The following is a 62987-nucleotide window of genomic DNA, read 5'->3' as shown; positions in this document are numbered from 1 at the left end:
ATGTTTGTCAAGGTGTGAGGCATGGGCGTTGCCAAGCCTCAGAAGGAGGGAGTGAATAGGACAGATAGTGGAAGATAGTAATAATACAACACTTTACGACATATGGATTTTCTAATACATTTAGTGTCATACTGTGGTAAATTTCTATTCTGGTATCATGCAATGTATATCTCACAAGTAAGCCTAAGTGTGACCGGGTCATGTTTCAGGTCAGGTTTGTGCGGGATTGTTTGGGCCTTGGTCCATGATCTCATTGGCACGAGACATCTGGTTTCCATTAACAACTGACAAGATATGCACCCGAGTGAGGAAAGGGAGGCTAACTCATAAATAATGAGGAGATATTGGGAGTAATCTGTTGGTCCTTTCTTTAAGACCCTTCCTGGTGTAGATAGGTTAGCAACACGAGAGATTTAGAGGTTCAAAAGAAAGACCGTTAAAAGAAAACAACATTACTGATTTGGACAATTGCAGGCTAACAGGAGCATGAGAAAGAAGAGCTAAGAAGCGGGATCCAATTTGATCAGGGAGATTGGAAATTCACAACACCATATTCTAAGTCACATTTTGAGCAAGCATGACACAAGTAATAACGTTTGAGAGATCAAGACATAGATCAGGGCTAGATGTCGAACGCAGACCTCGATGCGTTAATTTTGAATAATGATACTGAAAAAACAATGTGCTGTCCCATTAAATTGGAACTAGAGACAGAACGTAGCTCGAAAATAGGATGAGTTGCAGGACTTACAACATAAAGACGAGATCACTGTTACTAGGAGAATTTGAAGTTTGGTAAACAAACGTTACTAGCAGCAGCTACATTTGGTTACAAGTTTGATGTCCCAGTCTGTCGCTCTCAGTGCCAGGATCCCTGAAACTCGATCCCGAGACTCTGCCTGCAGCCGTGGACGTCTACAAAACGGTGCCTGGCTTTGAGGCATCTTTGACCTTTGGCAAGGACAAGGAAAGACTGTTGTTGTGCTTGGAGGGGGGCAAGTACACTCCAGAGAAAAGACGACATCCTTGGGGACGAGAAAAGACAGTGAGAAGCAGAGGAACTCACAATGATGAAAATGGACTCATTTGAACAATGGACTCATTCGAGAGTGATGGATGGGTTGGCTCTGAAGCAACAACAAAAGAACACCAACTTGAGAGTGTGAGGTGCTGCAAAAGATATGGACTTGAAGTGTCCGACGACCAAATCGCACTCCTTGCTGTGGCGTTACCAAACTTGGTGGAGCTTGGCTCAAAGTGGAAGGGAGCTTCATTGTGCACTGGGTTTGACAGAACTGAGGAGATTTGTTAAAAATTTAAATAATGCGTAGAGCTACAGAGAAAAGCATTATAATCGGAGACTGAACAGATTTGGATAGAACAAATAGGCTAAAACGGTAGGAAACATCTGATATTTTGGCTCGTCAGGCTCAAGAAGGAGAGGTTGAGTTATATACATTTTAGAATAGGACATTTGGACTAAAGTGAATTCAGTCAAGAGGAAGCTAGGTTCCTCAATGTACCTACTCAATAAAATAGTAAGTTTGTTGCCCCACAGTGGAGTTTGGGTGGTCAGAAAGTTGGATACGTTCAATTTTTGACTTTCACACAATCATGCATAGGAGTCGCACAAGGCGACAGTTAACAATAGGGGTCTGACTGCAATAGGGGTCACTTACAACTGCACCGACATGGAAAAGTAGAAGCAAGGGAGTTGAGTAAGGGATTATATGCTAAACAGTCCGCTACGCAGTTACCAATAGGAGGTTCTATCAAAAGAAGCTACATGAGAGATGTATAGAATCCCTTTGTCTGTGTTCTGTGTTCGTGCGTAATCTCTGTAAAGTTGTGTCAGGCTGTAGTCGTTTGTCTGAGCCTTGGGTGCGCGCTCGGGGTGTGTGCGTTTATGTGCACAACCTATGTGGGTGCGAATGTGTTAGGAAGAAGACGGCATGGATAAGGGAATCTCCTTTAAGACAGGAGGCAATAAATGGGAAAGCCCCTGTCATGATCGGTGTTTGGTTAGGAGGAATCAGTAGGGAGTGCTCAAACTCTTCCCGCAAACACTCCTATCTGCCTCGTTGAAAAGGGCATTACAATTGACTACAAGAGTTGCAAAGGGCAGATGAAGAACAGTCCATGGCAGTTTATATGATCAGGACCCTCAAACTGAAAGATATGTCCAATGCAAATTTACTGCCGCCTGATCTTTCCTCCTCACAGGTCGACAACCCCATCAATCCAGGAGACTGGGTCTACATCAAGGTCATTAAAAGAAAGAACTGGGTCAGCCCACGGTGGGAGGGACCATTCCAAGTCTTGCTGACTACCCCCATCTTAGTGAAGATCGCTGAACAACCTAGCTGGATTCACCTCAGCCACTGCAAGCTACAGGGAGTGCTGGGCCCCTCATTTCGGGGTGGTGGCGAAGTCTGCGAACAACGATCCCAACTCCGCTAGGCGGGGGTATGTCTCGGTGTTCCTGTCATCTTAGTAGCAACGGGGCTCCAGATGCCAGGTGGATCCTCTGCTGCGTTGTGGTTGGAGCATGCTATGGTCTATGGACTCATCTGAACAGACCAAGTGATAATGTTGACCGTGGAAAACGATGGTCACACGATGAGAACTTTGAGGACCGGTCATGAGTCCCCAGAAACCCATACGAAACCAACACGTGGTACCGGTACGTCAAGTTCACTGTGAGAGCCCACACACAGGAGGGGTGTTATGTGTGTTCAAAACTCCCCCCTTCCTCCACGCAAGTTCACTTGGAGGCCAAGGCAATGAATGTCACTGAAGCGAAATGTATGGCATCCATGGGAGGAGTTATCAACACCGTGCTGTCACCGTCAGCGACGCTACCCCTACCGCCCTGGACTCGCAGAAATGAATCTGTGATTGAACTCTTTTGGATTGATCCCAATGTAACTGTTGGAGGACGACAGATGCCACAAGTGGCCTAAACAAAAAGGCTACCTGGAATGGACTACACGTGTTTCATCCAAGAAAACAAGACCCACGAATGCATCAACGACAACTGCTCTCCAGGAGGAAACTGGATGGGAGCTTTGGACATCACCGCTGTGTGCCAGGATGGGAGAGCCAGTTCAAGGCGTAAGGGCTCTCCTGCCAACATGGCTGCACCATTGGACGGGACCTAATTCATTCAGAACGGATCGTGGCTTTGTTTTTTTGTTTTTTATTGATAGCATTCTGGTCGCCTAAGGCAGAGGGACCGTGTGAGACTTTTCCTGCGATTTAACATCGGCCAGCAGGTTTTTAGATCACACACTAAGTTTGAACTGGAGTATTGAGGAAAAACCTCATCTTCACTGGAAGTTATTGCTATCATTGTTTGTTGTTTTTGTCATGTTTCACCATACACGATCCCCGACCCGTCCGCTGTCATCTCTGTTTTTTGTCGATCTTTTTTATTAGTGTTTTTATTATTTTTACTGCTCTTCTTTATATTTTCTTGCTTATGTTTGTGGATCGGGTTGACATAATCATATGATAAAACAGGAGGGATATGTCAGGGTTTTCCAAACTATCTTGATCGTATGATTATGTTGGAATGTATGTAACCAGTAATAAATAACCTAGCTAGATTAGTTTTATGCTTACGTTGGTGTGTAACCAGTAATAAATTACCTAGCTTGTCCCATCCTACACAATGTCGTAAAACATCCCCTGCTATGCTTTGACTAGAGGTCAAGGGTTTTCTCTTCCCTATCCAGTCCACTGTCACCCCCACCCTGTTTCTCTTAATAAAAATGCTCATGCAGGAGGAGAGAGTCAGACGTCATTCGATCATCGCTGTATGCACAGCGACGAATTGACTCTCCGCCTGCAGGTGCCCAAAAAGACTTAATTGTCTCCCATGTGGTTCTTGCAAAATAAGTTAGAGTGAGCACCACTCTAACATACAGTGCCTTGCGAAAGTATTCGGCCCCCTTGAACCTTTCAACATTTCGCGACATTTCAGGCTTCAAACATAAAGATATAAAATTTTAATTTTTTGTCAAGAATCAACAAGTGGGACACAATCGTGAAGTGGAGCAAAATGTATTGGATAATTTAAACCTTTTTAACAAATAAAAAACTGAAAAGTGGGGTGTGCTATATTATTCGGCCCCCTTGCGCGAATACTTTGTAGCGCCACCTTTTGCTGCAATTACAGCTGCAAGTCGCTTGGGGTATGTCTCTATCAGTTTTGCACATCGAGAGACTGGAATTCTTGCCCATTCTTCCTTGCAAAACAGCTCGAGCTCAGTGAGGTTGGATGGAGAGCGTTTGTGAACAGCAGTCTTCAGCTCTTTCCACAGATTCTCGATTGGATTCAGGTCTGGACTTTGACTTGGCCATTCTAACACCTGGATACGTCTATTTGTGAACCATTCCATTGTAGATTTGGCTTTATGTTTTGGATCATTGTCCTGTTGGAAGATAAATCTCCGTCCCAGTCTCAGGTCTTTTGCAGACTCCAACAGGTTTTCTTCCAGAATGGTCCTGTATTTGGCTCCATCCATCTTCCCATCAATTTTAGCCATCTTCCCTGTCCCTGCTGAAGAAAAGCAGGCCCAAACCATGATGCTGCCACCACCATGTTTGACAGTGGGGATGGTGTGTTCAGGGTGATGAGCTGTGTTGCTTTTAAGCCAAACATATCGTTTTGCATTGTGGCCAAAAAGTTCGATTTTGGTTTCATCTGACCAGAGCACCTTCTTCCACATGTTTGGTGTGTCTCCCAGGTGGCTTGTGGCAAACTTTAAACAAGACTTTTTATGGATATCTTTGAGAAATGGCTTTCTTCTTGCCACTCTTCCATAAAGGCCAGATTTGTGCAGTGCACGACTGATTGTTGTCCTATAGACAGACTCTCCCACCTCAGCTGTAGTTATCTGCAGTTCATCCAGAGTGATCATGGGCCTCTTGGCTGCATCTCTGATCAGTCTTCTCCTTGTTTGAGATGAAAGTTTGGAGGGACGGCCGGGTCTTGGTAGATTTGCAGTGGTCTGATACTCCTTCCTGTCACGACTCATCCCCGATCATGTCTGTGTGCTCATGTCCGTGTGTCTGTGTGCTCGCCCCTCCCTTCCTGTGTGCCCATGATTGGTGTGATCATGTTCACCTGCCTCTTGTTACCTGTCGCGTATTTAAGTCCTGTCTGTGTGTTACTCCCTGTCGGAGCATTGTTGACGATGCATGTGTCACTGTCATGAGGTTTGTTTCGTTCCTGTCTTTTGTTTCACGTCTTTGTCGGTCAGTCCTGTTGGTTTTGTTGTCAAGTCACGTCAGTTTGCCGAGTCTGTCTTTTTGAGTTTACTTCAATAAACCCTGGTCCAAGCTGCACTTGGTCGCCCTGCTCCATTTCCACACTCCACCCGTGACACTTCCATTTCAATATAATTGCTTGCACAGTGCTCCTTGAGATGTTTAATGCTTGGGAAATCTTTTTGTATCCAAATCCGGCTTTAAACTTCTCCACAACAGTATCTCGGACCTGCCTGGTGTGTTCCTTTGTCTTCATGGTTCTCTCTGCGCTTTAAACAGAACCCTGAGACTATCAAAGAGCAGGTGCATTTATACGGAGACTTGATTACACACAGTTGCATTCTATTTATCATCATCAGTCATTTAGGACAACATTGGATCATTCAAATATCCTCACTGAACTTCTGGAGTGAGTTTGCTGCACTGAAAGTAAAGGGGCCGAATAGTATTGCACGCCCCACTTTTCAGTTTTTTATTTAGGTGGCACCCAAGCTGACAGCGGCTATCTGGATTCTTGTGGGCTAATTCAGGTTGGGGGAACTGCAGCTCAACCTCCACAGCCAGGATAGTAGAGGGCTCCTCCGGCGGCCTTTCGCTCTGACTTGGACATCCACTTTTGATTTTCATATTATGTATTATTTGTGCCCTCTCTGCATCCATTATAACCTGGTGATCCTGAAAGGGGGATCCTTCCATCTGTGGTCCCTTCTCAAGGTTTCTCATTTTCCCCGGGCAGGGGTTTTGAGTTTTTCCTTGCCCTTTTGGGAGCTTAAGATCAGGGGATGCTTTGAGAATAATTGTCAATTTTTGTCTATGTGAAGCCCTTTGAGACTGCTTGTGATTTAGGGCTATACAAATAAACTTGACTTGACTTGACTTGACTATTTGTTAAAAAAGTTTAAATTATCCAATAAATTTCGTTCCACTTCACGATTGTGTCCCACTTGTTGTTGATTCTTGACAAAAAATTGAAATTTTATATCTTTATGTTTGAAGCCTGAAATGTGGCGAAATGTTGAAAGGTTCAAGGGGGCCGAATACTTTCGCAAGGCACTGTAACTATATTGTAGCCTTAACAAAGTACAAGGAAAGACGTGGGTTTGGTAAACGGCTCTTTATTTAACAAAACAAACTTCCAGGCGTGTGGCGGCGTGGACTTCCAGCCACGGAGGTGGAAGAGAGATCCATAGAATAGGACCGGGCGTGTGTAAAAGCCATGACCGAGCCCCATCCACCGTCCCTGGACAGCCACCCGGCCGAGCGCCGTCCCTCGACTTCAATCCACGGAGGTGAAAGAGAGCTCCTTAGAGTAGGACCGGGCGTGGGTAAAAGCCGTAATAGTTTTTCAAACCTTCTGTGTCACTCCAAATCCTTAAATCCTTCAAACTCTTCGTCCGCCGTGTCACTAATGATGCCGGTAGTACGTGGGGCTCTTCGTCATCCTGTGATCAATCTTTGTCCTTTTTGTAAACAACCGCCACGCCGCGTCGCGCTGCTAACGTCACTTGAAATTCAAAGTACAGTAATCCCTTGCTACATCGCGGTTCGTTTATCGCGGTTTCACTTTTTTTTTTTTTTTGGGGAAATTTTTGGAAAAAAAACATAAGTCGCTCCTTATTATAAGTCGCCCCCCCACCCAAACTATGAAAAAAAAACGCGATTTATAGTCCGAAAATTACGGTGATTTTTTTTACATGTTTTACTACGTCTGGGTCTTACAGGGCTAAAGTAAAGTGCATCATCAAAGACTCCTATGATCCCAACCACAGACTGTTTACTCTTCTTCCTTCTAGGAAGCGATACCGGACGGACTCTTCGGGTCAAGACGAGTAGACAGAGGAAAAGCTTTTTCCCCTCTGCCGTCATCGCCCTGAACTCCGCAGCACAACACCCCTGTCATCCCCCTGAACTCTTATCATTCTGAACCCGGCAGCACAACAACCCCACCACAACAACACCTGTATTACCTGCATATACTGTCCATATCTGCATATAATTGCTGCATTCCTATCCTATATATTTATTCATCACTCTTACTCGGCTTGTACATATCTGTTCACATCTGGTTATACTGACACTATGTTGAATATTTATAACCCTATATTTATAATTAGCATTCTAGTACCGCCTGCAAATATTTGTTTTACTGCAGCTTATTGTAAATACTTAGCTAGCCATATCCATACTCGTCCCTCATGTAGATTATCCTGCATAGTATAACTCACCTCATATTTACCTAATTGCACTGTACCTACTGCTCAGTATTACTTTTTACTCTGCACTGTACTGCTTTTTGCACTTCTGGTTGGATGTCAAAGTTATTTTCGCTGTACTGTACTTGTGCTGTACATTTACAATAAATTTGAATCTAATCTGATCTAATTTGGTACGAACCTTTTGCAGTCTTTGTCATTTTTTCCTTCCTCTTGCGGGCAGCCTCTATGTTCCGTGTGTTTGCAAATTGCACGTAGCATTCTCTGTGGTAACTTGCATTAGCTAGCACATCTGGAATCGGGCTGTTAACTGTTAAATTGAATGTTTTAACAGCAAATTGTGCTATTGCACTCTCTGGGACATCTAAATTAACCCACTGCAATGTACAATTAATAAATTTGACCCAACTTGTATCTGAAAATGGAATTATTTTAGTGGGCTCTACATGAATGGCACACATGCATGCAGCACCCCATCTTCAATCTTTCCCACTGTAAATACCTAAATAAATAAATACGCCACCTAGTAACATTACAAGCACTAACGTTAATATCACGTTAACGTTAGCCATCTAGGTTAATTGCAAGCAAGTTTGGTAACGTCAGTATGGCTGAATACAGTTTGCGAAATACAAGAGGAAATATGCCAGGGTTCAACTATCTTAGTAAAAATGAATGAAAACACTACACAAGTTGGATCATAGTCTTGAAAGTTTTATTAGAATTGTATTTACTGTTGTGGTGAATTCTCTTCGATGTTCTGCTGGTCTCCAAGATCAAACGGTGGATAGGTGGCTGGCTCAGGGAAGGAAAACTTCCGTGACCCACGGCTGATTGGGGAAAGATTTTATTCAACCGATGTCAGAATTGAAGTGTCTCTCTCTAGCCAAAAAAATAAGTCCCCCTGTCTTCTCCCGCCTTGGATCTTATACCCCGCCCCCCTCCCATCCGCGCGTGACCTGGTCACCCCTAAGCTTAGAAGTGAAATATACATTGCATGAGACAGAGGCGTAGCCAAGCCGGGGCGAGCCGGGGCGGCGCCCCGGTTAGGACTCCCTGCGCCCCGGTTGAAAAAAATCGAGCTTTTTCGATTCTTCATTTTCATGCCGTTTTTTTCTTTCGGTCTTGCGCGAATGTGCTTGCGCTATTCTATGTGCGCGATGTTATCCATTCACCGTTTGCCTCCCGGACCCGGATGTTGTTTTAGCGATCAGCGAACGGCGTGGGTGATGTTCGATTTTTTTTCCTGTGGGCGTGCGCCCCTACTGGAAAAATTCCTGGCTACGCCTCTGGCATGAGACCTAAATAAAAATGCACTTCACTGTCTTCCGATACAATGCAGACATCATGCAGTTCCATCTTGTTCACATTTTGGGGGAGTCCCTAATCCCCGTATGCGAATTGTCATTGGTTTATCAGGTAGAGGTGTCCAACGATATGCATGAGAAAACATTTCATTAAAACGTAAGATTGTGAAAAAGGATGACCAAAAATTAGCTCCCAACAAATTGTTTTTGACTTAATATGATAACTAGATATCACACACAAAGAATTGTGTACTCCCTCGATGCAGATCAATCAAGTTCACTTAAATCGCGTTCGGCCCGCCGTCTAAAGTCGGCGGGCTCCGAGCAGGGGCTGCGGTAGCGACCGACCATGTCTTCGATCAAGGACTTTCTGTTGACTTTTTTAAAAAGCATGCGTGTGTGTGTATATGTTAAGTGTACTGCTGCTTACACAGGAGTTTCCCCATTGAGTGAATAATAAAGGATTATCTTATCTTATCTTATCTTGACGTGAGGCGGTGGGGCGGGGTCGCCGCACGATTGTCGCCGACGGCAACCGTTCAGCAACGTTTCCAACACGAACGGGCCTGACACCAATACAGACAGGAAGACAGGGGAAGGGGTGGATCAGGGTTTCAAGACAAGATTGTGGTGTCAAATAAGGATTCAAAACTTAGTAATGGTTTCAAATTAGGTTTTGCAATTAGAATTTCAACAATAGGTTGGGGTTCAAATTAGCATTTCAAGACTGTTGGGGTTTGAACAATGGGTTATGGCTTCTTAAAAGACACGTATCAATGAAAATTGACTTTTTTTGCTTTTAAAATACTTTTCTTGTGTATCTGGAGAATCCAGGAGTGTGGAAAAGTGAAATATATCCCTCCAGTCTCCGTTTTCTATGATGTTTTTTTTTATCTATTACATTACATCCGTTGGGGCGGGACAAACCAAACAAGGTAATGGGTGTTGCCAAACATAAATCCGAGTCATAAACATGGGGGATCCGCCATGTTTAAGACAATCCGTCTTGTTTATTACTTGGTGAGACTTTTGTAGTCCAAACAACTCAAAGATGCCGAAGTGGAGAGATCAAAATGTTCCGTTGTTGGATGCATCAATCCACACAAATCATTGCACAATATCAGAACCCCAAAGAAGTGCCTGGTCAAATTTCATTTTTCAAGCAGTGTTTCTACATCTGTGGGCAAAGTCCTGCTTGTTAAGGAGTGTTTCAGAAATCTTTTGTCAGTATAGAGAAGGATTTGCCGAAAGACTTAATTTCATTGATGGTTCAGTTCCTTCAATCTATGGAAACGACGGACATAATAAAGCGGTAAGTTTGAGATGACACAAAAATAATAACCTGTATTTCATTTTAATAATATTGTGTCTGCACTCGTTTTCATGGCATTAGCGTCAGTCTTTCTGCTGATTTTGGAGCTGTGCGCGCTGTTTTCACTTCTTGTGGGTGTATTTTGAGCTGTGGTGGGCCGTCAGGGCCTGCAAGGCCTTCTCTGCTGGCCTAAAAATATCTGAATCACAGACCGATTTTATCCATGAATACGTATTAAATAATTCCAAATGATCTGTCCGCTTCCTTTCATTGCTAGCCTCCTGGTTGCGCTGCTTCCAGACGTGAAGTTTCATATTTAAGCATTTAACCAATTTCAGCCACTATTTGGTGCCAGGGTCAAAGAAGTCTGCCTCGAGGCCTTCACAATCAGTTCTGCGGGCCCTGGAGCATAAAATAAAGGTCGATCAAACTGCTGCTTCAACCAATCAGATTTTGAGTTGGCGACACCAAGGCCCTTTAGGAGGCGTACGGAAACGTCAGTGTATTCACACTCTTTGATTGGACAGTCAGAGAGTGTACTAGCCTGAGCTAGCAAACTGCATCTGTAGCGAGCTGCACAAGCAAAGATATTGTTGTGTTGATTTAATAGCTGTTTTGTCAACCCACAATTGCTGAAGGAGGGGAAGAAATGAATTTGGTTGCAGATTTACTGTCAGCCATTTTCAAGACGTACTTTTCAAGAAAAGCTGGACATTGTTAAGCAAGGGCGGGCAACCCCAAAGCTAGCAAGGCTGCCACAACCGGGTAAAGGATTTGTCCGTCACTTTCAGTCCACTAACTACTGGCTCACAGGGTCTGAGGAACGCTGAATATTGTATTGCTGGGAGTTCTTGTTATTATATAATTATACAGGACTGTCTCAGAAAATTTTAATATTGTGATAAAGTTCTTTATTTTCTGTAATGCAATTAAAAAAACAAAAATCTCATACATTCTGGATTCAGTACAATTCAACTGAAATATTCCAAGCCTTTTATTATTTTAATATTGCTGATTATGGCTTACATCGAAAGAAAACTCAAATATCCTATCTCAAAATATTAGAATATTTCCTCAGACCAAGTGGAAAAAAAAGATTTATAACAGAAAAACAAAATCAAACATTTGAAAATGTCCATTGATGCACTCAGTACTTGGTTGGGAATCCTTTTGCACAGATTACTGCATCAATGCGGCTTGGCATGGAGGCAATCAGCCTGTGGCATTGCTGAGGTGTTATGGATACCCAGGATGCTTCAATAGCGGCCTTTAGCTCATTTGCATTGTTGGGTCTGGTGTCTTTCAGCTTCTTCTTCACAATACCCCACAAATTCTCTATGGGGTTCAGGTCAGGGGAATTGGCAGGCCAATCGAGGACAGTAATGACATGGTCAGTACACCATTTACTGGTGGTTTTGGCACTGTGGGTAGGTGCCAGATCATGCTGGAAAATGAAATCATCATCTCCATAGAGCTTTTCAGCAGACGGAAGCATGTAATGCTCTAAAATCTGCATTTACTCTGGACTTGATGAAACACAGTGGACCAACACCAGCAGCAGCTCCCCAAACCATCGCTGACTGTGGGAACTTCACACTGGATTTCAAGCAACTTGGATTTGCTCCTGTGGTGTATTTTTATTTAGGTCTCATGCAATGTATATTTCACTTCTAAGTTTAGAGGTGACCAGATCACGCGCGCATGAGATTTTATGGAGCCGGGGCCAGGAAGGGAGACTTCCTGGCACCAAGATACAGGAATCGGCCATTTGGTTAGAATCAACAAAGCAGGCTGGCGGGGGAGAATTCGACCAGCTGCCCTCGTGTGCATGGACCCGGGTCAGGGGGGGCGCGGGGTTTAAGACCCAAGGCGGCAGAAGACAGGGGGACTTCTTTTTTTGGCTAGAGAGAGACACTTCAATTCTGACATCGGTTGAATAAAATCTTTCCCCAATCAGCCGTGGGTCACTGACGTTTTCCTTCCCTGAGCCAGCCACCTATCCACCGTTTGATCTTGGAGACCAGCAGAACATCGAAGAGAATTCACCACATTTTTGGCGTCAGGAACAGTTCTCTTGTTCTCCGGGGAGCCCTCGTCCACCTGGGTGTGAGCATCGGGCGTCCGGCCGGCTGGCTGAGTTTGAGGTGAGGTGCTTTCACTCATGTTTTTGCGGTATGCTCGTGCCTGGTGTGGGGGAAGAGAGTGGGGCTCCTCAGGGGGATAGTTAATGGATCTGATGTGCACGTGGCTGGCTCGGGGGGGGGTTTGTCTCCCCTAGTCAAAAGTCGTCAAATTGTGAATTTTGAAAGGAGGGAGTGGCCCCAATAGGAAAATGAAAATGTTCAATAAAAATAGAAAAAAGAAAAAGGCAAATAAAAATGGAGAAATAACATGAAACTTAATGGGGAAACGTGAACAGTGTGAGTGACATGCCTGGTGTGAATGATGAATGAGAAAGAAGAAATGCCCCGAGAGAGGGGGCATGTGAAACAGGATAGGATGTCTGGGACATCTCTGATCGACTGTCACGAGAGAATAATAATAGAAAAGTCCTATAAAACGTGGACATTATTTTGGCGACAGATCCGGATGAGGATGTAAATTTTAGCTGTATGACTGGGGCAGGGACGTGCGGTGAGGGTTGGGGTTGGTGAGGCACTGACTCAGAGTCAGATTTACAAACGTACTGTATGACGCTAAGGCACTGACTCACAAGTCAGATTTACAAGCATACATGGTTGTTATCCCATTCTTGATTAAATTTAATAACATTTTAAACACACCACTGTACAATTAAACACACCACTGCAGTATTCTTACCTTTACTTGTAAATGAAGTCCATTCTCCTGTCCTTCTGGACAAAGATCTCGATGACTTTGTTGTAGAAGTCCTCCTTTTTGTCCTTTTCTTTGAGTTTTACAAGTCTCTCTTGTAAAAGGCCCGTAGTTTGAATTAATCCTCGCAAATCTGGCGTTGGTCTTCCCTTACTTATGATTTCTTGCTTTGACTGAAAGTCAAGTTTTGAAAAATTTCTTATCTTCGAGATTATATCCTCCATTTTCAGGGAAAATAAAGCCAAATAGCAACGCGTTAGCACAATGTTGTTGGTTGTTTTTCTTTTTTTTTTTTTCTTCTTAATTTACTCTCACATTTACTCGTGTCGTGAACTATTAGCCGCAGGCTCACTATCGCCCCATCTTTGAGGCAAAGGTACTGGCTGCCTCTAGGCCCATATTTTCCCGCTGACTGCAAGCACGCGCCGTTTGCACGCGCTCAGTACAGTGTGTGAGTGGTGCACACTCTCACACACATGCCCTGAGAGGCACTACCTGTCACTGCCTCAGCCTCCATGATTCTCGTCTCCCGTTGTTATTTGAACAAGAAATACAGCTATTTTGACTATGAAAATGATCCAAATGTATAGGAAACACACCAAAATTGGATTAAAAGCATAGACCACAGGACAGATATTACATTATGTTTTATTATACTATTCAACCATGTTGAGCCCTTTACCGCCCCTGGTGGCAAGGTGAGGCACTGCCTCACTTGCCTCCTATGAGTGCACGTGCCTGAATAAATCCTTCCTAAAAATTAAAATCGACTCACGCAAACGTGTGTCCTTCATGTTTTTATTGAAAACAACATAGTGCTGACGCCGTACGGCATCGGTTTTTCGCTTTCCAAACAAGGGGTGCGCGCTCCCGCGTCAGGGGAAACAAATCCTCACGGGGAACCAAATCTGGCACAACACCTGTTGGAAATCAGGGCTGCACCTTTGGCGTTCGAAACGAGGCAAAGCAGGAGTATGGCTTGGGGTCAGTGAAGAGGATTGGGAAAAGATCTGGCGATGACCTTTTTGACTCTTGTCGTTTTGCTTCTTTTGTTCGTCATCATTGGCATCATTGTCATCCAAGTAAGCACAAATAAGGAACTTGTTCAAAACCATCGCTCATCTCTGTTCCTTGCTCATCACACGCGCTCACACACACACACACACACACACACACACGCACGCACGCACGCACGCACGCACGCACGCACACGCACGCAGGCACGCACGCACACACGCACACACACACCAGACAAGAATGGATGGCATTTGGTGCTTTTATTTGTGATGGTCACTCATGAAGCAAGCAAGCCACGGTTGGACTTGAAAGCAACATAAGAGTTTTAGCCAAAGTGTAGATTCAAATCTGAAGTTACACCTTCACGTTCACAAATTAGGATGTTTCAACAAAGGTGAGAATAGAAGGGGAGGATTTCAGAGTAGGGCTTTCCAAACCACACGAGCAGTTTCAAGTTGAGGTTTTCATGGCAATTTGAGGCTTTCAAAATAGGGTGTCAAACAAAGATTGGCTGGAAAAAGCCGGGTTAGGACTTCAAGCGAAGAGTTGGAAGTTGGTCCTGGCAAACTCGTGGTGTATGCTGTTCAACATGGCGTCATCGCGGTGCCCAGCTGCTGCTGTCCTGAGGGCGCCTGCCGCTGGAGGTGTCAGGCGGCGCGGCCTCTCAGGCGTGTACGTGAAGCTGAAGGTTGTGCGGTAGTCGAGGTCGTCGCACGGGCGCCGCAGGGAGATCGGCACTGTCACCGTGCCACCACCTTCGTGACGGCTGTCGGCGCCGTAGCAACCGCACTGCAACGCGCACACATCGGGAACCGTGCAAACTAGGCACTTGGTGGACCTAAGCACCAAATGAAGCACAAGAGGGTTTCAAATTAGGCCGGGGTAAGGTTTCAAGTCAGCCGTTAGCTTCAAGCTCTGGGCAGAAGCTTCAAAGTTGGCCACCAAAATTACGGACTTAGTCTAACGTGAGCGCTTGAAGCCTGCGGTAGAGTGTCAGGTAAGGCTCCCAAGTTCAAAATGGGCTTTTATGGCTTCAAGGGTTTTAAGACAGGTTGACCTTTTCAAATTAAGGCTCCAGGGTTAGGCCTGCGCACATTTTGTTAGGATGGACGTTTGGATCCAACATGAAGGTTTGACGTTTCAAGTTCAAGGCAGAGTTGGGGTTTCATGCTTTGCATTCCAATCAGGGTTTAAGAAGGGTTTAAAAAGGCTTTGGATCTCAAAGGAGGCTCAACTAAGGGTTGCGGTGGGAAACGAGGCCTTGAAACCAGAGTCAAGGTTCCAAAGAAGGCCTTCAAGTTGAGCTTTCAAAGGAGGGTTTGAAGATAGGCACTTGGGGGGGGGTTCCCCTGTCACCTCTGCTGCTCTCGGCAGCTGAGCCACAAGGTCTGCATTGTCCGTCCGGAATGGCGTCACGTGGAAGCAGGAGAGTCTTTGGATCGTCCTACCAGCATCTCGATGGCACCCGCTTGGCTCAGCTCGCCTGCCGTGACCCAAGAATGGTGTCAAACACTACCAGATCCATTTTGGGGGGTTGATCAGGTTTACGATTGCAAAGAATCAAAAGGAGATTGGGCAAGGTGGGCTTCCTCGCTAGGCCGAATGTCTGGAATCCGTCTTTCAAGTCAGTGCGAGGCCTTCACAAAAGTGCCGTTGCAAAAGTGTGCCAGTTTTGCAAATCCACTTGCGTAGACGTTTGCAAAGGGAGACAAACAGTAATGCATCGTGGTGGAGGGATTTGCGTGCCCCAATGATCCTAGGAGCCATGTTGTCTGGGGCTTCATGCCCCTGGTAGGGTCAACCATGGCAAAAGGGTCCTAGGTGAGGGGCCAGACAAAGCACGGCTCACAAAACCCCTTATGATGATTAAGAAAATCGGACTTAGTTTTCCCTCGCCCGGACACGGGTCACCGGGGCCCCCCTCTGGAGCCAGGCTTGGAGGTGGGGCTCGAAGGGGAAGCCTTCGCCCATGGGGCCCGGCCGGGCACAGCCCAAAAAGGAAACGTGGGTCCCCCTTCCCATGAGCTCACCACCTGTGGGAGGGGCCAAAGGGGTCGGGTGCAGTGTAAGCTGGGCCAAAGGCAGGCCTTGGCGGTCCGATCCCCGGCTGCAGAAGTTGGCTCTTGGGACATGGAATGTCACCTCTCTGGCTGGAAAGGAGCCCGAGCTGGTGTGCGAGGCAGAAAAGTTCCGACTAGACATAGTCGGACTTGCCTCCACACACAGTTTGGGTTCCGGTACAAGCCCTCTCGAGAGGGGCTGGACTCTCTTCCACTCTGGAGTTGCCCACAGTGAGAGGCGTCGAGCAGGTGTGGGTATACTTATTGCCCCCAACTGGGCGCCTGCACATTGGGGTTCACCCCGGTGAACGAGAGGGTAGCCTCCCTCCGCCTTCGGGTGGGGGGACAGGTCCTGTCTGTTGTTTGTGTCTATGCACCAAACAGCAGCTCAGAGTACCCACCTTTTTTGGAGTCCCTGGAGGAAGTGCTGGAGAGCGCTCCTTCTGGGGACTCCATCGTTCTACTGGCTCTCTCTCTCGTATAACGTCAGAGCTCCAACTTGGTGTCGTGGAGCCACGCCAGCATCTCTGGTCCCAGGTCGAAGAGGCCGGCCTCTGAGGGTGGTCTATATAGGGGGCAGGTGTTGATGATGTGGTTGGCTGTCTGCTCGGGGTCTTCACACTCGCATGCCGCACTGTCCGCCAGTCCCCACTGCCGCATAGACATGTTGAAGCGCCCAACACCAGTTCTTAAGCGGTTCAGTGTGGTCCACTGCTGGCGAGGTAGTTCGTCTCCTCCTATGGCGCCGTCTCCTGGTTCCCAGACATAACGGTGCATGAGGGAGTGGCCAGCTGCCTCCCACTCCTGCTTCCAAACTGCTGCCAGCCAGGCATCTCTGGAGATGTCTTCAGGGATGGTGTTAGGGTTTGCAGAATATCTTCATCGTATGATTATGTTGGAATGTAACCTGTAATAATTTACCTAGCTTGTCCTGTCTTACCAAAGTAGTAGACCAAAGTGCTAAGATATTTTCACCTGATTGACTAGCTGCAGAGGAAGCAATCAAAGTTGCTTTGTTTCCACAAAGTCGTAAAAGGCCCCCTGCTATGCTTTGATCAGCAGGGGAGCGTCTTCACCCCTTCCTGGGTTCTCACACCCCCACTTTCAACCCCACTGTGTTTCTTCTCAATAAATATGCACCTGATGAGGCCTGACTTCAGACTTCATTCGACCATCGCTGTAAGCACAGCGACGAGTGAACTCTCCGCCTGCAGGTGTTTGAAACGACTAACTTGTCTCCAGTGTGGTTCTTGCAAAATAAGTTAGAGTGAGCACTACCCTAACATTTTGGTGCCGAAACCCGGGACCCTCATACCCGCCATCTGGCTGACGGAGGACGACGCGCTGTACACCGTCGACGGGCCAGCGTCCATTAGGAGGACCTGGTAAAGAAAGACCTGGGAAGGAAATCCTTCGCTGGGCCAGCGTCTTAGGTCTGCCTTCGTCTGACAGAGGTGGATTGACGGGACCCGGCAGTGCAACGAACCAGGGGACAAGTAAGTTAACGCCCTAAAGTTGTGTGATTGTGTTGTTGTGAAACGCGTAAAAAGGTAGAGGTGCACGGAATATAGCTTGGGTTCGAGTCCCAGGGGAAGTAACAGACTAAGAAAAGCAGAGCTTCTTTTTCGTTCATCGAAGAAGTGCGTAGATTCTTCTTTGTCTGTTCTTCCAAGCTGAGGGATCTGGCTTGGGTTAGAGTCCCAGTGGAAGGAACGTGCTAAGAAACACGGAGCTTCTTTTTTGTTCATCAAAGAAGGGTGTAGATATTTCTTTGTACGTTTCTCCGGCCAAAGAACAGCTTGGGTTCAAGTCCCAGTGGAAGGAACGGGCTAAGAAAGAACAGAGTTTCTTTTTCCTAATTGAAGAAGGGCGTAGATTCTTTTTTCTGTCCGTTCCTCCAAGCTGTTTGGGGGGGTTTTACACCCATCCTGGATAGGCCTAAAATTAAAAAGCGCTGGAGTTTGTGTGGTTGAGAGTGCGACTGGTAGGATAAATTGACCGCAAAGAGAATTTGGTGGAAGGTCAATTTAAACCTGCATTGAGGATCCTCAAAGAAAATAAAAATAAAAAAAATTGTATAAACCTAAAATACCTAATTAAGATGGGAAACAAAACCGGTAAATCCCTAGCTCTTGAAGGAGATGAGAAGTACATGGCATGTAAATTTCTTAATTGTATGCAATACATGCCAAAGTGGAAGAAAAAGTATGGAGTAGAAGGGACGTTGAAAGTTGAAGTGTGGAAGATGGTGGTTGATGTTTTGGAGGAGAGTGTAGATAGAACGACAAAGGGACTGAAAAAGAAAAGAAAAGAGAGAGAGTTGAATTGTGCTAGAATGTGGTTGAAAGCTTCACAAGAGAAAAGAGAACAAATTCAGGAGACAAAACCTGGAAAGATAAAAAGTGATGAGACCGCCATTCAATTAAGATTTGAAAAAGAATTCTGGGTGCACAGTGGCACCCCATTCGATGATGCGGCTGAGAGTGCTTATCAGCAACGTCTTAAAAACGCGCTCATCACTGTTTCCCCCCCCGACTTCGGCAACTGGGTGAGGAAACATTTGGTGGAAGTAGATATTGCAAGTGTGACAACAACTATGCAATGGGCCAAAAGTTCTGATGTATTTCATCTAGGCGATGATGATGATGTTGACCTAGATGAAGATACAACAGTCTTCTTTCATGGGTCCCAGCAGGCCAGAGGAAGAGGCCAACAAGGTCGCAGGCCGCAATATAAGTCAAAACCCCCATCAGATTCTGACAACTGTTGGAACTGTGGGAGACGGGGACACTTCGCAAGAGAGTGTCGTCAGGCAAAACGACACCTATCAAAGGGTGGAGGAAGGGGCAGAGGAAAAGCCAAATTGTCAGCGTGACTAGATTCCTCCCCTGTGATCTCTTGTGCTCCTACAGAGGAAGAAATAACAGATGTCCATATGAAAGCAAGACATGTCATTGTCAGATTATTAGAACGTTTTTAGATTGTTAGAGCTCCTGTCCATGCAAGGAGTATGACAATGCTGTTGTATGCCCAATGACAAATGACCAGAGATCAAATTGTGTATGTACACTAAAGTTAAAATTTGCAAAACAAGCGGTAAATGAATGCAACTGGCTTCTAGAAGATAAATAAAACTTAGAATGTGCTGTCCTCGTGTGCGTGGGAGGGACCAGCTCATGATCGACCACAGGAAATGGCCAGCCTGTGACGAATCATTGGTGCTGGGATCTACCTTACGCGCGCGAGAGCTGTGCATGCGTGTTAAAATTATGAAAATTGGCTGACCTTTTAGTGTACAGAAATTTGCTAGACTGTGGTCTATCCAATTTGCACCGTAGAACAGAAACGCTTTTGAAAGATAAAAATGAGAGGAAAAGAGAGAAATCTGTTTGCGAGCAGAAACTGATCCACACTAGTGCATGTTAAGTAAGAAACGACAGAACATGCTTTCAGGAATTGGAAGAATCAAAATTGTGAACGTAAGACGTTCACATTTAATAGAAATAATTGACTGGTTGTGTTATAAGATTATACAAACTTCTATATGCGAGCTGATTCTGAGAGATTGGGTTCTTCAAATTTAAAAACAAAGAAAGACTTCTGATTGATTTGCCAGCAGTTTTTTTGTGTGTTGAGTTTTTTTTTGGATTGGTGGATTGTTCTATCAGGAACCTTGAGATGAAAACGGTATGTGAATGTTGTGTGGTGAGCTTGGATGAATTGGGACCGACGTGATAGAAAGTCTCCTTCTTGGAGACTGTGTGTGAGATGCAAATGAGCATTGATGACTGATTGCCTGAATGAAGGGAATATACAGGTTGAATGGTTGACGTTGTTGGACACTACTATCGAAAATTAGTAGAGCGACTTTGAAGAAAGAGTGATTTTGAGTACGTTAAATGCTAAGGAAGAAATAAATACATAAAGGAAATAAAAAGGTTGCTTTTGGATTGCTAATTAACTAGATAAAATAACTGGAGAACCAGTAACACATGCAGAAGATGTGTGAACTGGGAAACTGAGAAGCGTTTTGGAAGGAAAATCAAATTAAATGATGATAGAGTCATATGTGGTAAAGAACACATCCTCCCAGACAGTTTGTCAAGGTGTGAGACATGGGCGTCGCCAAGCCTCAGAAGGAGGGAATGTTGTATAGAGAGTGGGAGATAAAAAAAAAAATAAAAAATAAAAATTATATATATACAACACTTTACTGCATATAGATTCTCTAATACATACGGCGTTGTACCATTGAGTTAGTTTTTTTTTCTCAAACTTTTGCTGTAAACAATTGGAAGATGATTGAAAAGTGACTGAAGAAGCCATGAGGAAGTGGTGTAGCTGTTTGGAAGGGCACGCGCTTATGCGTTTCCCTGGCTAATCAACATTATTTAACTGAGAAGGGGATGGGCAAAGGAACCATCTGCTACAGGACTTAAGGTCCGTTCCTCCAGTAACCAAGATCAGAGAATCTCCTATAAAACAGGAGGCAATAAATGGGATAGCCTCTGTCATAAATGGTCTTTGGTCAGGAGGAGTCATTCGGAAGTGCTCAAACACTTCTCGCAGACACTCTTATTTGCCCAATTCAAAAGGGCAATAAAATTGAAGAACAGTCCCTGGCAGATTACATGATCAGAACGCTCAGACTGACAGAGGTGTCAAATGCAAATTTACTGCCGCCTGATCTTTCATCCTCACAGGTCGACAACCCCATCAAGCCAGGAGACTGGGTCTACATCAAAGTCATCAAAAGAAAGAACTGGGCCAGCCCACGGTGGGAGGGACCATTCCAAGTCCTGCTGACTACCCCCACCGCAGTAAAGATAGCTGAACGGCCAAGCTGGATTCACCTCAGCCACTGCAAGTTGCAGAGAGTGCTGGACCCCTAATTCGGAGTGGTGGGGAAGACTAACTTCAAAGGAGTCCTATCGTTTAGGGTGGGACGTCTCAATGTTGGTGAAGAAAACAACGATCCCCACTCCGCTAGGCGAGGGGATGTCCCGGTGTCTCTGCCATCCTAGTAGCAACGGGGCTCCATATGCCAGATGGATCCTCTGCTGCGTTGTGGCTGGAGCGTGCTATGGTCTATGGACTCAACTGAACAGACCAAGTGACAATGTTGACCGTGGAAAACGATGGTCACACGATGAGAACTTTGAGGACTGGTCATGGGACCCGAGAAACCCATACGAAACCAACACGTGGTACCGCTACGTCAAATTCACTGTGAGATCGCACACACAGGAGGGCTGCTATGTGTGTTCCAAACTCCCTCCGTCCTCCACACAAGTTCACTTGGAGGCCAGAGCAATGAATGTCACTGAAGCGAAATGCATGGCATCCATGGGAGGAGTTGGATATCAACACCGTGCTGTCACAGTCAGTGATGCCGACCCGTCCCGCCCTGGACTTGCGGAAGGTACCTGTGATCAGCTTTTCTGGACAAATCTCAATGTGACTGTTAAAGGACGGACACTGCCGCAGGTGGCCTTCACAGACCGGCCACCTGGAGTGAACTATACGTGTTACATCCAAGGAAGTGAGACCCACAAATGCATTGACAGAGACTGCTCTCCAGGAGGGAACTGGATGGGAGCTTTGGACATCGCCACTGAGTGTCAAGATAAGAGAGCCATTTCAGGTGGTGAGGGCTCTCCGACCAACATGGCTGCACCATCAAACGGAACATACTTCATACAGAACGGCTGGTGGCTTTGTGGTCACAAGGTTTATCCGATGCTGCCCGCCAACTGGACAGGAGTGTGTGCACCAGTGTGGGTGACAGACCACACCTACAGGATTCAACATCGTCAGCTGACGACAGCACACAACTCTTCTGGACGTCGCCGCAGGGCGATTACAACCTTTGACCCCCATGACCCTGTCTGGGGTGCAAATGTTCCGGACGACCATAAAATATGGCCTGTCGGAAACAAAGTTGTTCATGCGCTTTTTCCTTGGATCGGAGTTGGAAAACAATCTCTCTTCATCGAGACACTGAACTATCGTTTTCAATCCTTTGTGAACCTCTCACTGCAAGTCGATGATGGACAAAATAGAGAGATCCAGGCTATTAGACTAATGGTCTTGCAAAACAGGATGGTTCTGGACTTGTTGACGGCAGCACAAGGTGGTGTGTGCCACATCATTGGGACTTCCTGTTGCACATACATTCCAGGAGATAACGACACGCACATCAAGGAAGCCATGAACTCACTGAGGAATTTGCAGCAGGCCATGTCGGAGGATAACATCCCACATCAATGGGATTTCTTTTCATGGCTATTCTCTGGCGCGTGGTGGCAGTTGCTGTTGAGACTTGTGACGCCTGTGCTTGCTGTGCTGGTATTGTTGTGCTTGTTTACGACCTGTGTTATCCCGTGTTTGAAGTCTGCTGTGACAAGGTTTGTGTCTTCTACCGTGGCACAAGTGCATATACAACTTCTCAGAGATGACGGATGTGATGACTATGATGTGCTGCGAGACGTGGGTTGCGTAGATGCTGTTTAGCTCAGCATTCTTTTACAGAAACTTGATGATTTGACCATCGAAAATGCCTGGCAAGTGATGGGTACAATGACGTACTGTTTCTGTGTTTTTCTTTTTCTTTTTTTATTGGTAACATTCTGGTCGCCTAAGGCAGAGGGGCCGTGTAACTCTTTTCCTGCATTTTAATCTGGCCGCAGGTTTTTCAGTTGCACACAAAATTTGGACTGGAGCATTGAGGGAAATGCCTCGTCTTCACTGGAAATTATTGCTGTCATTGTATTTTCTTTCTTATGTTTGATTGATCGGGTTTGACATACTCATATGATAAAACAGGGGGGATATGTTAGGGTTTGCAGAATATCTTCATCGTATGATTATGTTGGAATGTAACCTGTAATAATTTACCTAGCTTGTCCTGTCTTACCAAAGTAGTAGACCAAAGTGCTAAGATATTTTCACCTGATTGACTAGCTGCAGAGGAAGCAATCAAAGTTGCTTTGTTTCCACAAAGTCGTAAAAGGCCCCCTGCTATGCTTTGATCAGCAGGGGAGCGTCTTCACCCCTTCCTGGGTTCTCACACCCCCACTTTCAACCCCACTGTGTTTCTTCTCAATAAATATGCACCTGATGAGGCCTGACTTCAGACTTCATTCGACCATCGCTGTAAGCACAGCGACGAGTGAACTCTCCGCCTGCAGGTGTTTGAAACGACTAACTTGTCTCCAGTGTGGTTCTTGCAAAATAAGTTAGAGTGAGCACTACCCTAACAGATGGAATTGAGCATCTCTTGTGCTGCCAAGTTGTAGGGGTGGCATGCCTTGAGTCTGCTTGGTGGAGCTGGAGTTGTTGTAGTGTTGTCCAGGATGTGCCAGTTGTTATCTTTTGCCTTCGTGGCGAGAACGAGGGTGGCAGCCTCTCGCCGAAGGTTGGCCGGCGCTATTCCCGCATGGACAGGCAGGAGGGACACAGGGGTGGGTTTCAGGCATCCTGTTATAGTTCGGAGGGCGTTATTAATTGCCACATCCACCTTTTTTGGCATGGGGGCTTCTGTTCCAAACTGGAGTGCAGCACTCTGCTGCAGAGAAGACCAGCGCTTGGGTTGATATCCGCAAGATCTTAGCAGAGGCTCCCCACGTTGTTCCAGCAAGGTGGCGGATCAGTGCAACCCTGGATGTCACCTTTGCCTTCAGATCTTCGAGGTGTTGTTTGAAGGATAGGGTCCGATCCAGACGCACGCCAAGGTACTTTGGGGCTTGTTGAACCTCCAGGCGTTTGCCCTCAATGCTCACTGCCAGTTCTCTCCTTGCTTCCCTGGTGCTGAGATGGTATGATGCACCAACAGTCTTTCCAACGCTGAGCTGGAGACGCCACTTTTGAAGGTATGCTGCCATGGTGCACATGTCTTCATTCAGGCCGTCTTCCGTCGCCTTCCACGTTGGTCGACTCAGCATGATGGCAAGGTCGTCTGCATAGCCATACTTTCTGGATGCTGTGTCCGGTAGGTCGTATATATAGATGTTAAATAGTGTTGGTGAGAGAACTGACCCTTGCGGTACCCCGCTCCTCAGTCTACGGAGCCTACTGCACTGCCCACTGCTGGTTTGGAGAGTAAAGCTGCGGTTGGAAAGCGTCTCCATAATGAACTGCACCATGTGTCGGTCCGGTATGGTCCTCAGCAGCTTCAGGTGGAGTCCCCGGTGCCACACGGTGTCATATGCGGCAGTTAAGTCCAGGTATACCACTCCAGCTTTCTCCTTATCCTGGAAGCTGTTCTCGATGTCTTGGGAGAGTAGGGTAATCTGGTCTGCTGTTGACCTTCCGCGACAGAAACCAGCTTGTTCCCGTGGGAGTTGTGAGTCCACCACTGGCTCTATGCGGCTGTGTATCATTCTTTCCAAGATCTTAAATGGGACACTCAGCAGTGAGATGCTGAGTGTTCTACTGGGTGACTTCAATGCTCACGTGGGCAATGACAGGGCGCAATTGGGAGGAACGGCCCCCCCGATCTGAACCAGAGCGGTGTTCTATTATTGGAATTCTGTGCTCGACATGGATTGTCAATAATGAACACCATGTTCAAGCATAAGGGTGTCCATGTGTGCACTTGGCACCAGGACACCCTAGGCCGCAGTTCGATGATCAACTTTGTAGTCATGTCATCGGATTTGCGGCCGCATGTTTTGGGTGAAGAGAGGGGCGGAGCTGTCAACTGATCACCACCTGGTGGTGGGTTGGCGCCGATGGTGGGGGAAGATGCCCGTCCGACCTGGCAGGCCCAAATGTACTGTGAGGGTCTGCTGGAAACGTCTGGCAGAATCCCCTGTCAGGAAGAGCTTCAACTCGCACCTCCGACAGAGCTTTTCCCACGTCCCGGAGGAGGCGGGGGACATTGAGTCCGAGTGGACCATGTTCCGCGCCTCCATTGTTGAGGCAGCTGACTGGAGCTGTGGCCGTAAGGTCGTTGGTGCCTGTCGTGGCGGCAATCCCCGAACCCGCTGGTGGACACCGGTGGTAAGGGATGCCGTCAAGCTGAAGAAGGAGTCCTAACGGGCCGTTTTGGCCTGCGGGACTCCGGAGGCAGCTGACAGGTACCGGGTGGCCAAGCGGAACGCGGCTTCGGCGGTTGCTGAGGCAAAAAACCTGGCGTGGGAGGAGTTTGGCGAGGCTATGAAGAATGACTTCCGGACGGCTTCGAGGAAATTCTGTCCACCGTCCAGCGTCTCAGGAGGGGGAAGCAGTGCACCGTCAACACTGTTTACAGTGGAGATGGCGTGCTGCTAACCTCGACTCGAGACGTCGTGAGTCGGTGGGGAGAATACTTCGAAGACCTCCTCAATTCCACCTACACGCCTTCCATTGTGGAAGCAGGGCCTGGAGACTCTGAGAGGGACTCTCCAATCTCTGGGGTCGAAGTCACTGAGGTAGTTAAAGAACTCCTCGGGGCAAGGCCCCAGGGGTGGATGAGATCCGCCCGGAGTTCTTAAAGGCTCTGGATGTTGTGGGGCTGTCATGGCTCACATGCCTCTACAACATTCCGTGGACATCGGGGACAGTGCCTCTGGATTGGCAGACTGGGGTGGTGGTTCCCCTCTTTAAGAAGGGGGACCGGAGGGTGTGTTCCAATTACAGGGGAATCACACTCCTCAACCTCCTTGGTAAGGTCTATTCAGGGGTGCTGGAGAGGAGAGTCTGTCGGGAGGTCGAACCTCGGATTCAGGAGGAGCAGTGTGGCTTTCGTCCTGGCCGTGGAACAGTGGACCAGCTCTACACCCTCGGCAGGATCCTCGAGGGGGCATGGGAGTTCGTTCAACCGGTCCATATGTGTTTTGTGGACTTGGAGAAGGCGTTAGACCGTGTCCCTCAGGAAGTTCTGTGGAGGGTGCTTCGGGAGTACGGGGTGCCGAGCCAACTGGTAAGGGCGGTTCGGACCCTGTATCACCGATGCCAGAGTTTGGTCCGCATTTCCGGCAGTAAGTCGGATTCGTTCCAGTGAGGGTTGGACTCCGCCAAGGCTGCCCTATGTCACCGATTCTGTTTATAATTTTTATGGACAGAATTTCTAGGCGCAGCCGAGGCGTTGAGGGTGATGAGATCCTGCCCCAAGTGGAGGAGTTCAAGTATCTTGGGGTCTTGTTCACGAGTGAGGTTAGGATGAAGCATGAGATCGACAGGTGGATCGGTGCAGCGTCGGCAGTAATGCGGACTCTGTACCGGTCTATCGTGGTAAAGAGAGAGCTGAGCCAAAAGGTAAAGCTCTCAATTTACCGGTCAATCTACGCTCCTACCCTCACCTATGGTCACGAGCTATGGGTCGTGACCGAAAGAACGAGATCCCAGATACAAGCGGCCGAAATGAGTTTCCTCCGCAGGGTGTCCGGGCTCTCCCTTAGAGATAAGGTGAGAAGCTCGGTCATCCGGGAGAGGCTTGGAGTAGAGCCGCTGCTCCTCCACATTGAGAGGAGCCAGATGAGGTGGCTCGTGCATCTCATCAGGATGCCTCCTGGACGCCTCCGTGGGGAGGTGTTTCGGGCATGTCCCACCGGTAGGAGACCCCGTGGACAACCCAGGACGCGCTGGAGAGACTATGTCTCTCGGCTAGCCTGGGAATGCCTTGGGATCCCCCGGGATGAGGTGGATGAAGTGGCCGGGGAGAGGGAAGTCTGGGAGTCCCTCCTAAAGCTGCTGCCCCCGCGACCTGACCCTGGATAGGCGGAAGAAAATGGATGGATGGATGGATGGATGGATGGATGGATGGATGGATGGATGGATGGATGGATGGATGGATGGATGGATGGATGGATGGATGGATGGATGGATTAGTCTGGACAAAAAGATGGCTTCCAATTTTATATAGCATCTTTTCATGAGTTTTGCTGATGAGGGCATAGATCATACACATTTGTGGGCAGCAGCATGGGTAGTGGTGGGCATACTTGAATACGGTCTCGGCCTTGCAGCAGCCGAAGCAGACTTTTAGGTGAGGCCCCAGGTTTTCGCCGCGCAGTTCCAACGTAGCCGCGTAGCCGCCGCCGCTGAGCTTGGACGCAACGAGAAGGAGGAGAGTCGTGTGAAGGAATGAATGCATGTGAACTACTCGCGGTTCGCTGGCCAGTGACAAAGACAAAAAAACAAAAAACGGCTGAATGTAGTCACGGGATGAAGAAATGTCTTATTGATACGCTTCGAGGAAACCAAAGGACGAACAAAAGAGGGTTGACAGATGCTGAAAGGGACAACGCAAGTCAACGGAGCAAAGCCACGCGTCGGGATCTGGCCGGTGAATGCTGACTACGGCCCTATTTCCGAGCAAGCGTCCGACTTACTTCCAGCCCGCTGACATCAGGAAAAGGCGTGACGGGCATCTGGATGCAGGCGCCGTCCGCCTGGCAGAAGGCGAATTCCACCACCTCTACGCCGATGATGGTCCAGCACGAGCCATCGTTCAGCGACACTCGGCCCGGCTGTGTTGCGCCGGGCGTGGCCTGCGGGGGTAAGGCGGGGGCGGAGTTACTGCCTCTGCCTTCCCGGACACAAAGCGCCGCGTAACATGTCACACAAGTGGAGGGAAAAGCAGCTCTACATTCCAGCGGTGGCTGAAAGGAAAGGCGGGCGGCCACCTGGTGCAGCACCACGGCGTCGTCGGCAACGGCCAGGTAGGCCGGCGGCGCGCGGCCCATCTCCAGGGCACATTTGTGCAGCTGCGACACGGGCTCGTCCACCGACAAGACGGCGTGCTGCTTGTTCACCTTGCGGATTACCTGAGGACAACAATGCACGTCGGCACCGGCCGGTCAAGCTGCACAAAACGCGCTCTTGTTGTGCTCATTTTTCATGCGGCTTTCAGAATCTGTCTTTGTAAAGTGAGGAGGCAAGAAGAGCTGGCTGCGCCTTTGGTTTCACCTTTGACTTTGATAGGCCACAACAACACAACAGGCCGAACATGCGCTTAGCGTCGCCCGGGTCCCAATTTTTCACCGGCGCGTGGGCATCACTTTGACGACTCGTGGACTGCTTTGAATGGCTGGAAATGCCTGGTGTCGTTTGGCGGCGTCACCATATGGGAGGTGCAACAATACCGACACAAGGGAGTCGCTACGGTGTTGGGCAGTGGTGGGCAATTCCGGTCCTCGAGGGCCGGTGTCCTGCATGTTTTATAGGTCTCCCTGCTGCAACACACCTAATTCAAATGATCAGGATTGTTATCCAGCTTCTGCAGACCTTGCTAATAATCTGACCATTTGAATCAGGTGTGTTGCAACAGGGTGACATAGAAAACATCCAGGACACCGGCCCTCAAGGACCGGAATTGCCCACCCCTGGTGTAGGGGTGCACTTGCCTGTCTTATGTGCCGACACTGTGAGTTTGATTCCCGCATATGAGTGTGTGTGTGTCTCTGTGTGTGTGTGACAAAAAAATTAATACCGAGTCTACATGAGAGCGGGGGGGAGGGAATGCTTCCCAATCGTTTAGAATCAGTCACGTTTTGATATGGTGAAATGAGAGCTTTACTCTCGAGGACTGGAACCATGAATCAAGCACTCGAGGATCGTGCACGAAAAAGGCCGTTTGTTTTTGTTTTTTTGGAGGGACTGGACCTGATTCCTTTCAACTGCATTCCTTCCAGCGGGGAAAGAGGACTTGAGCCCTTTGAACGCCACGGCTAGTCAACACGTGGACGGCGCAAATGCAGCCCTGGCTCTTTCTGCTCGTCCAACACTCGGCCGATGTGTATTTCAGGGTTGTCGTAGCGAGCCGATGGCTTGGCCTTGAAAATACACCTCAAAGGAAATCAGAGCCCTGGGCAAAAGGGCCTCTCCAACGGCTGTGGCTGCCCAGTTCATCATATGCCAGACTTGCATCAACATTTAGCACAAAAGCAAGTATGTGTTACCATGGGGGGCAGAGTGAGTCCAGACTCGGTGCACACAAGTTGGACCACAGAACCGTAACAGACGAATCCTTCACTCAGCACAAAGTCACCTTGATGCTCAGCGTGCTGCTCCTCCACTGCGCAAAAGCACACACACACACACACACACACACACACGCACGCACACACACACACACGCACACACGCACGCACGCACGCACGCACGCACGCACGCACACACACACACACACACACGCACACACACACACACACACACACTCAGAGGCATTTCTAAGTTGAGCATGCACAAGAGCCACATGGCACGTCCTGTGCGTTGGCTTTGTTTGTTTGCAAGGGAGTGACAGAGGGGTTGACTGAGAAGTAGCGGACGAGCCTCACGGTGCTGCCGGGTGGTCCCAAGTTGGAGTAAAACAAACACACCTGCACTCGCACACGAAGCGTAGCAAAATGCACGCACACGCACACACGCACACACACAGAGGCTGGGTGGTCGTTGACTTCTTCAGGTCCTTTGCTTCCTTCCCTCACAGCCCTTTTTCTCATCTTGATTTCCTTCTTACCTTGCTCTCTCACTCCTCCCCTCGCTTTCTTATCCATCTGTTGCTACCATCTCTGATGCCGCCAAAATCACTGACCTTGCTAATATGCCTGTCGTGAAAGGTGCAAAGATTTGACTCACATCGCGAGTGACGCCAAGCCGGTTGCAAATGTCGCCATCTTCGATATACTACATGCGGGACATCACAGAGGTTGCTAACCTCTTTGAAGTTGCTGAATCACAGACATTGCTGACACAAATCTTGGCTAGGTACTTAATGTGGTTTTTGAGGTGCATTGTTGCCAACTAAATAGGCTGTGGCAAAACCTGTTCTCAGCGGGCTGACCTGGATTAAGAAAGCAGCACGTGGGAAAATAAACATGATAGCAACGTTGGTCACGCCAGCACGCTGCCAACGTGGCCAAGCTCGCTACTGTGGCTAACGTTGCTGATACGGCGAACACACCGAGCGTGATGATGAAGGCAGTCCACTGTCGGGTGCTGGCGACAAAGGACCCGCCCTCCACATTCAGGTAGCGAGTACTGACAGTCTGAGAGCGCAGGCGGTTGAACAACGCCACACGGGAACCCGCAGAGATGCACACTGGAACACGGATCAAATATGCGCACGTAAAACGCAAGCACACACACGCACACACGTCAAAATGTGCACCCAACACACGGGCGCAAACAAATGTGCACACAGATGTACGGGTTTACACACACACACGCACACACACATAAACGTGGACACACGCATACAAACATTCACCCCCACCCCACCCCACCACACACACACACACACACCCCCCCCACACACACACACAAAACACGTACATTGAAGGACACACGAGAAGTGCTTGAAGAGATGTAGAAAGTGGTGTGTACTGACGGTCTGCATTCTTCATGCTTTGTCTCTTCTGCGACGGTTTGGAGATGACTTTGATTGGGCGGCTGTGGAAGGAGCCTACTTCCTGTCGGACCGAGCCCACTTCCAGGAAGAGCCCGAGTATGAGACGAAAGTGTTTCCTTTTGTCCTGGTCTGAGATGAACAGAGACTTGGCGCATGCCAACATCCCAGTCTGCAAAAGTCACGTGAGACAAACGTGAGCACTGTCAATTAGACTAACAGCACTAATGGCGCAAAATGCGCCACGAATAGCCAACATTGCTGACATCTAGTTCATATTTGCATGGTGGCCTGCAGGGACTAACATCACCGTAACATGCGACCAGCATCACGGACATCACATGGCGAAGATCGCTAACATCATTGATGCCATTTTCTTCACTCTAAAAGGAGGCGAGGGATTGGCTAGGCACATTGTGGGCACTAATGTTGCCAACATCATTAATATGAACAATTTGGACATTGGCAACATCCTTGACTATTTCATTATGTTGCAACGTGACGGACGTGAGCCGCGTGTCGCTACCATCTCTGGTGGGACGTGAACACATTTATATGTGTTTGCTGCCCATTTGTGTCCCCGCTAAAGTGCCACGCTGTGAACAAAGTGAAGAAAGGAACAAAGACAGTTTTGCGAGACAAAACGACCTTATAACCACACCCCCAGCTGCATGCTCGCATGGTGCTGATGTGCGCCTCAGGTTCATCATATCAACTCAGAGGTTGTTTTTTGGCATGTGACCCCGATGAAGGGACTTGACACACGCAAATAGAACGGAATAGCACTCTCCAATCACCCTGATAGCAACTACCAGCTCAGTGGCCTAGTGGTAGAGTGTCCGCCCTGAGACTAGAAGGTTGTGGGTTCAAACCCTGGCCGGGTCATACCAAAGACTATAAAAATGGGACCCATTTCCTCCCTGCTTGGCACTCAGCATTAAGGGTTGGAATTGGGGGGTTAGATCACCAAATGATTCCCGAGCGTGGCACCGCTGCTGCTCACTGCTGCCCTCTCCCCCAGGGGATGGATCAAAATCACACGGGGATGGGTTAAATGCAGAGGACAAATTTCACCACACCCAGATGTGTGTGTGACGATCATTGGGACTTTAACTTTAACTTTTGACTTGAACGGACACAATGAACAGACAAACTGACATGATGCCGGCAACATCACTGACCTCGCTCATGAAAACAGGCGCGAAAGTCGAGTGGGCATGAACACGGAAATAGACGCGGATGACATGAAGCCATACGACCACCACCAATGGAGACATAAGCACAGGAATGACACCAACGAATACAAACGAATGAAGAGAACAGATGACGGGACACGCGAAAGGACACAAAATGTTTGACCTTGTTGGGCAGTGTTTCAAAGTTGAGCTTGTGGGTGTCACTGCGAGTCAGCGTGGCGCTGTCCACGCACATGTAGCCATGCACGCCGTCCGTCCCCTCGTTTAAAGCAAGGCCTTCAGCTTGTAGGAGGTCACGCGTCGGCCTCGGCATGTTGGCGTAAACACAGGGAGGAGGACAGAAGAACCTGAACAAGACGCGAATGAATGGACACAAACAGAGCATGCGATTGGAGGTCACGACTGCATGACACGGCCGACACGGTGCATGCGTGAGTGCGTGCAGGCGTGTGCGGACCTCTTCTCGTTGCCGTACGACTTCTGAGCAACTTTGGTGTGCAGGATGACGACGCTGTGGGCTTGGAGTGTTTCACGCGCTCTGCAAGCCGACGCCATTCGTCTGATCGGGCCGAGACTCTCGTTAGTCGGTCGCAACAAGATAGACAAAGGAATGACAAGCGGCAAATGGCAACTGCATGGCTGCCTGCGATCCCGATTGATTTCGCTTTCTCACTCGAGGGTGGGGTTTGTGAAAAGTAAATCGTGAAGAGTAATCGTGAAAAGTAAATTGTATTGAGCTGGCATGAACCCGGACTTAACTTGTGTCCCACTGATGTGGCGGAGGGCATTCCTACCTCGGCAGCAAAGTCATCCAAGCACGTCGTTGTGCGCTGGGAACCCAAACAAGAAGGTTTTGTCCACTGCACTTGCTGGGCTGTTTTCGGTCAGCGTCCACTTGGAACATTCCCGCACTCTCACACACACACACACACACACACACACACACACACACACACACACACACACACACACACACACACACACACACACACACACACACACACACACACACACACACACACGTGGACCCCCGCTTGACCTTTGCACTCTTAACGGGAGCGAGCCCTGCTGGGATGCTGCATGGACATTGTTGCGGTCTGTGAGTGGACAATTCAAAGCGTGCATGGACTCAATCACTAGGGTGCCAGATGAGACCTTCCCCTCCCGAAGGGTGAAAGGTTAGCTATTTCACAGCAGGACAGTCAAGGAAGAAATGGGACGGCCAGAATCCCAGCAAAGACTACTAAGTGGCGCTGGCCCAAATGGCTTACAACGGCAACAATACATGGCAGCAGCGCCAGTGGCAACGCCTTGAAAAGATGTCCTAACTGTTGCTTTTGTTGAAAAGCCCATTTTGGCTTCTCTGCTATTTGTCAGAAGAAAATGGTACTTTTCACATAAAAGCACGCAGGTAGGCCACGTGTTGGCTTTCAAATTAGGCATTCCAAATTAGGACAAAACGTTGCAGCTCCTTTTCAGGAGAGCATGTTGGCTTTGATTGAGACTTTGCTTTGTCGTTCCTTTTCTTCAACGTTGGGTTCTCGATTCCATCTCAGTCCTGCCCCCAATCAGCTCCTGCGTCTTGTCTAAGTGTTCCTCGCTGTCTTGTCAGCTCGTCTGCTATGCGGTCTGTCCTTGTTGGGTCTTCGTGCGCTTTGTGCCGTGCGTTATGTCTGATATCACACCTCGCTATTGTCCGCTCCCGATCGAGTCATGTCCGAGTCTGTTTTGGCGAGTGTTTATTTGGATCCTTTGTTTGTCTGTGGCGGCTCGGTGGAGCACTGGGTAGCACGTCCGCCTCACAGTTAGGAGGGTGCGGGTTCGATTCCACCACCGGCCCTCCCTGTGTGGAGTTTGCATGTTCTCCCCGGGCCCGCGTGGGTTTTCTCCGGGCACTCCGGTTTCCTCCCACATCCCAAAAACATGCTTGGTAGGCCGATTGAAGACTCCAAATTGTCCCTAGGTGTGAGTGCGAGTGCAAATGGTTGTTTGTCTCTGTGTGCCCTGCGATCGGCTGGCAACCGGTTCAGGGTGTCCCCCGCCGACTGCCCGTTGACGGCTGGGATAGGCTCCAGCACTCCCGCGACCCCCGTGGGGACTAAGCGGTTCAGAAAATGGATGGATGTTTGTCTGTTGTTTTGAACTCTTCTTTCTTTAGTTTTCCTTGACCACCAGGGCCTATTGTTTCCTTTCAATTCAATCTTGTTTTTGAGTCCTCGCTTCCCAAACAGCAAGTAAGCCATTTTCAAACCATTTGCAAAAATAACAACACACACCCATGGAATGACCAAGGGTGCATGTTTTGGGAGGAAAACCCAAACAAAACCAGAAAATCATGAATCTCTGGCAATTGTGACTTCTGAGATTTGTGTTTTGCCAATATGCACATTGCACAAAAATTACATCAGAGTCACATGGTTGAAGCATGATTTGAATGGGCGTGCAACCAAAGTCCATCTTTGCTTTTTTTCAATGTAAATCCAAAAGACTTTTACTCAGGGGGGATTGTGAACGGAGTCCAATAAATATGTTCGCATCAGTCTTTCATGTTGGACTGCATTTCGCATGGGTTTCGCTTTACTGCACTTTTTCTCTTTTTCACAAGTTGCTCTTTGTTGTGAGATGTGGCGAAATAGAGAGCAACTATGTTGAGCTGCTGTCTTTTTGCAAGGTGGGGCGTGTGGGCGCGCGGGGGCAGAGGGTGGGTCACGTGCTCTTATAAACGTGCGTGGCCCCCAGCTGCCGCCGCATTCCAGCACAAGCGCAGAGCACCGCCGCTGCACGCTCGGATAAATCCTCCGAGCAAAGCTGAGCCAGAGCACGCAAGCGCGTGCCTGTGTGTGTGTGTGTGCACTTGCGGAAGGGGACCTTTTTTCCAGGCGCGTGCGTCTCACCTGTCCCAGCCCACGTGGTCGTCCAGCAGGTGAGTGACCTCCTCGGCTTGGACGCGAGCTGACCGATGCGGGGAAACTCCTGCAACACATGAAAACACCACGTGGCTGCGCTATACTTTGTTGCTGGCATCTCTTAAATCTCTTGAATCCCTTCGAGAAAGAGAAACAGCTAATTCCAAGTCTTTGTCTTGGTTAAGCCTCGGTAGGTGAGAAAAAAATCGGCCCATGCACGCTATGAGAGCGCTAAAGACAATGCCGCTCAGTAACATTTGAGCTGACCTCAACAGTCAATTCATCTATTCATAGACAACTTCAAATCAATTCACAAGCATTTGGATAATTCATTCATTGGCGAATAGTTTAAATCACCTCAATTTCAGCCTCTGAGCTGTAGATCCTCTCCTATTTTCTTCGTGATCTTTTGTTCTGCTTTTCCTCAAAATGAGCTACTTGTGGACAACGGCAATATTTTTGCTAATTTTCTGGCCAATGGTACAGCCCATATCAGGAATTGAATGATCGGTTTATGGTGATGCGTTTTCTGCACCGTCAATTTGAAAAGAAAAAATAATCCACATAAACAAATGCAAATAAACGAATGAAATGATCTGCAATTTTTTATGTGATTCATTAATGAATCCCAAAGATGATGGACAGATGATGCAATGGTTAAAACAATTGTTACTCAGCTGTCATTCTTTTGCATTTTTCCACCGTTGAGTTCACGAGGTGACCCTGAGGTGACGACCTTAGTCTGACGACACATACACACACGGCCATGCACGTGCGCACGCGCACACACATGCACATGCAACAAGGCCTCCTATTACTCACGATGGGTCGAAGCTCGCACACGCGGTGAAACTATCATAAAAGCACGCAGCGAGACACTCATGAAGACGTTCAGTGAGACATTTGGAAGAGCGGGCGGCGGCAGGCGCGCCATCCCACCTTGGCGTCCGTCATCCATGGCGGCCGCCAGCTGCTCCACCATGGCGGCCACGTTCATATTGCACGTCGCCACCAAGAAGAAGACGACTAACAAACAGGATCTCGCGCTTCTGCTGCCTCCTGTCAAGACCTTCTTCTCCTTCTTCTTCTCCTTCTTGTCGTCTCACTCTCGTGTCTTTGCTTTGTCGTTGATCATTAACTTGACTGTGTGTGAATGTGTGTGCGTGTGTGTGTGTGTGTGTGTGTGTGTGTGTGTGTGTGTGTGTGTGTGTGTGTGTGTGTGTTTGTGTTGTTTGACTGTGCATGCAAGAGGGTGTGTGCGCCTGTGTGTGTCACATGCTTGTGTGTGACTTTGTAGTGCGTGCACAAGTGCCTTTGTGCAAACACATGCTAGATGGTCAGCTGTCATCTTCTCACGCGGTTGCCTCCGGTCAAACACAACCGGCCGGGAACCTTGCCAACTATTCCGTGACGACGGAGAAGAACGTTTGGAGCGGCCCCTCGTGGAAGGAACAAGTCCTGCCCCCGCAAAGCTCAGAGCCGCGTTGCCACGGCAACGCAGCGGAAGTTAGCTTAAAGAGCTCAACAAACAACACAAAGTGCCCAAAAAGCTGGCGCGCGCCTGCACGCGACGCCACAATCGCAATCATAAACCAAACAGGAACACTGAGGGGAACCGAGACTCAGAGCAAAGAGAAACCCAATGCAAAAATAGAACCGCCGCAACGAGAAAAACTCGAACGAAACCCGACCCTAAACGAGACTCAAAGCGGAAGTTAGCGATGAAACTTGAATAGGATGCAACTCTGCCCAGGAAGCAGACCTAGAACAATGATTGACAAACTGGACAAAGACGAACCAGAATCACAATCCAAACCAAAAAGACAAGACCAACCCAAACCTGAACCCCATTGCAAAAGAAGGACGCTGAGCACAAACAGGTGCCAATCCAGAAGCAAAACAAAAAGTCGCTCCTCAATGAGTTGGGAGGCAACAGGGCCTTTGAGGACTCAATGCAAAGCTTTGGCGTCGGCGCTCTGACTCCTTTCGTGCCGATGTCAACAAACGGCGCTCACCTCTGACCCCGCCACCCAGAACACAACGGTCCCTTCTCCTCCGTCTGCGCTTGCCCGCCTTCTTGGATTGGTGATTTTGCAAAGAGTGCCTCTTCGGAAATGAGTGTCGTCCGCGATTCATCAAAAGCTTGACTTTCTGGACGAGGTTGCCCTTCTGCACGTTCAAGTCCCTGCCAGGGAGCGTCGTGTTCATTCTTTCAGTCCTTGAGGCCGCTGTCATGATTCGGGGGCGGGGAACGGGCCAACAGTTGCAAAAGCGTTTACTGCGGCGGCTTCGGGAGCCGCTCACCGGTAATCAGGCATTTGTATCAAGCAAAGCATGTCGCTGACTTGAAGGCTGAAAGGATGAAGCTGGTGCTCCTCAACGTCTCTTCATATCATGGACCACGTTGATATGAAACCATGACTGCATGACTTTCATGCCCCAATCAAACAATACCTGTAGCCATTGGAAAAAGCTCCTCTGCAGCACATTGGGAGCGAGTCCCCGCCGAAGCCGCTGACTTTGGAATTTTTTTAAGGGGGGGGAACTCAAAGATTGTCTTTGACGATAAATGAATGTGTGAGTGTGCTCAGCAGGAAGGTAGCACAGACAGGAAGGGGAGGGGGGACCTCACTAAGGCCTCTTTGTGCTCCGCACACACGTACACACGTGTGGTGTCAGATGAAGAATGAAAGCAACGGTTACAACCGGAGCACCCTGGAGCACACGCTTGGAAAAGACACGCATGAGGTAAAAGGCATTTTCGCTCCACATCTCAGTCAAGTGTGAAACCAAGCATCCGAGTGGGGCTTATGCCAAACGTGGTTTTCATAGACACGCGCGCGTCTGGCTGCCGGGAACGTTTCCAGCCTTGACATCGTGTGGCCGTGCGCCAGCTGTTTTCAGCCTCCCCTTTACAAGGGGGCGAGACCGGAATGTTCGCCGTCCTTGTCTGGAATCCTCCGGCAGCCCCTCTAATCATTAGTGGAAAACCCAAAACATTTTTCCGGGTTGAATACTGAGAACTTGCTCGCGATATAACGAGGCCATCCGGAAATGCTTTTGTCCAAATGTTTGCCCAAGATTTTGGTCAGGTGTCGCGATACTTTTGTCCAAATGCAGATGACCTCTTATTTTTCCCCAAATGCCACATTTTCAGCACTTTGCACTTCCCACTTTTGTCCCAATACTTTTGCACAAAACTCAGATGACTCTTTGTGTTGCAGTCGGCTGTCACCGTGACAATGAGGCGTGCGGGTGCAAGCGTGGCAATGGCGCTGCTCGGCATGGCGGCCGTGGCCATTGCCTGGCCCAAAGCAGGTCAGCACAAATGACGACCTTCAAATATTGATCATGTACATGATGATAGATGACACTTAGTAGCTAGAGTTACAGACATACACCGGGGGTCTTCAATGGCGGTCTTCGAGTCCTGAGGCGAGGTTTGCAGAAGCCAAATCACCGATCCCCATCATTGGAATCAGCAGCAGGGCCAGGACACCGGAACCCATGGACCGCCATTGAAGACCGCCCCCCGGCATACACACATGTATGGGAAGAGGGCTTGAGTCTGTGCAGAGTGAGACATTGAGATGAGCGTGCATGGCACCCACCAGTCAAAACTTGAACATCAGTCAGCGCATCCTCCTCGATCCGTCCCTTCACTTCCCGGTTGTATCACAGGAGCCTGCAGGGGCACCCACACATCACAACAAAAAGTGTTAGGAGCGATATCAAGCGACTTGTGATCAAGTCACACAAATTGGATAAGGACAAAAACGACAACGGCCGCACCAGCGTGCCGCCGCTTTGACGGCGGTACTCTGGCAACTTCGTGTTTGCCTGGCAATCGCAACGGCGTGCCAACGGGTGACACTATTGCTGTGTTGAAAACAAAGTCTTGTTCCCATTGCGTCTCGCCACAGGTTCTGAGCACAGGTGCCAGTCGGGCCCGGCGGACCTGGTCTTCCTGATTGACGGCTCGCGCAGCGTCCGCCCTCACGAGTTTGAGAGCGTGCGCAAATTCATGATCGACATCCTGGACACGCTGGATATCGGGCTCAACGGCACCCGAGTGGGCGTGGTCCAATACTCCAGTCAGGTTTGGCGCTTACTCGTTCTTCTTCATTTTGGATGTTGGCAACAAGCGAGCACGAACGTTTGGGTCTACCGGGGATTTTGCCTTTGTGGCGGTGTGCAAATTTTCCGCCCGGCCCGGGTCTTTGCAGGTTCGCAACGAGTTCTCATTGAACTCTTACGACAGCATGTCTGGCATGGTGGACGCTATCCGCCGTGTGGTCCCGCTGGCGCAGGGCACCATGACGGGCCTGGCCATCCGCTACGTCATGGACAACGCCTTCAGCCCGCCGCAAGGCGACAGGCCCCGGGTGAGACGCTCATGCACAACAACCCCCCGCCCGCCTCGCTAATGACGTCCCTCCCCTCGGACAGGTGCCCAATGTGGTGGTGATTGTGACGGACGGCCGTCCTCAGGACCGCGTAGCAGAGGTGGCGGCCGAGGCTCGCCAGAAAGGCATCGAGATCTTTGCCGTGGGCGTGGCCCGGGCCGACATGGCGTCCCTCAGGGCTATGGCGTCGCCGCCCTTCAAGGACCACGTCTTCCTGGTGGAGACCTTTGACCTCATCCACCAGTTTGGACTTCAGTTCCAGGATAAACTCTGCGGTGGGTGAGCTGTCCTCAGATGTCAAAGATCTTCCGGCTCCACGTTGACGTCGCTCTTGCCGTATTCTATTTGGAACCATTCCTCCTGACCGGCGTTACTTGAAATGGTCACATGACAAGAACAAGCACGCAATGTCGATACACTCACTCATTCACAAAGACAAAGGAAAAATTCACAATATTCCATGAAGATATGACATGGAGCATTGTCATATACTTGAGGCACAGTGAGATTTTGACAAGGATACCTACCATGAGACCAAAATCAACTTGGCAACACTGCCTACAATATTGGCAGAGAATATCCTTTCCTTATTGGCAGAGAATATTTGAATCAGGATGATATTTTGCGACATTTGCACATTGCGACACTTTAAGCAGGATAGCATGAATGGATACAAAAGACAGCCCATGTCGCGATGCGTGAGAGTGCCGTGGTGAGACTGCGACGGCAGCCTTGCAGGTCCCGATCTGTGCATTGAGTCGCCGCATGGCTGCCAGCACATTTGCCAAAGTGCTACAGGTTCTTTCCACTGCCTCTGCCTGCCCGGTTACACGCTCCATGACGACAGCAAGAGCTGCACAGGTGAGCCATGACGACGGCGGAACAAACGAGGGCGAGCGAGCGCGATCGTCATCGTCAGTCTCCTCCGAAAATCAAAGATGACTTGGACCTTTGAGTCGACATCTGCTGAACGTGATCGTTTGATGAAATGAACGTTTCACTCCCGTCTTTCTGTTGCCAAAATATTGCCCTAATTGTCAATATTGATTTCGGGGGCGGGGGTCTGAATACATTGAGGTGGGACTCGTATTGATCTGATAAATTGAAGATGAAGACGTTTGATATTTTAAATGTCCTTTTACGGCAATTTTGTGTGTGTGTTTGTGTGCAGCCATCGACTTTTGTGCTGAAGGCAAACACGACTGTGAGCAAATCTGCGTGAGCTCTCCGGGCGCCTTTACCTGCGACTGCGAGCAGGGCTTCACGCTGGAGCAGGACAACAAGACGTGCAGCAGTAGGCCACATCACCTTCCTTCCTTCCTTCCTTCCTTCCTTCCTTCCTTCCTTCCTTCCTTCCTTCCTTCCTTCCTTCCTTCCTTCCTTCCTTCCTTCCTTCCTTCCTTCCTTCCTTCCTTCCTTCCTTCCTTCCTCCCTCCTTCCCTCCCTTCCTTCCTCCTCGCCCTTCCCTCCTTTCTTTCTTAATTCTTTCCTCCTTACCACCTTTCCTCCCTCCCTCCGTCCTTTGACTGTCCGAAAGCGGGCAGTTCCGGAAGCTGTCCCAATGCTTTTGTCCACATGCAGGTCTCCCAAAAGTGTGTTGCCGCCTCCTGAAATATTGTGGTGTGTGTGTGTGTGTGTCTGTGTGTGTGTGTGGCTCAGTGTTGGACTTTTGTTCCTTTGCTAATGGCACGTGCGAGCACGAGTGTGTGAGCGTGCTGAATGGGTTCCGGTGTCGCTGCAAAGACGGGTACCGGCTGATGGACGACGGCGCCGCCTGCCAGGGTAAGACAAACATACTCCTTTCAAACACCTTTTGGCACAATTTTACTTTTTGACAGGTAAGTTGCCGCTTGCCGTTTGTCCAAAGCTCAAGTCAAGCGTATGTTTTCTTGGCGCCTGGGTGTGCGTTGCAGCCATCGACTTGTGTGACGAAGCCAAAGACGACTGCGCGCAGATCTGTGTGAGCTCTCCCGGCGCCTTCACCTGCGACTGCGAGCCGGGCTTTACGCTCAACGCCGACAAGCTTAGAGACTTAGACTTAGACAGAACTTTATTGTCATTTTGTCAACACTAGGTGTGTACAAAACGAAATTTCGTTGCATACGGCTTTCAGCAATGTAGAGGTATTTCGGCTGGTTAAAAAAAAAGTGACATTCTATATAAAAATATGAGATAAGATAATTATAAAGTACAAAGTGCAGCAGTGATAAAGTATGTGAACAGTGCAGGAGACAAAAACAGTATTTACAAGTGTGCAGAGGAATGCTACGTTTGAATGTTCAGCAGTCTGACGACAGCAGGGAAAAAACTATTGCAGAACCTGGTGGACCTGCAGCGGATGCTGCGAAACCTCTTCCCAGAGGGCAGCAGGGAGAACAGTCCATGGTGGGGGTGTGATGGGTCACTGATAATATTTCGGGCTCGGGACACGCAGCGCTGGGATGACAAGTCCTGAATGGAGGGAAGAGGAGCCCCGATGATCCTCTCTGCTGTCCTCACCACTCTCCTCAGGTTCTTCCAATCGGAGGCGCTGCAACCTCCACACCACACCGAGAGACAGCTTGTCAGAATGCTCTCTATGGTGCTTCGGTAGAACGTCCTCATGATGGGTGGGGGCAGGTGGGCTCTCCTCATCCTCCGCAGGAAGTACAAGCGCTTCTGTGCCCTCTTGACCAGTGTTGTGGTGTTCACAGTCCAGGTGAGGTCGTCTGTGATGTGGACTCCCAGGAATTTAGTGCTGCTGACCACCTCCACAGCTGAGCTGTTGATGATCAGTGGAGCGTGGTGAGGCTGGTTCTTCCTGAAGTCGACGATGATCTCCTTCGTCTTCTCCACATTCAGGATCAGGCTATTTTCTCTGCACCAGCCCACCAACTGCTCCACCTCCTCTCTGTAGTCCAGGTCGTTGTTGTCCCTGATGAGGCCCACCACCGTTGTGTCGTCTGCAAACTTCACGATGTGATTGGTGGTGAACCTGGGGGCGCAGTCGTGTGTCATCAGGGTGAACAGCAGGGGGCTCAGGACGCAGCCCTGAGGGGAGCCTGTGCTGAGGGTGATGACATCGGAGGTGTTCTGTCCGACCCGGACTGACTGAGGTCTGTTGGTGAGGAAGTCTAGCAGCCAGTTCCGAAGGGGGGTGCTGAAGCCCAGGTGTTCCAGTTTTTCCACCAGATGTTGTGGAATGATGGTATTAAACGCTGAGCTGAAGTCCAGGAACAGCAACCGCACGTGGGTGTTCCTCTCCTCCAGGTGAGCCAGGCTCAGGTGAAGAACGGAGGAGATGGCATCCTCAGTGGAGCGGTTCTGCCGGTAGGCAAACTGGAACGGATCGAATGTTGGGGGGAGTCTGGAGACGATGTGATCTTTGAGCAGCCTTTCGAAGCACTTCATCATGATGGGAGTCAGTGCCACAGGTCTGTAGTCATTCCATGAGGTGATTTGAGGTTTCTTCGGCACCGGAATGATGGAGGCAGCCTTGAAGCACACTGGCACTTTGGCTTGGTCCAGCGAGATGTTAAAAATGTCTGTGATGACACCAGCCAGCTGGCCTGCACATTCCTTGAACACCCGCCCAGGTATGTTGTCGGGGCCTGGGGCCTTACGTGGGTTGACTCTTCTCAGAGTCTTCCACACGTCGGCTGAGTCAAGGCAGAGGACCTCCTCTTCCTGGTGGGGAACAGTTTTAACTGCCGGAGTGCTGTTTAGTGCCTCAAAACGCCCAAAGAAGTTATTTAGACCATTTAGGAAGTCAGCATCAACCTCACCCACCGGGGGGGAGGGTGAGTTGTAGTCCGTGATCGCCCGTATGCCTTGCCACATACTCCTGGTGTTATTGGCGTCGTGGAAAAAATCCTGAATTTTCCGACTGTGGCTTCGCTTCGCTAGCCTGATGGCACGGTTCAAGTTGGCTCTCGCTGTCCTCAGTGCCTCCTTGTCGCCAGACTTGAAGGCTGAGTTCCGTGCTCGCAGCGTATGACGTACATCCTCAGTCATCCAGGGTCGTTGGTTGGCTCGGGTGATGATGTTCTTAGTGGTGCTGACGTCCTCGGAGCATTTGTTGATGTAGGCTGACACAGTCATGGCGTACTCATCAATGTTGATCTGATTGTCATATGTTGCTGCTGATTTGAACATGTCCCAGTCAGAGCACTCAAAGCAGTCCTGGAGTGCCTCCATGGCCCCCTCAGACCACACCCTCACCTGCTTCACTGTGGGTTTTGCTCTGATCAGCAGGGGCCTGTATGCAGGGGTTAGCATAACAGATAGGTGGTCTGAAGAGCCGAGGTGGGGGCGGGGGGCTGCTCTGAATGCATCCTTTATATTGGTGTAAACCAAGTCCAGAGTGTTCTCTCCCCGAGTTGGAAAATCCACGTGTTGGTAAAAATGAGGGAGAATAGTCTTCATGCTAGCCTGGTTGAAGTCCCCAGCAATGATGAAAACCCCCTCTGTGTGCGTGGATTGCAGCTCACTAATTGTCCGGTAGAGAACCCTCATGGCCTCTTTAGTGTTAGCGCTAGGAGGCACGTACACAGCCGTGATGCTAACAACAGTAAACTCCCTGGGCAGGTAGAAGGGTCTGCAGTTCACAGTCAAAAGCTCGATGTCCGAAGAGCAGAAGCTGGCGACAGATCTAGCATTTTTGCACCAGTTGTTGTTGATGTAGACACACAGCCCACCTCCTCGGGATTTACCGCTTAGCTCGCTGTTTCTGTCGGCGCGGAATGTAGCGAGCCCCTCCAGGCTAACGGCGTTGTCCGGCATTGATGAGTTCAGCCATGTCTCCGTCAGGATGAGAGCGCAGCAGTTTCTAACTTCCCTCTTTGAAGAGAGTTCCAGTTTTAGATGGTCCATTTTATTATCCAGCGAGCGGACGTTGGAGAGGAAGATGGATGGAAGCGGCGGTTTGTAGGGGTTAGCTCTCAGCTTAGCCGTTAGCCCACCTCGACAGCCGCGCTTTCGCCGCCGGTCACACCGCCTACGCTTACTCCTCCTCCGGCGTGTGCTGCCCGGCGAGCCCGCTGCGTCGTGAGCTCCTGGGGCTAGCGCCCTGAGCACTCCGAGGCTACGCAAACAGACTAGGGTAGTTGTGGCTACGTGTCCGAAAACACTCGATGACCGTACCTCCAGCAGGCGCTGGCGATCATACGCTAATCTACTGGATGGATAAACTAAACTTTGAGTTGTTTGTAGTGTCCTAGGCGACATATTTTGTGAATATCCTCGTCGTATGCTGAGACCCGTAGCGGCCGCGGCCAACAGGGGCGCCGCCATCTTGGATATGCATGGACAGAGTGCATGCAAGCGGACGTGCGCGCGTACGTGTTGTCCAAGTGCTTGCATCTTTGCGCCTTTGGGCCCGTTGCGCTGTTTTGTGCTGCCCGTTTGCCTTTAAAAAAAAAATCCTTTGCATGTTCATTTGATATTCTACCTTTTGTTCCTTCATTTGAACAGATTGTTTTGGAAGGTTTCATCAAAATCTTTCTTGTATGGTGCCTTTTGTTGCTCTGACACATGCGCTTGGTTTGTGTGCAGAGTTGGACATGTGTGATTTGCCGGATCACGGATGCGAGCATCGGTGCGTGACTACGCCGGGCTCGTACTACTGCTTGTGTCCCGATGGGCAACTCCTGCAGGAGGACGGCAAGAGCTGCGGAAGTAAGGCGGCACCCTACGGCATGGACGCACTCATTCACTCACTCCAATCCATGCATGCATGCACACTGACATACAAAGATGCAGCTACTTGCACAAATGCAAACAGCGCAGTCACATTGTGGTCACGGCCTTTTAGCGTGCAAGTCGGCCATCATGGACCTGGTGCTGTTGATCGACGGCTCCAAGAGTGTCCGCCCTCACAACTTTGAGCTGGTCAAGAAGTTTGTCAATAAGGTGCCTGCCACGATCCCGAATCATCTGATGATTCAGGAGTGGGGACGGAGCGCTCGTCGGCAGAATGCCAAGTCCCAAATGGTGATTTTGTCCTTCCTTCCTTCCTTCCTCCTTTCCCTCCTCCTTTCTTCCATCTGTCCACCGTCAGGTGGTGGACACGCTGGACGTGTCGGAGCACGGCACCCGGGTGGGCCTGGTCCAGTACTCCAGTCGGGTCAAGACCGAGTTCACGCTAGACCGCTTCCACAGCGTGGACGACATCAAAGCTGCTGTCAACAAGGTCCGCTTCCTCTTTCGGACTAAAAGGAAGACCTTGTATTTAAAAAGCAACCGCTTGTCTCCAGCCCTGAAGTCTTTTAGACAACTTTGACGCGTACACAGAGAGTGACGCCTGTCCTAATTGAGCGCGTCTCAAAGAAAATCGGTTGTAAGGATTAGGCAAAGGCTTTTATTTGGAAGTGCATTCGAAATAATGCAGTAAATGTAACATTACGCTCAAATGGATGGAGTGTGAATGAAGAAAGGAGGACAGGGAGACAGAGTTCATGGAGACACGAAGCGGCAAAGCTTCATTTGGGCACAGAAACAGACAGGCTGACCGGGGTAGGACGGAGACAGGACACCTATTCTTGAGTTGCGTGTGCTTCGCGTGCAGATGCCGTACATGGAGAAGGGCACCATGACGGGCCTGGCGCTGCAGCACATGCTGGAGAGCAGCTTCTCAGAGACGGAAGGCGCCCGAGCACCAGCCCTCAACATTCCCAGGATCGGCCTAGTCTTCACCGACGGACGCTCGCAGGACGACATCAGCGACTTCGCCAAGAAGGCCAAACAAGCCGGTCGGAGCCACCTCCTTTCTTCGCCGCCTCCTCCTTTCTTTGCCGTCTCCTCCTTTCTTTGCCTTCTCCTCCTTTCTTTGCCGGCTCCTCCTTTCTTTTACGGCAGCTCCTTTTTTTGCCGCCTCCTCCTTTCTTTACCGCCTCCTGTCTTCGGCACCTCTTCCTTTCCTCTTTCCGTCTCCTTTCTTGCTGGCTTCCCGTTTCGTTTTGCCGTTTGGTCCTGGACGGTCTCACGTCCACTCCCACTTTCCTTCAGGCTTGAGCTTCCCGCAGTATTTGCTTGCCTTTTGCCTGCGTAAATTTTGTTGGCTTGCCTGCTTCCTGTTACCGTCGACTGCCAGTTCCTCTGGCCTTTTCTTCCCATCCGCTTCCGGTTTGCTCGCTCGTTTGGTTCCCGTTTAGCTTGCGTTTGCTCGTGGCTCTCTTCCCGCTCTGCTCTGCCTCCCACTGGCAGTTTGCTGCGTCTTGGCTGCGTCTGCCCTTGGCGCCGCCTTCGCCTGGCCCGAATCGCGTCTGGATGCCGACTTTGTGACGTGGGCTCGCCGCCAGGCATCATTATGTACGCGGTGGGCGTGGGCAAAGCCTTGGAGGAGGAGCTTCGCGAGATCGCCTCGGAACCTTTGGAGAAGCATTTCTTCTACGCCTCCGACTTCAACGCCATCAGCACCATCGCGCTCAACCTCAACGTGTGTCCAGGTACAAAAAAAAGCAAAGGAACAAAAACACGTAAAAGTGGCGGTGAGAAGGTTGGCCTGATTTCCTTACTGATTTGCGTTGCCGTCCGCAGAGGAAAGTCAAGGTGAGATCGAGGTGAAGGACCCGTGTGCCTGCGAGAACCTGGTGGAGTTCCAGCAGGCCACCGTCAGCAACCTGGAGCGCGTCACACACTCGCATATCCTTTCCACGCGGGCAAGCCACGCTGCGTGTCCGTGTCACCCCACCCCCTACCACCACCACCATCAGTTGTAACCGAGCAGTCAAACGCATCCCACTGGACATTTACCGTGTCGAGCAAGGCGTGCTTTTCACACAGTGCCTGGCGGAGTCGCTGTTGGCTTTCGCACAGTAGATCCGTAGATAGCGCCGGCACTCGGTGTGTCGAATTCACACAGACATCCGGTGGCATTGCAAAATCCCCACCGTACACGTGGGTTGAGTCCAATCGAGTGAGGGTGTCTGAAACACAGACTTGTGCGATCGTGCCCAAGACCGGAGAGTCTCGGAGACGTGGATGTCAAGCGTTGAATCTGCCCCATCTCCAAAATTGCTGCTGTTAACGTTCCACCTCGTTTGCTCAGCGTTTCCAGCCAATCCAAGATGTGACACACAACACCGTTGATCCGGGCTTTCGGCCCTTGGCATGCACGTGGGAGTCGCTACGCAAAGATGACCAAAAAGCCCTCCTCAGGTGGCCCCGTTCCTCTCGCGTTTCACGCCGCTGGGAGGGAAGCGCAAGAAGGCACAAGCCGGGGCTGTGACGCTCGCTCAGTCCGATCAAGGGCGTGACTGTTTGGAAGAGCGCGAAGCGTTTGCTCCTTAACGTCCAGGCGTCCACTGGCTGCCGTGAGTGCCCGACTGGAGAAGCTGGAGCGACGGCTGTTTAACAGGAAGTGAGTGAGGCGCGCGCGGAAAGACGACATCGATGATGACAGGGAGAAGCCGAACAACAATGACGGGATGAAGGAGGAGATCAACGAGAAGGGCGGCGACAGCAAGAACAACACACCAACGACCTCGAGGGCAATGAGGACAACCCATCTAAGAGCAACAAACAAGTCAATGAGAGCAAAAAAACAGCAAGATACTGTTTGTAGCGCTCATCATTCTGGAAGGACGGGAAGTGCCTCTGTGGCTCTGACAATTTCCTTTTCCTAGTTGGAGTGACCACCGCCGCTCCACCATTCGGACTTTCAACGGGACTTGGGCTGCCATCGTGAAAAGGAATGTTGGCGATGAAGTTTGAATGCGGGCGGAGTCGGCAAAGACACAGATGTCTCGTTTAACATTTGGATGATATTTTGCTTTTCCACGTTTTGTACGCACCAGACAGACACCAATAAACCACTTGGTGTGCGAAGTTGCTTGACAGCAGTATTGGGAGGCGGCGGTACGTAGCTACAAAGCGCCAGCCAAGCCTAATGTGAAAGCGCTCATTCATGACCTCTCCCCGTGTTTCAAAATCATAATGTACGTGAAAAATAGCAACATGATAAAACCGATTAACTTTTTGCTGCCGCAAATGGAGGAGGCATCCCATCCATTGGTCGTCTTTAAGCATGCAAAGAATACAAACTGGGAGTCGCTGATGGTGTAGGGCAGGGGTGTCCAAACTCTTTGCAAGGAGGGACAGATTTGATAAAGTGAAGGGGCCCGGTGGCCAATAGTTTTTTTCGGACATTTTTTAACTAAAGGGTGTTTCATAAAGTACGCAGTTTTTTAATTGCGCGGGATTTTTTTGTTTGAAGATTGTCAGCACTGTTTCTATCATTTTCGTTATCTATTATCACTCCGATTAGAAGACCATTTGTCGTTTTTCCATTTTGTAGCCATGGAGCGGATCAGTATCGAGCAACGCATTCTTATTGTGAGAACTCATTACAAAAACGGGGAGTGCTACGCAGAGACTGTCCGTAAACTTCGCGCGATCTTTGGACGTGACAATGCCCCGACCGCAACAACAGTTTCGAGGTTGGTACAGAAATTCGAAGAATCTGGGTCAGTTGCAACCAGAAAATCGCCCGGTCGAAACCGTGATGTTCGAACACAACAAAACATTGCGGTAGTGCAAGACAGTGTGAATGTGAGCCCTGTGAATTTCAACGATCGGATGACTGCCTGCAGAGAAAGTGGAGGTGGACATATGCTCGATATCATTTTTCATTATTAAATTGAAGTATATGTTGAATGAAATTAAATAAAAATTTTGAATTTTGCATCGATTTTGGCTGATTTATTGCATTTTTAAAAACTGCGTACTTTATGAAACACCCTATACAAAAATTTCATGCAAATACACACTGTTATAAAACAAATTTTATTGTCCCAATTGTCTTTATTTTTTAAATGACAAAACAACCAAATATAATCCACTCAGGCAGATGTGAACAACTCTAAAAACACAAATTCTGTCTTTCATTCATATCTGAAGAATCAGATAACATTGAACAAACTGTATGAAATATCTTAAATTTACATGAGTTTAAAATGATTTTTGCCTCATGAACATTTTAAACAGGAGTTATAAGTAATGCAAAGTTGTCTGTTATCATTAAAACTTAAAACAAGTGAGTTTTGCTCTTGTCATTTACAATATCTTTCAGAAAGTAATAGTTTGTTTCACGTCTACAGGTTCATAACATCAACAGTATTAACATGGCCACTTCGTAATATTTAATATTAAGTAATATTTACTTTTGATTTACTTTTGACTCACAGCCCCGTGTGAAGAATCGCTGTTGTGATGCCAGTTCAGCTTGGAGCTGCTTCACTTTATCAGCGCGGTCACTCCCTGTTAGCTTGTCGTATGTGTTAGCACAGGGGTCTCAAACTCCAGTCCTCGGGGGCCGCATTCCTACATGTTTTCCAAGTTTCCCTCGTTAAACACACCTGATTCAAATGATCAGTTCATCCTCACGTTCTGCAGGAGCCTGATAATTGAATCAGGTGTGTTTAACGAGGGAAACTTGGAAAACATGTAGGAATGCGGCCCCCGAGGACTGGAGTTTGAGACCCCTGTGTTAGCATGTTTAATCTGATAGTGTCTGTTTAGGTTGAAATCCTTAAACAAGGCAACTGTCTCTTTAGAAATTAGAAAAACAGCTTCCTGGACCTGGTCTACTCTTCGCATAAAGGAGCTTTCAAAGCCGCCCCCCTCCCCCATCTTGGACTTTCTGACCATATCACTGTTATGCTTTTGCCCGCATACAGACAAAAGGTGAGAACATCCAGACCAGTTCGCAAGCGGGTGCGGGTGTGGCCTGAGGGTGCCTCTGATGCGCTTCGTGACTGCTTTGGCTCTACCGACTGGGACGTGTTTAGGAGGGCTGCCACTTGCGACGGTCGGGCGGACATTGAGGAGTATACTGACTCTGTTTCCTCCTACATCGGGAAGTGCATTGATGATGTGACACACTCAATATCCGTCGTCACTCGGGCTAACCGGAAGCCATGGCTGACAGGGGCTGTCTTCAGGCTGCTGAGGGCCAGGGACAAAGCCTTCCGGGCGGGGGATGAGGCTGGCTTGAGGACTGCGAGGGCCGACCTGTCCCGGGACATCAAAGAAGCGAAGAGGGCGTTCTCGGGCAAAATTACCGCCCACTTCAAGGACAGCAGGGACGCACGGCGCCTTTGGCAGAGCATTCAGACCATCACGGACTACAAGCCCGCGCCGCAGAGCTGTGAAGGCGACGTCCGTCTGCTCAATGACCTCAACCGCTTCTTTGCTCGCTTCGACGCTCAGGACAGCACTTGCCCGCTGAAGGCCACTCCCCCTTCCCACGAGCTGCCCCTGTGCCTCTCCGCCGACAGCGTGAGGAGGACGCTTGCCGCTATCGACATCCGTAAGGCGGCGGGCCCGGACAACATCCCGGGTCGAGCGCTGAAGGACTGCGCTGGTGAGCTGACGGGTGTCTTCACGGACATCTTTAACACTTCCCTGCAGCAGGCCATCGTCCCGTCGTGTTTCAAAGCTGCCACCATCGTACCTGTGCCGAAGAAGCCTGCTCCGTCCTGCTTCAATGACTACCGCCCCGTGGCACTTACGCCCATCATCATGAAGTGCTTTGAGCGGCTTGTCTTGGAGCACATCCGGTCAGTTCTCCCCCCCACCATTGACCCCTTCCAGTTTGCGTACCGAGCCAAACGGTCCTCTGAGGATGCCATCTGCTCTGCCCTCCACTCGGCCCTCACCCACCTGGAGGGGAGGGACTCGTATGTGAGGCTGCTGTTTGTGGACTTCAGTTCTGCCTTCAACACCATTGTGCCGCAGCGTCTCATCAGCAAACTTGACAAGCTGGGCCTCAGTACCTGCCTCTGCAACTGGCTACTGGACTTCCTCTGTCAGAGGCCACAGGTGGTACGTGTTGGCGACAAGATCTCCGCCAGCATCACGCTGAGCACAGGGGCCCCCCAAGGCTGCGTGCTCAGTCCACTGCTCTTCACCCTCCTGACGCATGACTGCGCTGCCACCTGCAGCGGCAACCGCATAGTGAAGTTTGCTGACGACACGACTCTGGTGGGTCTCATCACCGAGGGAGACGAGACTCAATACAGGCTGGAGGTTGACCTTCTGACCGCGTGGTGCAGGGACAACAACCTCCTGCTGAACGTCGACAAGACCAAGGAGATTGTTGTTGACTTCCGGAAGGGTCACGCCCAACACCTGCCGCTGACCATCGACGGTGCTGTGGTGGAGAGAGTGAGCAGCGCCAGGTTCCTGGGGGTGCACATCAGTGAGGATCTCTCCTGGTCCACCAACACCGCATCGCTGGCGAAGAAGGCCCAGCGCCGCCTGTACTTCCTTCGGAAACTCAGGCGAGCGGGGGCTCCTCCGGCCGTCATGACAACTTTTTACCGCGGCACCATTGAGAGCGTCCTCTCCAGCTGTATTGCTGTCTGGGGTGGCAGCTGCACTGACCACGACTTGAAGGCCCTGCAGCGCATAGTGAAAACGGCTAGTAAGACTATTGGTGCTTCTCTCCCCTCCTTGAAGGACATTTACACCTCCCATCTCACCCGCAAGGCGACCAAGATTGTGAGTGATGTGAGTCACCCCGCTCACTCTTTGTTTGAACTTCTGCCCTCTGGGAGGCGGTACAGGAGCCTGCGCTCCCGCACCACCAGACTTTCCAACAGCTTCGTACTCCAGGCTGTTAGGATCCTGAACTCGCTCCCCCTTTCAGCGTAGCGTCCTGTTCTTGCTGTCTGCTGTATGCACACTGGCTCGGTTTTGCCCCTCTTATTTAATGGGTTATTGGTCTGTTATTTATTCATCGCTCATTTTATTTTATTTATTATTTATTATTTATTATTTATGGTTTGTGCCTTCTTGTTTTTGTTTTGTGTCGCCTACTTGTATGTCTCGTCACCGTGGGATGGAGGAAACGGAATTTCGGTTTCTTTGTGTGTCTTGACATATGAAGGGATTGACAATAAAGCTGACTTTGACTTTGACTTTGAAAAAAACACAATTGCCTTGATTTTCAGTGAAAAAGTATTGTAATTCCCATTTCTCTTGAAAGCGAGGGCCCTCAATGTCAACTTTCCTCGTTTTCTTTGCAGTCGCCATGGCAGAAATGAGCGGAGCGGGTGGTGCTACCACCTTTTGGTAATAGGAGGAATTACAGTATCAACTTTCATGATTTATTTTATTCAGTTTGACAGTGCAGGCGGGCCATAAATAATACATTATAAGACCGAAGCTGCGGGCCGTATGAAATCTGACCGTGGGCCGGATTTGGCCCGCGGGCCGGAGTTTGGGTGTTGGGGTACTGTCACGTTCCCACGTCACCTGACTTCCAGCCGAGCCCGACTCATGTAATTGCCAGCACCTGCTACAGCTCGTTAGGCTCCCCATTTAACCTCTCTGTGTTCTGCCAGTAGTTGTCAGTTCGTCTGATTACCCTGCCCGTGATACTGCTGTCCTTTTTGTCCCCGGACCAAACTTATAGCCAACTACTTGCTCGTCCTTCGACCACGCTCCAGATCGCCGCCTGCCCTGACTACTTGCTCGTTCTTCGACCACGCTCCAGATCGCCGCCTGCCCTGACTACTTGCTCGTCCTTCGACCACGCTCCAGATCGCCGCCTGTTCGGACTACTTGCTCAGCCACGCCAGCCAGACCGCAGGTCCAGCGTTCTACGTCCCCGTTTTCCCTCTCGCCAATAAAGGATCGTGCTGCACTTGGTTCCCTGTCTTTGTTCTCTGACAGAACGAACTGACCAGAAATGCAACCAGCGCACGATTCCCTAGACATGGACCGCTTGACCCACACGGAGTGGGAGCTCGGCAAGACCACAGAGGAGATGGCGGCATTAACTAGGGTCGTCCAGCAGCAGCAACAGCAGCTCCAGCTGCAGCAACAGCAACTGCAGCAGCAGCAACAGCAACTGCAGCAGCAGCAACAGCAACTGCAGCAGCACCATCAGCTCCACCAGGAACTGGTAGAGGCTCTCAGGGACCACAGAGACTTGGCTCCTCTGGCTGCTGCAGATCGGTTTGCGCCAACTCTGTCCACGTCCGTGCCGCTCAGCCCCGCCGATCAGCCCACCGTTATGTCCACGCCCCGTCCTGCCTCGGCACCCGGGCAGCACGTGGACGTCCCTGAGCCCAGACTCAGCAACCTCGCGAGGTTCGACGGTGACCCCAAGTACGTCCGGGCCTTCGACGGTGACCCCAAGTACGTCCGGGCCTTTCTGACGAACTGCCGCGTCTTGTTCGACCTCCAGCCCGTCACATTTGCCACGGAACCAGCCAAGGTGGGTTTCGTGCTCACTCACCTGACGGGCGAGGCATGGCTGTGGGGAACGGCAGAATACGAGCGGCAGGGACCCGCCTGTTCGTCGTTTGACGCCTTCGCCGCTGAGATCCTGCGCGTGTTTGACTTGGGCTCCGCCTCGGAGGACGCCTCCACAGAGCTCCTCACGCTGCGCCAAGGCAGCAGATCCGTCGCCCAGTACGCCATCCGGTTCCAGACGGTGGCGCGTCGTAGCGACTGGAACACCCCGGCTCTCGTCGGTGCCTTCATCCACGGACTCGCGGAATATATCAAGGACGAGATGGTGTCCTGCGAGCGCCCTCAGACCCTTGAAGTGGCCATGGACCTGGCAGTACGGGTGGACCGGCGGATCCAGTCGAGGCGACGCGAGGAGAGGAGGGTGACTCCGCCCCCCCGTCGCCGTGACATCAGCCCGACACCTCGGGTGTCAGGGAGAGCACCGGTTTTTTCACCTGACCTGTCGTCCGCCAGGGACCCTGTCCAAGTAAGTCAGCGCGCCTTTACTGCTCCTCACACCCAGCCCAGCTGGTCAGAACCGATGGAGATCGGACGCACCTCTCTCTCTGTGAGGGAACGCAGTCAGCGCATCAGAGAGGGGCTTTGCCTGTACTGCGGGGGTGAGGGTCACTGGGTGGCCTCTTGCCCGAAGAGACCTAAGGGCACCCGCCAAGCAGGGATCCGTTTGGGGTCGGTTTTCTTGCCCCCCACCACCTGTCGCGAGTCCCTGTCCCAGAACCACTACTCGACTCCAGCCCGTGCCCTTGCCTCTCGGCCCTCCGCTTCTCCAACCCGTGGGCAGCGGCCGCGGGCCCGGTCTCGCCGTCGGCCGCAGCGGATGGCCCGGGCCCTTACTCCGCTGCCGTTGCGACGTCCGCAGCCGGGTTCTGCTCCAGTGGGCGGGGAATTAGGGTCTGACCGGCTTCCTGCTCGGAGTCGTCCGGTAGGGACCCGTCCGGTTCCCGCGCCGGCCCCCTGGTCGGCGTCTCCCGATGCCGCTGCTGGGAAGGTGGACTGGGCGGTAGTGCCGCCTGATGACGGGGCTTGGTCGACATGTTCTGACTCGGACTTGTCGGACTATTGACTGCCGCACGTCTTGGGTTCCCCCCCTCCCGCCCGGCCTCCTGCTCCGTCTTGGGGTTCTGTTTTTGGGACGTCGGGGGCCGTCCCTTGGGGGGGGGGTTCTGTCACGTTCCCACGTCACCTGACTTCCAGCCGAGCCCGACTCATGTAATTGCCAGCACCTGCTACAGCTCGTTAGGCTCCCCATTTAACCTCTCTGTGTTCTGCCAGTAGTTGTCAGTTCGTCTGATTACCCTGCCCGTGATACTGCTGTCCTTTTTGTCCCCGGACCAAACTTATAGCCAACTACTTGCTCGTCCTTCGACCACGCTCCAGATCGCCGCCTGCCCTGACTACTTGCTCGTCCTTCGACCACGCTCCAGATCGCCGCCTGCCCTGACTACTTGCTCGTCCTTCGACCACGCTCCAGATCGCCGCCTGCCCTGACTACTTGCTCGTTCTTCGACCACGCTCCAGATCGCCGCCTGCCCTGACTACTTGCTCGTCCTTCGACCACGCTCCAGATCGCCGCCTGTTCGGACTACTTGCTCAGCCACGCCAGCCAGACCGCAGGTCCAGCGTTCTACGTCCCCGTTTTCCCTCTCGCCAATAAAGGATCGTGCTGCACTTGGTTCCCTGTCTTTGTTCTCTGACAGGTACACTTGCTTGTCTTGTGTGCCGACACCGTGAGTGCGATACCCACATATGACGGTGTGGATGTTTGTGTTTGAGTAACGGTGTGAATGTGTGTGTGTGAATGACCATAAATAAAAAAAAATATAAAATAAAAAAATAAAAAAAGAATACAAACTTATTTCAACGCGGAATTTATTGAGAGAGTAAGTGCAATATTCATTCGTGGCTTAATATCAACAATGACATTGCCAAAATGCTATACCTAATTGTCACACAAAGGGAATTTTGATTCCAAAAAGGTGTACTCCACTGACGTCGCGCTCCAACCGCTCCCAAGCGTCAGCGGGACACGTCGCCCCCTGGCGGCCGCTTCCTGGGCCTGAGCGGCGCGAAGCAGGATCTCTGCGTTTTGTCGAGGTACCTGCGGAACTTGTCGTCACGGATGCCGTAGATCACGGGGCTGAGGAAGCGGGGCAGTATGTTGACCAGCAGGTAGCCCACGTAGCGGATCTCCCGCATGTGACCCGGGAAGACCAGCAGCAGCAGCAGCTCTACACCGGGTGACACATAGGCCAGCAGGCACATGGCCAGCTGGACGCCGTGCAGCAGGACCGTGTTGCGGGCCCTCTCGGCCAGACCCTTCTGGGCTGAGGCCGAGCGCACCGCCCTCAGGATCTTGATGTAGGTGAACACCAGCGTGAGGAAGACGCACAGGAAATAGAAGCAATCGAAGGCGATGCGCTTGTGCATCATGAGGGCGTCCGGGAAGACGTTGGAGCGCACGCAGAAGACGTAACCCAGGAAGAAGCCCGGGGGCTGGCTGGCCACGGTGAGAAAGAGGTCAGTGACCTCAGGGGCCACGCTGACCAACCAGATGAGCAGGATGGTCAGGTAGGTCCTCCGGGCCGTGCACAGCTGGTGGTGCCTTAGAGGCCTGCAGATGGCCACGTACCGCTCGGCCGCCATGGCAGCCAGGTTGAGCGGCGTGTTTCTGGTGCTGAACACGGTCAGCAGGATGAACACGCAGCACAGGGACACACGGATGTGGAACACGATGTAGCTGAGCAGGAAGAGGGTGACGCTGAAGCTCAGCTGGGCGCTGTCGTTGATCACCATGTGAATGAACAGGATGTAGCGGGGCTCCTCATGAAATGTCTGCACCGCCGCCGTCCGCGCAAAAAGCACAGCCACAAACAACATCGATAGCGGCGTCAGCGATATTGTCATGGAACAGCATCCCTAAGTGGACCCGTCTCAAGTTTAGTCTCCCCCCCCCCCCTCCGCAAACAGGTTTTCCCACAAGCTTTGCAGAGGATGTCATCAATGCTTTTTGGGGAAGGCTTGTATGTGTGTGTGTGTGTGTGTGTGTGTGTGTGTGTGTGTGTGTGTGTGTGTGTGTGTGTGTGTGTGTGTGTGTGTGTGTGTGTGTGTGTGTGTGTGTGTGTGTGTGTGTGTGTGTGTGCGCGTGTGTGCGTGTGCATGTGTGTGCGTGTGTGTGTGACAAAAAAAGTGAAGCATCGCCACCGATGTGGAGGAAGATGAATGAAGAGGATGCTGACAAAACAAATAAGACCAAATTGAGGCGACTTCCCGCACAGTGCAATTCCGTCATTGGCGGCTATCAACTGAAAAAATTAGGTAAGATGAAAACCAGACAAAACACTGTGTGTGTGTGTGCGTGCGTGCGTGTGTGTATGTGTGCGTGTGTGTGCGCGCATGTTTGTGTGTGTGTCTGAGTCTGTGTGGGGGCTTGGTTGCTTGTGCATGTGTACCTGGTGTTTGAAGAAGGTGGCAAGCAAGGTGGCATTGATGTACTGGAGCAAGAACCACAGAAGAACCACCAGGAGGTTTTTCACCACTGCAGAGACAAGACTGTCCCTCAGAGCCACCTAACCCACACACACACAAATCAAAGTCAAAGTCAAAGTCTGCTTTATTGTCAATTTCTTCACACGCCAAGACACACAAAGAAATCGTTGGATGTAGCGACTGAAGAATGACAAGTCCAATAATTAGTCATGGATTTGATATGTTTATTCTATGTGTTCATCCGCAATGCTTTCCACTGTAAAAAGTAAAGAGGCTGGTTGTGCTTTGAGGATTTACATATGACACAAACAGACCTCAGTGCAGGGAAGGAAGCCGCCCGGTGTACAACGGACTCAAGGAACAACAACGAGCAAATAGGCAAGCAAGATGCATGCAATCATTCACCAAAGAAGCAAAACAAAGCAGAAATGAACTCGCTCGCTCAACTGGGAAGGCAGAAACGACAGCGGATGCAAACTGAAAGAAAGCCGCAAACTCAATCTGAGCAAAACCTGGACAACACCTGGACAAGAACCAAATGGCTGCAAAATATTGGAAAGCAAAAGGACAAGAACAGCTGCACACACAGACATGAATATGCCCACGTAGTTTTTGAAGCTCTGTTCTCAAAAGGTTTGGAGAGAAGAGTTGAGAAGAGTGCAAGGGTGCGTGCGGCTGTACCTGCTGTGGGGAACTTGCGTTGTCTGAAGAGTTCATGGCGCTGAGGAGACCAAATGTGAAATCAAAGATGAAGAGAAAACGCGGTGACAGCCATTATGGCGAGAAAGCGGCAAGAAGATGAGGAGACGTCTCCGATTATAAGCCAAACGCAAACTCCGGCCGCTGTAACGTCATGGGCCACGAGGGCGCGGCCTATTCTATTATGATACTATTCGACATTGTTGGACTTTTGGATTTGAGGGTGTGGCTTTGACTTTTTGGGCTTTTGTCTTCCACACGTGTCAAGTCATGACCTCACCTCCACTGCCTTCTAAATGACACCTGTCTTTTTTTCCAAAGCATACGGCACCCCTTGAAAGAGCCCCGAGTGCCAGCCCACCGGCAAACCCCCTCCCCCATTTGGCGAGTGTCGTTTTACTCCCACGGGAGGGGGTTGTTTGAGTGCCAAATCAGGTGCAGTGGGCACCGTGGGGCGCAGTCCTGCACACCAGGTAGTGTTTGAGGTACTTCCTGAAGCACTTGTCCCGCACACCGTATATGATGGGGCTGATGGAGCGGGGCAACATCTGAACCACGACGTGGCAAGCGAAAAGCGAGTCCGAATAGTTCCTGGGGAAGACGCGCAGGAGCGCGTCCTGGACCAGGGGCACGGCGTAGATGGTCATGCACAGTAGAACCTGAACACCATGCAGAACGATGGTCCGCCGAGCCTTCTTGGCGTCCTTGCTGGCCGTTTGGGCCGTGAAGAGGATCTTGAAGTACGTGAAGAAGATGACTGACCACACCAGGACCAGGTAGACGATGTAGGTTATGTCCCGCTTCTGAGCCAACAACGGATTGGGGAAGGCCGTCTCTCGGAGGCAGAAGATTCTGGAGGAGAAGAAATCCAGAGACTCAGTGGCCAGCGTGACAAAGAGATCCGGTAAGGCGGAGATGACGCTGATGGTAAAAATCAAGGCGATGAGGAGTAGGGTCCTTCTGAGCGTGCAGATGCGGGCGTGGTGAAGCGGCAGGCACACGGCCACGTAGCACTCGCCCGCCATGCATGCCAGGATGAGGGGCGTGTTCTCAGTGGTGATGATGGCCATCAGGATGAAGGGGGCGCACGATAGGACGCTGATCCTGTACAGGGTGTAGCTGACCACAAAGAGGATGACACCCACGCTCATCTGGATCATGTCGTTGACCACCAGGGTGAAGAAGAGGATGTAGCGAGGATTAGAGTAGAAGATCTGGAAGACAGCCAGTTCAAACAACTGATCTCAGTCAAACCAAACCGAGAGGGGTGTTTCTCAAGGCTCTCTTCTCAGCCTTGTCTTCAATTCAATTGTCACGGAGCCACAAAGGTTGTCTCCGAGCAACATGGAGCGCGCTGCTCACGACCCTTCTCCCGTGTGGTCCAGTCCCAGTTCAGCAGATGCCAGCCAACCCTACAACCACGTCGTGCCGACTTCCCTCAAGTAACAACTGGGCTGAACTCAAAAGCCATCCCACCTAAAAGTCAAGTCTTCAAAAAGTCCCCAGCCCCAAAAGTCTAAGTCCCCGTCCGAGGAGCCGTCTCTGTTTGTTGTCTGTCTGTCGTCGTCAAGTTTGCGTTTGGTTAAGCCCAGCTAGCGCTCAACACGTCCCTTGGCCCGCCCTCTCGGCCCATCTGCCACAATGTCAAATGTTGCCCGGTCAGGATCTAAAGCTCGAGCTCCTTCTGGACAAATGACTCTGCAATGACTTCTGCCTTGCGACGGCGGCGCTGCGACGACGGCGCTGCGACGACGGCGCTGCGACGACGGCGCTGCGACGACGGCGCTGCAACGACAGCGATGTGCTGGCCTACCTGGTGCTTGCAGAAGGTGTACATGAGGCTGGCATTGATGTAGTTGATGGACAGGCCGATGGCGAGCACCAGCACATTCTTGAGCACCGCTTTGCTGAGCGAGTCTCGGTATTGGATGGCCACACTGGCGTTGGCCAAGGCGGCGTCGCCCATATTGACGCCTGTCCGCTCTCTGACAATGTCAAAAAACAATATTTAAAGAAGCCTTCGAACCCTCTTGACGTGTGCAGGCTGCCAAAAGCTTGCAAATCAAGTCGCAAATTGACAGTGTCACACAATGGTGAGCAAAATCTGGGACATATAATCGAGGCATGGAACACCTTCACACATTGAACGTGTTTCCTGCAAAGCCTGGCTCAAGCCTTGCAAAATCTGAGGAGGGAGGGGGTCAAATCATCCAAAGCTGTTCATCACCCAAAAGAAGCATCATATTGGGAGTACAACCTGACAAAATCAACAAATCAAATCAAACGTACAACGTTATGGATTGAAACAGTAAAATCAAATACGAAACGAAATCTGGTGTAAAGGAGATGAGCTTTGAAAAAATATGAGCAAAATAATCATGAAATAAGTCAACAGAGCAAGAACACGCCAGGAAAGATGAAAAGTTGGCAGGCATCCTTCAGTCACTACATTTGAAACAACAGAACATGGCATGACAATCACATGGCAGCATATTTGGAGCACAAAACTAGATCAACAATCATCATCATCATAACGAGACGTGTATGTGGCTGGGCAGAAAAGGAAGACACCACTCCAAAACTCCAAAATGCACACAATGTGCAAGTTTCAATAAATGCCCAAGCGTAATCAACGACTGCAACCCAAACTCCGAATGTTTATTGACAGAAAACCAGAGCTGCAAAATACTCCAAAAGCTGCAGCCAGCCGTTTTTCTTTTTTTCTGCGAGTGTACATGACTAGAAGATGAAGCGTATACTCACCCTTGTCACTTGGATGCACTTCTGACCCCACGTCCGCCTGACAGCCATCTTTTATAGCCTAAGGACACACGCACGCACATTCACACGCGCACACGCACACACACGCACACGCACGCACACACACGCACGCACGCACGCGCGCGCGCGCACACGCACACACACGCACACATACGCACACAAGTATGATGCGTTCCCCCTTGATATTGGTCACGTGTTTTACAATATTGGTTGGGCTCGGCGGCACCTTGTCAGCGTGGTCGCCGTGTGTTTATCCGTCATGTCGGAGCATGATTGTTTTTATTGTTGGAGTGATATGATGGGCCCACGGCGGCAGTGGGCACGGTGGGGACGGTGGCAGGCCTCTGATGGCAAATCGCTCCAGACGCAGCAAACGATATTGCGATGACTCTCACACGTGCAAGCCATCCCCCCTCCTTTAAAAAAAAGAAAGAAGTTTGTCATGGCGACAGAAAGGCTTTTGCTGAACCCACGGCGTCTTGGCCCAGTCAAAGTAAATGTTTGACGTCTGCGATGGCAGTCAACAAGTTGTTGGTGGCAATGTCTTTTTGTATTTTTGCAGAAGACAACTTTTGTGCGTTCTATATCTGTGCACAAATCTTTAGCGGTCGAGAGGATCTTCGCTGTCCATGCAACCTTGGGGTTTTTGCGGCCAATTTTCTGTGAGCAAAATGTAAGCAAGTCAACGGGCGTTATTGCCAAACGTGCAGTGTTGGGGAGGCACTGTTTGTTTTCAAGTCTTGTTTTTGCTTCCTTTCTTTGGTTGTATTTGTTGAGAATACATGCAATTTGTTTCATTCAGTTAGTTTGACTTTTGGTTCTAGTTGAAAAGATGAACATTTGTCAAGTGCAAGCTTAAAAATGTCACGGAACGGATGGAGCAGGGCGACCAAGTGCAGCTTGGACCAGGGTTTATTGAAGAAAACAAGCTAACAGACCCGGCAAACTGACATAACGTAACAAAACAACAAGAGGACTAACCGACAGGGACGTGAAACAAAGGACGTGAAGACATTATGACAACAGGAACCGAAAAAGACATCAAGACAACAATGATCCGACCACTTCAGCGACCAACGCCTGGACCAGAGGCGTAGCCAGGAATTTTTCCAGTTGGGGCGCACGCCCACAGGAAAAAGAATCGAACATCACCCACGCCGTTCGCTGATCGCTAAAACAACATCCGGGTCCGGGAGGCAAACGGTGAATGGATAACATCGCGCACATAGAATAGCGCAAGCACATTCGCGCAAGACCGAAAGAAAAAAACGGCATGAAAATGAAGAATCGAAAAAGCTCGATTTTTTTCAACCTGGGCGCAGGGAGTCCTAACCGGGGCGCCGCCCCGGCTCGCCCTGGCTTGGCTACGCCTCTGGCCTGGACCAACCTCCTCCATCAGCTCCCACTGCGACGCCCGATCCACGTCCGGCGTCCGAGCATGTTCCAGCGTCATGGGCTCCGCGGCCACCATCGGACTTCGCTCCCGCGACGCCGGACCCTCGGCTGCCATCGGAGTGCTTCTGGCAGAGATGGGACCAAGTCACACATGTGCAAGTCTCAAGTGAGTCTCAAGTCTGAACCTTCAAGTCTCAAGTAAGTCCCAAGTCATTTTTTTCTTGGGCAAGTCAAGTCAAGTCAAGTCCTTAAATAGGTCAAGTCAAGTCCAAGTCAAGTCACCTTATTATTGCAATTTTACTGACCCCAGGAACGTACGCCAGGATCCTGTTCGTGGACTTCAGCTCGGCGTTCAACACCATCGCTCCTGACATCCTCCAACAGAAGCTCATCCAGCTTGCGGTGCCTGCCTCCACCTGTCAGTGGATCACCAGCTTCCTGACCAACAGGAGACAGCGTGTGAGGCTGGGGGGCATCACATCTGACACCCGGACCACCAATACTGGAGCCCCTCAGGGGTGCGTCCTCTCCCCACTGCTCTTCTCTCTCTACACCAATGATTTCTCCTCAGATGACTCTCCTGTGAAGCTCCTGAAGTATGCAGACGACACCACTCTCATCGGACTGATCCAGGACGGTGATGAGACTGCGTACAGACAGGAGGTGGAGCGGCTGGTCCACTGGTGCAACCAAAACCATCTGGAGCTGAACCCGCTCAAGACCGTGGAGATGACAGTGGATTTCAGGCGAGACCCTTCACCACTTTTACCCCTCACTATCCGCAGTAATACTATTCTCTCCACAGACACCTTCAAGTTCCTGGGAACCACAATCTCTTGGGACCTGAAATGGACCGGCCACATAGACTCTGTCCGGAAGAAGGCCCAGCAGAGGCTGTACTTCCTGAGACAGCTCAAGAAGTTCAACCTGCCGCGAGAGCTTGTGAAGACCTTCTACACTGCCATCATCCAGTCTGTCCTCTGCACCTCCATCACTGTCTGGTTTGGATCAGCCTCCAAACAAGACAAGCACAGACTGCAACGGACAATCAGGACTGCAGAAAAGATCATTGGAATCAACCTCCCATCTATCCAAGACTTGTACCTGTCCAGGACCAGGAAACGTGCAAGGAACATCTCTACAGACCCTTCTCACCCAGGTTGCAGTCTGTTTGAACTACTCCCCTCCGGACGGCGTTATAGAGCTCGGTACGCCAAAACCAGCAGACACCGAGACAGCTTCTTCCCCCAGGCTGTTGCTCTGATGAACTCACACCACTCATAGAGTCTCAGAGGCATTACTGTGCAATAACATCCTGATCTTCACACCTTTTGAATTTGTCTACACTGTTTTTGCCATTATTCACATGTCCTGAGTGTTGTTAGTCACCTATATGTTGAACAGAGGGTGTGTTTTACCGAAGTCAAATTCCTTGTTTGGCACGCTCAAACATGGCGAATAAAAACTCTTGAATCTTGAATCTTGAATCAAGTCAAGTCCTTAAATAGGTCAAGTCAAGTCCAAGTC

General features: G+C 50.1%; 4 protein-coding genes across 8 annotated transcripts; 1 reads left to right on the top strand and 3 right to left on the bottom strand.

Annotated features, from left to right (window-relative positions):
* Window positions 1–13725: 13725 nt before the first annotated feature.
* On the bottom strand, window positions 13726–35656 carry LOC119123422 (recombining binding protein suppressor of hairless-like protein). Of its 4 annotated transcripts, none has more exons than XM_037252539.1 (11): window positions 35392–35656; window positions 34441–34519; window positions 32004–32105; window positions 31710–31893; window positions 30333–30522; window positions 29907–30044; window positions 28903–29018; window positions 27628–27768; window positions 27334–27492; window positions 26944–27047; window positions 13726–14796 (listed from the first exon to the last, which is right to left on the bottom strand). In XM_037252539.1, exons 1-11 carry the CDS (start codon window positions 35447–35449, stop codon window positions 14493–14495), a joined length of 1575 nt encoding a protein of 524 aa, XP_037108434.1. In that variant the 5' UTR covers window positions 35450–35656; the 3' UTR covers window positions 13726–14492. The 4 variants fall into 4 exon arrangements, with proteins under 4 accessions (XP_037108434.1, XP_037108433.1, XP_037108435.1 ...); XM_037252538.1 differs by lacking the exon at window positions 35392–35656 and adding an exon at window positions 35275–35361; XM_037252540.1 differs by lacking the exon at window positions 35392–35656 and adding an exon at window positions 32341–32643 and having other exon boundaries at window positions 34441–35252.
* Window positions 34251–47663, top strand: matn4 (matrilin 4). Of its 2 annotated transcripts, XM_037252531.1 has the most exons (18): window positions 34251–34469; window positions 35702–37200; window positions 37677–37770; window positions 38376–38551; window positions 38679–38837; window positions 38902–39133; window positions 39597–39719; window positions 40030–40152; window positions 40518–40640; window positions 40772–40882; window positions 44162–44173; window positions 44391–44513; window positions 44650–44747; window positions 44896–45027; window positions 45403–45586; window positions 46136–46282; window positions 46374–46478; window positions 47142–47663. In XM_037252531.1, the coding sequence occupies exons 2-18, from the start codon at window positions 37132–37134 to the stop codon at window positions 47198–47200; spliced, it is 2070 nt and encodes a 689-aa protein (XP_037108426.1). In that variant the 5' UTR covers window positions 34251–34469; window positions 35702–37131; the 3' UTR covers window positions 47201–47663. The 2 variants fall into 2 exon arrangements, with proteins under 2 accessions (XP_037108426.1, XP_037108425.1); XM_037252530.1 differs by lacking the exon at window positions 39597–39719 and having other exon boundaries at window positions 34254–34469; window positions 40772–40877; window positions 44157–44173.
* Window positions 47664–54976: 7313 nt separating this feature from the next.
* LOC119123442 (odorant receptor 131-2-like) lies at window positions 54977–57344 on the bottom strand. The gene is made up of 3 exons (XM_037252599.1): window positions 57267–57344; window positions 56549–56665; window positions 54977–55931 (listed from the first exon to the last, which is right to left on the bottom strand). The coding sequence occupies exons 1-3, from the start codon at window positions 57300–57302 to the stop codon at window positions 55116–55118; spliced, it is 969 nt and encodes a 322-aa protein (XP_037108494.1). The 5' UTR covers window positions 57303–57344; the 3' UTR covers window positions 54977–55115.
* Window positions 57345–57691: 347 nt separating this feature from the next.
* On the bottom strand, window positions 57692–60169 carry LOC119123445 (odorant receptor 131-2-like). The gene is made up of 3 exons (XM_037252609.1): window positions 60048–60169; window positions 59098–59269; window positions 57692–58498 (listed from the first exon to the last, which is right to left on the bottom strand). The coding sequence occupies exons 2-3, from the start codon at window positions 59248–59250 to the stop codon at window positions 57716–57718; spliced, it is 936 nt and encodes a 311-aa protein (XP_037108504.1). The 5' UTR covers window positions 59251–59269; window positions 60048–60169; the 3' UTR covers window positions 57692–57715.
* Between the last annotated feature and the right edge of the window lie 2818 nt (window positions 60170–62987).

Source organism: Syngnathus acus, chromosome 5 (genome assembly GCF_901709675.1).
Source record: "Syngnathus acus chromosome 5, fSynAcu1.2, whole genome shotgun sequence".
Classification (NCBI taxonomy): Eukaryota; Metazoa; Chordata; class Actinopteri; order Syngnathiformes; family Syngnathidae; genus Syngnathus; species Syngnathus acus.
The sequence above is the reverse complement of the archived record's forward strand: the minus strand, read 5'-3'. Positions and strand labels throughout refer to the sequence as shown.

Coding starts and splice junctions, on each gene's coding strand:
- LOC119123422 (XM_037252538.1), bottom strand. CDS start 35,335: ATGAGTGTCTCGCTGCGTGCTTTTATGATAGTTTCACCGCGTGTGCGA. Junction 34,520..35,274: donor TGTGCGAGCTTCGACCCATC/GTGAGTAATAGG, acceptor CATGTGTTGCAG/GAGTTTCCCCGCATCGGTCA. Junction 31,894..32,003: donor TCGTACGGCAACGAGAAGAG/GTCCGCACACGC, acceptor CGTCTTGTTCAG/GTTCTTCTGTCCTCCTCCCT.
- matn4 (XM_037252531.1), top strand. CDS start 37,132: ATGAAGAATGAAAGCAACGGTTACAACCGGAGCACCCTGGAGCACACG. Junction 37,201..37,676: donor TTGGAAAAGACACGCATGAG/GTAAAAGGCATT, acceptor TTTGTGTTGCAG/TCGGCTGTCACCGTGACAAT. Junction 46,479..47,141: donor GGAGCGCGTCACACACTCGC/ATATCCTTTCCA, acceptor CCAGGCGTCCAC/TGGCTGCCGTGAGTGCCCGA.
- LOC119123442 (XM_037252599.1), bottom strand. CDS start 57,302: ATGAACTCTTCAGACAACGCAAGTTCCCCACAGCAG. Junction 56,666..57,266: donor ACGCAAGTTCCCCACAGCAG/GTACAGCCGCAC, acceptor TGTGTGGGTTAG/GTGGCTCTGAGGGACAGTCT. Junction 55,932..56,548: donor CCACCTTCTTCAAACACCAG/GTACACATGCAC, acceptor GCGGCGGTGCAG/ACATTTCATGAGGAGCCCCG.
- LOC119123445 (XM_037252609.1), bottom strand. CDS start 59,250: ATGGGCGACGCCGCCTTGGCCAACGCCAGTGTGGCCATCCAATACCGA. Junction 58,499..59,097: donor ACACCTTCTGCAAGCACCAG/GTAGGCCAGCAC, acceptor GCTGTCTTCCAG/ATCTTCTACTCTAATCCTCG.